Source organism: Bidens hawaiensis, unplaced genomic scaffold (genome assembly GCF_021521415.1).
Source record: "Bidens hawaiensis isolate Kalapana, Puna unplaced genomic scaffold, B.hawaiensis_p1.1 tig00026067_1, whole genome shotgun sequence".
Taxonomy (NCBI): domain Eukaryota; kingdom Viridiplantae; phylum Streptophyta; class Magnoliopsida; order Asterales; family Asteraceae; genus Bidens; species Bidens hawaiensis.
This window is the reverse complement of record NW_027494199.1, coordinates 258,093-330,181: the sequence shown is the minus strand read 5'-3', so window position 1 is coordinate 330,181 and position 72,089 is coordinate 258,093.

Here is a 72,089-nt window from a genome sequence, read left to right as displayed (position 1 = left end):
TATTTAAATCAGAAATTTTACTAAATTTAACATTTAATGTCTCTTCAGTAGCCTTCATTCTTTAATTAATGTTTCTTCATCATAGGCATATTCTTTGACAAGTGGACCTCTAATTAGTTGTTTCTCTGTTAGATTGTTGATTATTAGCAAATTAGCATGGTCTAGTCTCATGTGCCATAGATTTGTCTCTTTGATTGATGTTTTACTAAGAAAACATGTTGCAATAGGGATTTTGTTATCCTTATACATGTCTACTACATAAACATTAGCACTACTGTTTGTAGTTAACATAGTGTTTTCTGCAACCAGTTTTTCAATCTGTTAAAAACAGTCAGAGTTAACAACTTTGCATGTTTTCTTAGTAAATAAAGTACCATAAGGTATATCACACATGTGTGACACACTTAACAAATTGAATTTCAATTTGGTAATCAAATTAGCATTATCAAATATTAACTTACCTGCTTCCACTTTACATAAACCTAAAACACTTCCCTTTTCATCATTCCCAAAGAAAACAGCTCCCCCTCCATGGTTATTGAATTCAGAGAGAAGATATATGTTCCCTATCGTGTGCATAGAGCCTCCACTATCAACATACCATAGGCTTTCAAGGCATAGGAAAGCTCTCTACACATATGAAGGGCATTAGTTAGAAGGATTAACCAAGCCCCTTCGGTCTTCGGTTGCTCATTTGAGGAAGATAAATCAATTTTCTGTTGAAGACTCTTTACAAGATTCATCAAATGTTTTTGATTTTCCATCAGCACTTTCATCTCAGCACTTTGTGAAACAATTGTTTGATTGTATGAAACAACTGTTTGCTATGGTAAGATTTTAATGGGTGGAGCATCTGCTACTTGAACATTTCTTGAACTTGCGATGTTCTTTAAAGCCAAAGGAACAGGTGTGTCAACACATTTAAACTGAACTTTCTTTTTGGGTGTGGATTTTTTATTTTTAACAAACACATCAGGTGTTGTAGCTATCTTCTTGTGTTCAACAGCTTTCAAAAGTCTACAATTCTCAGTTAAATGATTGCTTTTATGTCAAACATCACATGGATTTGTTAATAAATGTTTCTTTTGTCCATTTTTTTATGGTTTATTCTTTATCATCCCCAATCTATCCACAACAACTATTCCTAGTGAACTGTATCCAGGTACAGATGTTGGATGAATTTCAGTTTGATCATGTTCAGTTTGTGTAAAAACTAATATTAGAATGAATGCAGGAGTAGTTGCTACAAGCTTTGAAGTTTCTTCATTCTTTGAAACTACTGATGCCTTGGATGCATAAGTTTTTAGTGAATTTCTTCAGTTGTTTTTGTCAAAACAACTGATGGTTTGATCACATCAATTGTTTTAGAAGAATGTTCAACACTTTTTGAAAATACTGATAATTTATGGTCAACAATTAATCGTTGACCAGTCAACTCATTAACACAAATTGGTTTGAATCCATATGAAGAATTAGTTTCTTGGTACCAATCCCCAATTTCATCTTGATTAGCAAGTTTTAATGGAGCAGTATTTGGTGAAACAATTGATTGAACTTGTTTATGAAAATTGCTTTTTCCTCAAGTTCATCCACATTTTAAGGAGTAATTAAAGCGTAGTTTTGAGGTGGCTCAACATGATTATATCCAATTCCAAACTTCACATTATTGTTGGATTGCTTACTTAACAGCATTTGAAACCCCTTACTAGATTCAATCCATTTCTTGCAGTTAACCTGAGTATTCTCTAATGTTTGCTTGCATTCATTGTACTTTCTCAACAGATTTTCAGCATAAGTGTTTTTATCTGACAAATCATGTTTTAATTTCAAAATCTCTTTCTCTTTTTCACTCAATTTTAAGGTTAGAGAAATTTTGGATTTTGAAACTACTAATTCAAGTTCAGTGACTTGTTTTTAGCAATTTTATGTTTGCATGTTTTATATTAGCAATGCAATGATACAATCATTAGATTACGGTTTTTGACAAACTTCAGCTATTACCTCATCAACAGCAGTTTCAAGTGCTTTATTATTAGCAGTTTGTGTATCGGCTTTTACATCACTTGTCATCAGTAATTGCATGATTTCATTTTTGAAATCAGTCTTCATATCCTTTTCATCAACAGATACAACATCTATCACTACAAGAGCCAAATCCTTTATACTCATCTCTTCAGGTAGACTACTTCAATTCATAAATTCTTGTGTGAAGAAGCTTGTTTTGGTGTTTTCTTGAGTGGAAGAACATGAACCAGGAGCAGTGGTGTTTATAGGCCGAGCATTTGTGTTGATAGGTGGAATGATAGGAGTTTGCACATACTGCATCTATTGTATAGGTTAAGGTATTTGCACATACTAATAGTGATACTTAGAAATAGTATATTGCATTGTTAAAGTTTAAGCAAAATGAGTTGTGGAACGATTATTGAAACTTGCGAATTTGGGTGAGAAAGTGAACTGGGATAGGTTATTAAAGGCTGAACATGATTGGGACTTGGCTGTAACTAAATTTTAGATTCTCTTGTAAAGTGTCCTAGTTTGCCACACTTATGGCATGAATTTTTTGACTTATCAAACCCAATTTTTGTCCTATTACTGATCCCTGAAAATTTCCTTCTACTTCTTATAAAGAACTTGTTTGTCCGAACAGTCAAAAGAGCCAAAAGTTTAATATCTCCATTTCCTCTAGATCCACTGGATCTATATGTTGCATTCCATAATAAAGGATATATTGTCTGACATATTCTGAGGATTTTCATTAACAACGAATTCTTGATTTTCCAAACCTGAACCAATCCTTGTGGTTATGTCTATGTGATAGTCATAGTATTGTCAGTTGTTTGAACAGGCTGGGTCTTTTGGCACAAAAGTATTGATCCAATGGTGTGATCATCGACTGATTTACCAATTGAGACCAACTTTTTCTTTTATGAAATCTCTTTCTCAAAGGTAAGAAACATACCTGGAGAATGGTTAAACTCGGATCCTTGAAATTTGGCAATGTTCTCAATATGATAGCATGAGTATCCCAATGTTTAGGAAGAGATCTCAGAAATCTGTTATTCAGAACAGAGTTTGTGTAATTAACTTCAACCATTTTTAATTTACTAATTAATGTAGTGAACCTTGCAAATTGTTGAGTTAAACACTCTCCTTTTAGATGACAAAATGCTTCTTATTTTTTGTGAGAATTTCTCGTGTATTCTTAATTACATGAGGAGGTCCACCAAATTGTTCTTTTAGTACATCCCAAAACTCTTTAGAAGATTTTGAAATGAATTAATCCACCATAAATTTCATTTGGAATTGTCATGGCAAGCGTTGCATGAGCTTTGGCATCCAATTCAAATTTCTATAGATCCTGAGCAGAATAATCCTTAGTATCCTTCTTCACTCTCTTGTTGTCATCCAAAGGATAAACAGTTTCAGGAGAATGAGGCCCATGAACAACTGATCTCCAACAACCAGGGTTTTGATTGCACGGATGGTGAAGCATTCTTTGAGACCATATGTTGTATTGATCTTAAATCAATGATACGGGTTAAATCATATACAAATATTATATATATTCCATACACTTTTAGATACTTTCGAGCCACGTTTTTATGGAATATTATTATTATTTGGTTCATATTTGAGTTTAGTGGTTTCGAGAGACAATGAGCTAAAATAGAGCACTTTTACTAAACTTGAGACCAACGAATGGAGAGTCAAGCATATATTATATATTACTAATTTCTATTGTTAAAAGTACCTATTATATATAGCATTTAAACGAAAAATACAGTTACGTATTGTTAAAATAATAATAATAATAAAATAATAAATCACATGATGATTTGAAAGTGGGTGGGCCGTGGAAACCTAGATAGCATCTGCCACTTATTGATATTAATATTTTTCTTTCTTTGTTTCATGAAGTGAGGGATTGACGAGAGACAGAGGCTGTCGCCACTTAGACTTTTGGGTTGATATATATTCTTTGATTAGGAGTATTGGAGGATTCACGTGGGATTTCAAACCAAGAACAAAACTACTGCCACATCTTCACTAATATTATTATCCTTGGGTGAAGACAAGAGAAGACAGCCACAAGGAAGCAAGTTTGTGTCCGGGTTCACACCTACCCATCTAAACACGGTTCTTTTGGTTTAATTTTATTATTTTTATTATGAACTTGGGTGTTGAACTTATTTTAGTTTCTTGAGCATAATTATTGGCTAAACTCTTTTAGTTGCCTAGGCTTTGAATGAATATTTGTTGAGTTTGGTTTGCATGTCAGTTTTATTGGTTATTGGTGTTGGACTAGTATTATTGTAACCAACTAATTGGTATTTGAAAAGATGAATATGCGTACTTAATATTAATTTACTTTTATTCAATAGTTCCATATGTGTCTTTGTGAAAGCCTATCATGTGTAGACGCATATTAGGTTACCTACTGTATGTTCGTAACTAATTTATGGTTTATAGTCGACATATCCATAGGAACTACTGTTTGAGGGTTTAGAGATTATAAGTGTTCTACCTATCTTGAGACTGACGGGTAATAGATAGTTGGGGTTGTCTTAGCCATTAGGTGGTTGGGTATAGATTACACGAGAGTGGATTTTTCCCTTATTATCTTTTGGTTTTTGCTATCCTAAGTCTTTTTGAGCATCTTTAGGTTACTCCTTATGTTCCTTACACTCCCGGATGTATTGTGATTAGTGAGACTGAGAGGTGATCTAGTCATCATAGTACTTTAATATTGTTGGAGAGACTGAGAGGTAATCCAACCAACCGGTTTGCGTCATACGTCCCTTAGGTAATCCTTTTAGGTGACACCTAGAGAATGACAGGGATCCACTAGGATGTCTAGGACGTCGTATCTTTAGATCCCGGTTCCATCACAGTTTTCATAGCCGATAAGCATCCAAGATTCACAAATACGATTTCAAGCCTAGGTAACACCTTTCTCATTATTGTTCTCGTCTAAGTCTTAGAGTTTTTAAGTTTAATATAGTTTAATTAATTATTAGTTTTAAAATAAAATAAATAAAAATCCAAAAATAATTAGTGTCAGTGTCAGTTTTAGTTTAAGTATTCTTTAGTTTATAGCTAATATATAAAAAACACAAAAATCAACTAAATCTATTTAATTAAGTTTTAAGTCAGAGTCTAGTTTTAGGTGTCGCTAGTGTCCTTTGGGTTCGATATCCGGACTTCATTAGGCTTTACTATAGTTGATAGGTATACTAGCCTGTCTAGTGGTCTAGTATTAGGATAGTCTAGATTTATAAATTTAAAACTAGAGTGTCTAGATTATGTTAAGTTTTTATAGACCGCTTTCAGCACATCAATCAACATGGGTGGTTTGGAGGTAGAACCGGTGTTATGAGGATCTTGTACAAACGACATGATTCTAAATTCAACTGTTTTTTTTGCTAACAACGAAGTATTCAATGGAATTTTGCTAAAAACTAGATTCCACAACTTGAATTATCAATTTAAGCTTAGGTATTTGTTTTTGAACTGATTATTAGATCAATTTCAGAGATCCATGGCTCTAGTATCAATTGTTAGGATTCTAGATCTCAATTTAAGCTAATGAACACAATTAGACTAATGAAACAGTAAAGAACTGATCTAATCCTTTGAATGGATTAGTATCACATTAATTGAATTCATATTTGAACTATGAACTAATTAGTACTATTAAAACAAATATGCAACGGAAATCATAAAGCTAATTGACGTTTCATATGGAAGAACAACTTTGCATTAACTATAATCAAAAGATTACAATATGTTGCTCCCCCTCAACCTTACTCATCATTCATTCATTTATTTCTGTTACAAGAGTACACTGGTTAGGTTAATGTTATGATGTGTAAAAGTTTTAATAAATAAGAGACTCTCTTCATCATTATATACATGTGTGAAACAACTGATGAGCTAAAGGCGAAAGTGAATTTTAAATAATCAGTTACAAACTACTGATGAGCAAAATATAAACAACTGTCTATTAAAAGAATCATATGCTAACTGCTGATCTTTGCTGAAACAAGTGATGTTTGTGTTCAGTTGTTTGGGCCTTCAATAGTTTGCATGAATAGTTGTTGGGTCTTCAGTCCTTTCATATCAGCAGTTTGCAGTATCAGATGTTTAGAGCTGCAATTTATCAAAACATGATAATGGAGAACAACTGATATTTGTATCCAGTGGCGGATCCAGGAATTTTAATCACAGGAGTCGGATTTTTATTTTTATTTTTTTTGCGTTAGTACTAAATTGACTCTTGGTATATAAAATACTTTTGGTACGGTTTGATTGTTCGGGTCATGTCAAATTAGGATATATTTTTTTATTCGATCCAGTTCGGTCATTCCGATCGGACCAAATCGTGTCAGGTTATATGAATAACAAGATGATCAAGCAACATATTATATAACCAAAAATGTATGTGAAACATTATTAAAAATGCACAATTAAAATACAATATATCTAAAGTTGTTCTTTACATGCTAACAAAACTCAAATCAAAGCATCATCGTTCATCATCAAAGTTTTTCTTTCTAGAAGGACAACACTGAAAAAAATAAAAAGAAAAAGAAAAAGAAAAGGTGAAAAAAGGGGGGGACAACTCATAATTAGACTATTCAAAGGGTAATACATGACCATTTTATCTATTACCTTATTCGGACCCTTTACCCTTTTAGGAAGAAACGTGGACCTAAGACCCTACCCTCTAAACAATAAAATGGTCGAGTATAAATGAGGGTTTCAAGGGTCCAACCCTTTACCCTTTAAGACCGTAATTACATCTCTTTTTCTGCAATTACTAGTTGCACATCTCATATATGACTTTAATATATAAATCTTATAACAATTATACTTTCATTTAATAACATAGTAAAGTCTAGCATAGAAAGTTTATCAACCATTTGAACTGATACAAATAATATTTACATTCACAAAATTGCATGTAGAGAACAATTCAGTTATTCCCATATATGCTTCCAATCAGTAGTATTGCCCTTTGTTTTTATTTTTTTTAGTAGTTGGGAAATTTCTGATGAATTATATATGAAATATAAACCTCATCTAAATTTCAGATTAATCGCAAATCTGATGTAAATCTATCTATAAACTAGTAAACAGGTCAAGGGTTTGAAAAAGGTTGGACTCTTGAAACCCTTTTACCATTTAAGGTGAAATTTAAATACCCTTAACCCGACCCTTATTATATATTCGGATGTAATTAAGAGTTTTACGAGTTAGGTAACCAGATTTCAAGGATCTAACCATTATCTTACTCACTCCTACTCACAATAGTCAAGAGACTCAAGCAAATAAGTAAAATAAAATACAAACTATAAGTTAAACCACAGGGAACAAACTAAAATTAAAACACTAATAAAATCAAATTATCAAACTAAAAAGTAAAATTGAACGTTATGATAACAACATCAAACAATAAAAAAATAAAATTGAACATTGTTTGGGGCGAGAGCTTCACTCAATGAGTAAATAAAAACAATTAAGCGAATGGCAAGTAAAATAAAATAAAGATACTTTAAATCAACAAATAAATAAAAATATATAATAACATAAATTTAAGATCAGTTAGATTAACTGAAAACTAAAAAATATATAAAGTAAAACAAAACTTAGGAGTTGTTTTTGTTATTATTATCGTATATATATCAAAACTTAAAAATTAAAGAAAAGTCAAACTTAGAGCATTCTCATCCAACCTCTCATATTATGGCAAGTAAAATAAAAAAAAGATACTTTAAATCAACAAATAAATAAAAATATATAATAACATAAATTTAAGATCAGTTAGATTAACTGAAAACTAAAAAATATATAAAGTAAAACAAAACTTAGGAGTTGTTTTTGTTATTATTATCGTATATATATCAAAACTTAAAAATTAAAGAAAAGTCAAACTTAGAGCATTCTCATCCAACCTCTCATATTATGGCAAGTAAAATAAAATAAAGATACTTTAAATCAACAAATAAATAAAAATATATAATAACATAAATTTATGATCGGTTAGATTAACTGAACTAAAAAATATATAAAGTAAAACAAAACTTAGGAGTTGTTTTTGTTATTATTATCGTATATATATATCAAAACATAAAAATTAAAGAAAAGTCAAATTTAGAGCATTCTCATCCAACCTCTCATATTATGGCAAGTAAAATAAAATAAAGATACTTTAAATCAACAAATAAATAAAAATATATAATAACATAAATTTAAGATCAGTTAGATTAACTGAACTAAAAAATATATAAAGTAAAACAAAACTTAGGAGTTGTTTTTGTTATTATTATCGTATATATATATCAAAACTTAAAAATTAAAGAAAAGTCAAACTTAGAGCATTCTCATCCAACCTCTCATATTATGGCAAGTAAAATAAAATAAAGATACTTTAAATCAACAAATAAATAAAAATATATAATAACATAAATTTATGATCGGTTAGATTAACTGAACTAAAAAATATATAAAGTAAAACAAAACTTAGGAGTTGTTTTTGTTATTATTATCGTATATATATATCAAAACATAAAAATTAAAGAAAAGTCAAACTTAGAGCATTCTCATCCAACCTCTCATATTATGGCAAGTAAAATAAAATAAAGATACTTTAAATCAACAAATAAATAAAAATATATAATAACATAAATTTAAGATCAGTTAGATTAACTGAACTAAAAAATATATAAAGTAAAACAAAACGTAGGAGTTGTTTTTGTTATTATTATCGTATATATATATATCAAAACTTAAAAATTAAAGAAAAGTCAAACTTAGAGCATTCTCATCCAACCTCTCATATTTTATGAGAGATGTTTTTATAATTTAGAGAGTGATTCAGGATGTTGTGAGTGAAGAGTTTTGATATTTTAAAAAAAGTAGTGATTTTTATGTATATTTGAAAAGTTACTGTTCATCTCATATAATTTTTTAATATATTTTGAAAGTGGTTGTAAGCGAAGAAAAGAGAAAAAGGTAATAATAAAAGGTATAAAAAGTATTATTTAATTAAAATAGAGAGAAAAAATGAAGTAAGATTTAGTTTAATTTTTATTTTAAAGTTAAGGGATATGATGAGAATGCTCATAGATGAAAAGCATAAAGGGCACAGTGTAAACATTCAGAGTTATCGAAAATTATACTCTAATTCATCTAGTGTCTTCTTTATTTTAACTCTCCAACCCAAGTCTGCAACTAACGCCTGAATAACTTTCTGGTTGTATATTTTTTAAAATTTTTTCAGCCACTTTGTTGAGAAGTCGTTTTTTAAATTCTATGGGGTCGGTGTAAAAATTTCATAGGAGTCGATCATGATTTTAGCATATATATACCACTAAAAAATTTTTTTCCACTGGGGTTGGCCGACCCCCGTACGCGTGTGCTAGGTCCGCCTCTGTTTGTATCATCTGTTTTTTGTTTTTTTTGCCATCAGTTCTATACCAGGTTCAATAATTTAGTTAAAACCACTACATTTGATTTAAAAGAGGCTCGTGAAAATTCATTTTTGACAACATGACGCCTAAGTAGTATTTCAACTAGATATAATTAGTTAAAACCATTAAATATAACCTAATAATTTTATTTTTTTTAATAAACATTTTTAAATTTAACAATATTTTTTAAGGGGCACCTCATCTAAATTATAAAGCCAAAGATAAAAAGTATATATATATATATATCATTTTCTATTAAGTTCCCATATTTGATGATCCAAGAGTCCAAGAATATCATTTGCTTGGTGCCATGAAAATTACACAAACCAAACACGATAGACTTTTGGAAAACATGCCTTTATTTATTGTTTTACTTCTTGACTATATCCTTTACAATTTCTAAAATGCTTATCAGAAAGTACAGATAACGTGTGTATTATATCCTAATACTTACGAAGAACTGAAGCAGGGCTAAGATCATTTTCAACATACTCTTTCATCTTCATCCTTATTTTTTTATACATTTATTATTAAATTTTTTTTTCTCCTACAACCATTTTAAAAAATGTTAAAAAATTATAGAGTATCAACAGTGTTTTTTCAAATTTAATCATGAAAATTAAATTTTTCTCTCTTTTTTACTCACAATCACTTAATACCATACTATAAAAATTGAAGAATACACTCACATAAATTTGAAGAACCGATTGGGAATGCTCTAACATCACAACTGCATACACGTATTTTGTTAATAATAAGTGGAATTCTCTGGCAGCACGCCGCAGGAATTCGGTTCCGGTCGGTATCATTGGGTCCGTTACCGTACCAGGAATTGGTATAGCGACCGAAAGAGAAAAAATAAAATATAATCGTTATATGCCTAAAATGATATTGTCACGTGTTTTACATTGACAAAAAACCATAAAAACAAATGAAGTGATATTCTTAAAAAGATTCCGACACATTTTTATCGATCGAAATAAATAAAAAACGGAGTAGGCACTAGATCCTTTAAAATCCAATACATGTATAGATATCGGTATCAATTCTGTTCGGTTCGCCACGGTATCAGCAATCGGTAATTTATGATACCAAAACATAGTCTAATTAAAAAAAACTCCGTTTTCAACAAAATTAAAACCATAACACTAAGAAAAAAATACCGGTTTCGATAACATTCAACAGATCTAACTAGCATGTCGGTATTGATTCGACTTGTCACGATATAAATAGGGTACCAACACCCATTATAGTTTGTAATAACAAAATAAATAGTCTCATTTGACAACTCTTTTTATGAAGTTTTTGCTTGAGCGTGGAAAAAAAAACAATTAAATATCCATGTACATTTGGTTTTTCTTAAATATCACAAACTTAGTTGAAGAATATTAGATTATATTAAATTAAAGGTGGACTTTTATAAATAGTGATTAATTGGTAGACGCTAAATCAAACTTTAAAAATGTATCATAACAGTCTAAAGTTACGGCCTATTGATTACCAACAAGCTTTTCAATAACAGAGTTAGATTCTATTAGTTTTTGATAATATGAATGATGATGTATATAATGATGTGACAAAATTAGTGATGTGGATTGGTTATGTGGTAAAGAAATATTTTTAAAATTAAAATTAATTTTTTCTAACAAAATAAATGTATTGAACCACTTTTTTTAACAACAATAAACGACCCGAACTACTTTTTAAACAAAAATAAACGATTTGAACCACTTTTTTTTCTAATAAAAACAAACGAACCGAACTACTTTTATATAAAAAAATAAGCAAACCGAACCAACTTTTAAAAAAAAAATAAACGAACTGAACTACTTTTTTAACAAAAATACACGAACTGAACTAATTTTTTAACAAAAATAAATGAACTGAACCACTTTTTTTAACAAAATTAGACTAACTGATAAGTTCGCTAAGTGGCTCGGTTCATTTAATTTTGTTAAAAAATAAGTGGTTCAGTTCTTTTATTTCTGTTATAAAAAAGTTATTCGGTTCGTTGATTTTTGTTAAACAAAAGTGGTTCAGTTCGTTTAGATTTGTTATAAAAAGTAGTTTGGTTAGCTTATATTTGTTAAAAAAATGATTCTGGTCGTCGATTTTTCTTTAAAAAAATGGTTTGGTTTGTTGTTAAATAAGTAGTTCGTTTCGGTTATTTTTGTCCAAAAAAATTGTTCGATCCGACAAGAAATTCACAGGAGCCACTTTTTTTGTTGAGATTCCCGCCTGTTTTAACATATCACAAAGGACATCCCTGCCAAATCATGTCCATATTTAAACTCTGGGAATTCTTTGCAATGAACCTCATGTTCACTAAAATTATCTAAACAAACTTTACGGCAGACCAGGCAGGGCTTATCAACCGTAAACAAAATAATATTTAAACGATACTTAACGTAAATTTCTATTTTCAGCAAAAGGTTATGTCCAAATGTCTCGAGGAAAAAAAATGCATTTGCAAATTTCGCAGCAAAAAGTTACACACACATCCACTTCGGTGCAATTCGATTAGCCCTTACCTTTCACGGAAGAAAAGGCTTACCGGCGTTCTCCAGTATAGCCCTTGTGGATACAAGATTTGTTGAATACCAACATGCTTGTATAGGTACTATACAAACCACCCTGAATGCAGGTACTGTGTTTGTCACCTTCTACCCAAACTTCAACATGCCCATAAATGACCCATCACTCCTTACAGCCTTAAAAGCCCAGATCCAAATTAGTGGAACCCCACAAGTAAATACTTTCCAGACAACCTTCCACTACCAAATGACGTACAGAGTACAAAACCACTCCATAGGCATCATGTTCCTAGGACAAGATAACGCTAGAGATGTGTTATTCATTGATGTTGATTCTAACACCATGCCAACCTGCACATATGTTCCAAAACAGTTATCCAGAGAAGAGTTGAGAAAGCTGCTACCAGAAAAATGGATAACAAATTATGAACAAATCCACCAAACCCTGTTCAGACAACCACAACCCCAGAGTTTGTCAAGCATCAAGATGGAATGGTTGAGATAAAGTTCTCAAGCCAAGAACGAAGAAACATATTCCCAACAATAAACATGATGCGAACCATACCACCACCTACACCAACTCAACACAGGACATGTTTGTTATAATGTATGCAACTGTCCATCTTGCGTAGAAGAAGCTTTCAGAGTTGAGTATGACGAAGACAAACCAAAGAAAAAGAAGAACTCACAACGCTCCCTAAAGAAAAGGTATGAAGATGGTGACCCCAACGTTGGTCTACTAGGTGAACCAACAGGCAAGTTTGACTACTATGTCCTTTATGGTAGCTCAACGCAGAAGCCAAATTCAAAACCAGAACCCTGCAAACCATCACCTCCACCAAGCATGCCTCCTAGCAATCTAGAAAGATGTTTTGTAATCACCCCATCCACCTCATCATCAGATTACCAAGCAGAATTCCCACCATTAGCCTTGTTTGAGAAACCTGACCAGAAAGCCAAACACTCATGGAAGATACAAAACTCTTCCATCATGACACCAAGTGGTCCCTCAAACCCCACCACTGCAGCAGAAGCAACTTTAAACTGGCAAAGTGAAAATGTTGTTGCCCAGAATAAAGTTCTCACAACCATCCTAGCACAATAGGACAACTTCAGCAGAACCCAAGAAGTCCTGGTCAACAGACTTCAAGGTATAGAAAACATCATCTATGAAGTTAAAACAAAGATTCTAAACCTCCACCAAGAGTTGATGGAAATGGTTAGAAACACTCCTGCGATGTAGACATCAATGACTCTCTCCCATAAGGAGTCAGAGATGAAGTTTCTCAAGGCTCAACTAGCAGACCTTGAAAGACAACACAAACAGCAAAAGGTCTCAACAATGGTTGATGATCCATGGAGGTTACCAACCTCCCCGTTTGCAAGACCTAGCTTTGACCCACAACCTTTAGCCAAGGATCCATTCTCACAATCCTAACCATCACTAAGCCTATGGTCTAACCAAAGAAGCAGGCCACAAAGAAAATCCCCACCCAGAACCATGGGTACCTCCTCCAGTGACTCTTCATCATCAAAAGCCAAAGAAACATTCAGAAAGCACACCCATGATGACAACATGATGATGGCCTCATCAGTTGCTCCATTGAATCTTCTGATCCCAAAAGAAGATCCCATCACCACCCTGCTACACAAGTTAGCCATAAAAGACTCTCCAAGAGTCCTGCCATGTATTGCCTCCAACATGACTGTCAAATCAGATGATGAATCTGACAAGTCAGAGGATGAGGAAATACCCAACCCAAGTGAAGCATTCGAGCACTTGTTCATGAATGAACAAGAAATCACAGTCAGAAACGATATCGATTCAGATGTTGAAGATGCATATTCACAGACAGAAACCCTAAACAAGCCAAACATCCCAAGATCCGACTCCAACATAAAGTTCACCTTTGATGACATTACCCCGTCATAGTGGCGTGAAAGAATTGTAGAGATGCATACGTGGTGTGCAGCCGAATTGCAATACTACGAAATTGATGTCGTCATTAAAAGATTCTTGGCCAGGTGTCAAGGAAGACTTCGAGACTGGTACCTAAGTCTTGGTGAATATAGACAGATACAGCTTCAACAGCTCCGATCACCAGAAGAACTCATCCACGTGATACACAACGAATTCATTGGGAATCCCCTTGATCATAAGGTTCACGCACGTGATAAATTCTTAAAAATGAAGTGCTATTTGTTCCATCCAAAAGATCTCGAAATACATTATAACCGTATGTCATAACGGTTTTACTGTCTTAATGGCGTAGACGACGCGAATATCAAGCAGATCTTCCTACAGTCTTTTCCAGAATCCCTTTGTAACGAAGCATTCAGAACTCTGGAAAGCAGGAACGTGACATGCGCATAAGCATCACTAGGAGAGCTATATCAGCTCATTACAAACGATCTAGCCAAGCTTTGTAATCAGAAAAGATTCCTAAGTGATTATGAAAAGACGAACAGTCGTCTTGGCTTAGCATGCAACGATAGTCATCTAAAGATCAAGTGCAAAGATGAGTCGTCCTGTAGCTGTTCAAAAAAATCCCACTTCCCGAAGAGACACAACAAGCATTATTCATCAAGAAGAAGATTCTCGAATAAGAAGTGGAAGTTTCTAAGGAAGAAATCCTTTAGAGGGAAAGGCACAGACAGGTGCTACATTTGTAACCAGAAAGGCCATTTTGCACAGGATTGCAAAAATGAGAAGAAAACACAGTCCTTACTCCAGACAATAAATCAGATAGAAAGAGTCGATATCTCAGATTTAGAGTCACTGTACTCACTTGATGATGAACCAGGAGACAAAGCAATATGTTCGATATGCTATTCAGATGATGAAACAGAAGCGGACGATTCAGATACAGATAGCTAAAACAGTGACGTTCGCCCAATGTTTATGGCAAAAGCTAGAGGGTTGCATTCAAGTCCTATGATTCCAGAACCTCTAGTCAAGTTTGATCTATTGCTCAACCAGTACACAAACCCTATCCCAATAATTGCATTATTGGATTCTGGTTCACACAGATCAGTCCTAAATCCAAGTATTCTACCCCCTAGTTATTGGCGCCCCCACAAACAATTTTTTATAACTGCCAATGGCCAAACATTCTCCATTGACAAAATCAGTAAGCCAATATACATTCGACTATTTCCCAAGTGCGTTATCAGACTTCAGTTTCTGGGATCTAGCCTCCATGGTAGAGACCTTCTACTTGGATGGGATATTAATTTCCAGCTACCAGAAATGAGCTTTTTTGGTTAAAGTGGTATTAAGTGGAAAAACCATATTACTTCATACACCACAACCACTAATCTCCATGAAAACCCATACTCTTCCCACCACAAGGACAACCAGGAAGAACACCATGTCCCCATTTCCCTGTCAGCATTTTCAAAACAAATAGTATCCTGGTCCCCCGTAGCAAATGAGAATCCAATCAAGTGGCCTGAAAAGCAAGCACAGGCTGAAAAAAGAAAAGAGAAACAAGAGTCAGTTGATAAGATGCCAACTTTAAAGATGCCAACGCAAACTGACAAAAGAATACTTCAGTCTGAAGCTAGTAATGAGTATGGGGCAGTAGCTGTACTTGCAGAAGACGACAAAGGTATCAGGAAAAAATATGGATACAAGACTGACACGTTTGAAATGTCAGAAAAAAGTTATCACTCCACGATAAAGAATATTTTGACGGTCAAAAAAGGATTAGAAGAGTTCCATATTCAACTCAATGGTCACAACTTTTTGATAGAATTAGATATGTCGTCTTTTTTAGAAGATCAGTTGTTCCAATCCAAGAAAGAAGCCCTTCCAAATGAACAGTTGCTACAATGGGCTAGCTGGTTCTCTCAGTATTCCTTTACAGTTGTCCACGTCAGCAAAGAAAATAATATTCTCAAGAAAGATATGCAACTATGGTCACGAGTCTATAAATACCAAAGACCCAAAAAGGATCAGCACAACCAACACCACAACCAATTCTTACCCACCATCTACATGATGGCCGAAGCCAGCTCCTCCACCACCAAAGACAAGAAAGAAATCCAAGAAGAGTTCAGGAAGAAAGACTTACCGGAGGAAATCGTTGAAGTATTTGTAGATCTAACGTTCAAAGAAAGATCTAAGATAAATTACAAGACGTTCACTACAATCCTACTGAAAAATCATGCAACAGTTTTAGAAGGGATAAAGTTCCACCCAGATTATCCTTTCATAAACGTCTTTTACTTTGAGAACTTGCTTAACCACCCCAAAGAATCCCTATGTTTCTTCTGGTACTTGTTTGAATCATTCTACATCGCCATATCCTTTGACAATGAAGATCTCCACTTATACTTTCTAACTGTCAATTTGGAGATGTACCAACATAAAAGAAACATACCCTTACCCTCCTTCAATGGTTCCTACCAATCCACCAATGGATTGGTTACGTAACCAACTCCCGCCTCAAATACAGTGTATGGTATTTCAGGAGGCGGGAAATTTCATACCAGCATCAACAATCAACAGGGATCAAGCAGTCATCTACCATTCGCCGTGTACCTTTCTTCACAGTTCTTATAACATAAATCCAGCATCCATAGGGTTCAGAAGGAATTTCCCAGACGAGTGGATGAAACTAAGAGAATGTCTAGGACGTGCAAATGGAGTGGATGTAAGGAAACTAAGCCCTAACATTAGAGAAAATATAAAAATATGGGGTATTGATCATCCTTACATAAAGTTGTGGAAAAGAACACATTTTGAATATGTCCACACCCACATTGTTGCCCTCAATGAGACAGAATACAAAGAGCTAGAAGATGAAAAGTTTTATCAAGAACCAAGCAACAGAGTCCGTTCCCCAACATCAAACCTAGAGCCAACGGAAGAATATGATCCCAGAGAAGACTACCACGACCCATATGAAGATGATCCATCTCATCCAAATTCAAGATGGAAGTAGTCTTATGGAAGAAGAAAATAATAATGTTGTGTCTTGAATAATATTTTCTTAATTATGTATTAAGTGTGCTGTTTAAGACTAATCACTCTTAAAGTGGTTAGTTAGGATTAGTCCGTGTATAAGGATAATGATGTCATGGCTTATGCCATAAAGTATGGCCCTTAATCAATAGGTATGGGCCTTGTGTATTTTTATGAGGTTAGGTAGCATTTCTTGCCTATAAAAGGAAGGCTTTCCCTCATTTGTAAATCATCCCTTGAAAGAAATAAAAACATCTTTCTTATATCTTCTCTCTAGTTCTCTCTTGAGTTCTTGAGTGTTCTTGTGTTCTCATACTTGAGTTCTTAAGTTATTTCTTAAGTTCTTGGTATCTCACCCCTGCCTCTCTGATATCTTGGTATCTCACCCCTACCACTCTGATATCTGAGTGAAAAGGGTATGTTGGTGGACAAATTGAATATTTCAATATGTAGCTACCAATTATTGTCTTTTTCTACTAAACCTATTTGAATATATTAAAAAAAAAACACTAAAGATTGTAAACATTATCAATTATCACATCCACCATGTATGAAAAAAACACTTTTTAGACACCTATCCTCCAACACTCACGTTTATTTTTGAAAGGCCAATGTCAGAAATTGAATAGATATGCAAGAAGGGTGACATCACGAATATATAGCATCTCCAAAGTTTAGGTTCAAATTTAACAAAATTATAAAGATGAAAGATCAAAAATATTCATGAGATAAGTAATAGAGAAATGGGATAAAAACATATCATGTTAAGGAAATATGTTAGGAAACTGCACGCTCCCCAAAGTAGCAACGAAGTAACCTCGTCAGGTGCTGACACGTGTCGACACATGGCAGGTCTAGTAGTTAACTCATCAAACCTAACTTTGTCCTTCGCGCGACGCGAACAGATATGAAATCAACTTAGCTCTAAGCGAAAGAATAAAATATTAAAGGCGGCTAAGTTTGTCCTTCGCACTACGTAAATAAATTCTTCGGGCGATGCGAATGACCTCAATTAAGCCTATAAGTAGGTGGCACTAGGGTGGGAACCACTTCATCCATCCACAATCACTCTACCTCGAATTTCTTGACATAATTCCATAATTTCTGACACACTCGTTGTCTAGAAGTACGTGCAAGTAGAATTGCAGCACACGTCAAGTTTAAGCATTTCGTATAGACAAGGCATACAAGGTAGGGGTTCTGCCCGATTATTTTGTTATATGGCTTAGACTCTAGTCGGGGGTATAATTTATACCTTGATCAAATAAATAAGTGAAATGGGGCTTTCATAAGATAAAGAGATATTTCTTATGAAAGAAGAAATTTGATATACGTGTTTCTTAATGAAGAAGAAATGTAGCATATAAATGTTAAACATATGTTTTATAAAAGAAATAGATATCAAGGTAAATATTATGCAAATAGACTAAATGTCTAAAGCTAGATCGTAGATTTATATATTTATAAAATGTTATTCTCGTACTATAGGTCCGAGATAAAGATCAAGCATGTATCAATGAGATAAATTGATTGTAACAAAAAGGTGAATGCACTCAACCTTTTTATAGTATGAATATGTTTTACGACGTAAATACGTCTATTGTTATGAAAATGTACTATCTTTTGAAAGATATTTACTCTTTTAAACTATGGAGGGTTATCCATATGTAAAGAGTTATGAAAGTATTTACATGAGGGTTATTTCAAATCCTCTAAAACGTTTTCATACAAAGTACTACTATACACTCAGACTAAAATACACATTTCTCTGGATCCTTACATATATGTACTTTAGTGGACACACGACAGACATACTGACCATGAGGCAAATGACTGTTTCTAGGGCGAGTGAAGTCCAATTATGTGGGATTGAGACCCACTGAGTCGTTGAATACTATTGGAGTTGTGTCATAACGAATTATGAAAACCTTTATCGAGTCAGCGTGTTCACCAGCATATAGCTGACGTATTTTTAAAAGCGTTTTTAGGTAATCAGGAGTCAAGTATAGAGGTGGATATGCCGGTGGAGATAGAATATCACTATTCATAGAATACAGCTGGTGGCTCAGCTAATTTTGTAATGATATGTGAAACTTGTTTTTAAACAATAAATTTTGTAAAACGAAAAAGGTTATTTAATTCCCTATGTTATGAAAGTAAAATATTTACATAACATTTTCTGCTGCAAACTTTGATAAATTGACATAATTGGTACCAACTATTGGTCACACGCCTAGGCCCGAAAGCTGGGTGTGGCAGGTTGGTATCAGAGCCTTCGGTTTTATTGAATTAAGTATTTGATAAAAGTACTTAGGCTTTAACCAATTTAAGTGCGTGAAAGTACGGATAAGATATATACATTCTTAGACATAGTAACTAATAGTTACCTCCTATTTCTAGTCTCTAGCATGTCGAAAGGAGGAAATTCAAATGTTGACGTTAATATTGGACCATCAGGAATACAAGAGGGAGATTGAAGAAAAATGTCTAAAATCAGGAAATGAATGCTACCCCTCCCGCTGGTGATCAATTCGTACGAAAAGAGGATATGCAGCAACCAATTGCAAACAGAATTGCAGAGGTTTTCCCAACTATTTTTGAGGCTATGAGAAAGAAAGAAACATTAAGCTATGAGAAATCTATCAAATCCAAGAGGGACGAAGAAGAACATGTTAGCTCTAATGCCGATAGTGATTATGAGGAGAAGAAAACTAAGAAACAGAAGACTAAGAAAGGTTGTAGTTATAGGACATACCAAACGTTTAAGCCTAGATATTTTTATGGAAGCGATGGTGTTATTGCTGCACTAGGATGGATTGAAGAAATAGAAGCCATTAATGTCATCAGTAAGTGTTCCGAGGAAGAAGCAATTCAGTATTCATCCCAATCGTTCGAATGTGAAGATCTGTAATGGTGGAACACCCTTATACAATCCAAGGTAGATCAAACTAAGTTTGGAAGAATTCAAAGATCTTGTAATCAGGAAGTTTTTCCCGATGAACGAAAAGGATGAAAATCAAATAAAGTTTCAAAGCCATAAATTGGTTGGGACAAATCTCAAGGACTGTAATACTAAATTCCTTGAGTATTGTAGAATAGTAACACACTTGGTAAAACCAGAAAATAACAAGGTCTCTCGTTATATCTGGGGTTAGCCAAAGGAAATTAGAGATATGGTTGATGTGTTGTAAAACACTCGTATTTTCCGCACGTTTTATCTACGTATTATATTATATTTTATGTGTTTTTACTCGTTTTAGATAGGTTTTACATACATTTATTAATCTTGTAGGTTTTGGGTAAAAGAAAGGAAGAAACCGGGACTTTTCGAGCTTTTTACGAGCCTTTTACGCATACAAGTTCAAGACAAAGCTCAAGGCCCGACCCGTATGCATCATGGAGGCCCAAGACCATATTATATTATATTATATAAAAAAATAAAACCCTAATCAGCAAAGAGGGCTGCTGATCGGATTTAGCAGCAACAACAGCAAGCAATAGCAGCACAACAGCAGCCAACAGCAGCACAACAGCAGCCAACAGCAGCACAGCAGCAACAACAGTAGCAGCAGGAGCAGCAACAGCAGCAGCAGGAAGAAAAGAAAAGAAAAAAAGTGTTGTTCGGCTAGGGTTTGATCGTGTGACGGCTAGGGAAGGAAGAATACACAAGAATCTAGCCTCGGGAAGGTTCGACATCAGTTTACACAGCAAGGAACGGCCGGGAATTCATCATATATCCTTCATTTTTTCACATTGTTCATTGCTTTGATTATCTTGTTCAATTGTTTACTAGTTTTTGCAATTGATTGATAGATTGAATTGTTTATGAGTATTGTTGATTGTTGAATGATATTTGAGATGATTAGTAGGAGTTTTATGATGTTTTATTTGATCATTAGCTGCTGTCCAAAAATTATGCTTGGCTAATCTTGTTAGTTCTACCTAGGGAAGATGAAAATTGTTGAGTTTAATGGATTGTTTGATTAATGGACTTGAATTGCTATTGTAAAGTTTGATTTAGACATGAAATAGGTTGTGTTTAAGGGCTAGAAATTTTGGCGATTTATTGCATAAACCCCGTGTGTCGGTTGATTAGTTTTGTATTGATTGATCGGTGCATTGTTTGATTCTAGACTTTGTGTTTAGGGTTTTTTTTTGCGGTAGGTACCACCGTAGGGTTTTGTTGCGTGATTATTTGGATTAAGTACAGCGATTAGACACCTTCTTTGAGACCGAGAGGTGATAAGAAGTTAGGATTGTCTCATTGCCTTTGCATGCTAGAATAAGGATTGCGCGAGAGCGAGTTCGTTTCTTGTCAGGTTTAGGTGTTTTGAGCGACTAGTTGATCTATTTTGGTTTAAGTTGAATTGTTCCTCTATCCTTGGTTGTGTAGTATTCATTACCATTAGGGTCGAGTGTTGGTGAGACCGAGAGGTGATCTAGCATTAGAACACGTTAGCAATTGTTTCCCGGTTTGGTCGTTTTAGCCGATTTTGAGAAGTTAGGGTTTGTTGTGTGAGACCGAGAGGTAATCCAGTGAGCCCGAGCGATCCTTAGTCGTGTCATCTTTAGGGACCGGTGTCTATATATCATTCAATCCATTAGCTTGTTAGGCCTACAATTTGATTCAGACCTAGGTAGACGTTTTTCTCCACCCGAAGTCAACTCAGTTAGTTTTCCGTTAAGTTTTCTATTTTTGGTAAGTTTTGTTAGTTAATCAAGTTAGTTCAGTTAAGTTAAAAGAAATCAAAAATCAATATAATATTATTTTAAGGTAGGTCTTGTCTAGGGTTAGTGATCTTTAGCGTTCTGACGTGTCCACGTGTTCGATACTCGGACTTCCTAAGTCTATACCACTTGCGATCGGTACACTTTCCGGTTGTGTGTGGTTTTAGGGTTATCGTTTTAATATTAAAGCTTAGTTGTGAGGGTCATTATTATAGGGTTATTAGACACACATCAAGTTTTTGGCGCCGTTGCCGGGGACACGGTTTTAGGCGTTTTGAGAGCAATCCGAGTTAGGACTTACCTTTTGTGCTACTTGTAATTATTTTTTGTTTTATTTTATTTCTTTGTTAGAATACTTTAGATAATATTGTTCCTAATTAAAGTTTTATGGGGCATACTCGATCTCTAGGACCGCCCGACACGGAAGCATTTCCCGAGCCAGAGAGAGTTTCACGAGGGACGTCGCATTATTTCACCGTCATCTTCCTCATCATCCGTTGGTAGTTTATCCTCTTCCCCCTCGTCTTCCGACATCATCGATAGGGATAGGATCATGGGCGACAATCTACCAACGAGGAGGACAGTTGCAGACCGGGCCAGTCCGGCCAATGCTGGCGCGAGATCTAGCATCGCACCACCCGCCGTTGGAGTTAACACGAACTGGCAGATTCCTTAGAATATTCTAAACACTATTTCCCATTCTGCTCAGTTCCATGGGTTGCTTCACGAGAACCCGCATTCTCATCTTACTCGCATCGTGCGTATTTGCGACACCTTCCATCTTGCCGGCGTATCCGAGGATGCTGTTAAGCTCCGCATATTTCCGTTCTCACTCGCTGATCAAGCGAGTCTGTGGCTCGAGTCCCTCCCACAGGGCTCTATAGCTACTTGGGCTGCCATGCAGACCCAATTTCTTGAAAAATACGATCCTCCGGCTAAGGCCGCTCGTTTGCGTAACCAGATACATTCTTTTCAGATGGAGGAAACCGAGAGTTTTTACGAGACCTCGGAGCAGTTCAAGAATTTATTAGCGTTATGCCCCAACCACGGCTTGCAAGATTGGGCGGTCGTCGAAAAGTTCTACAATGGAGTGACGTACGCGACGCAGAGTATACTCGACACGGCGGCGGGAGGAAATCTGTTAACGACTAAGGACCCTGATGAGTGTATCGCCTTATTCAATGGGCTAGCTATGAGTGGATACCAAAGACCACCCTCCAGAGGAGGTAAGACCGTCGATTCCATCTCACGAGGCATGCATTCGGTGGACATGACCACCGCACTGACGGCACAGGTCGAGGCGTTGGCGAAGATGGTAAAGGACATGCAGACGAAGAACAAGTTTTGTGAGATCTGCAGAGGGGGGCATGATACCATTCAGTGCCCAGTCAGTTCGCAGGAGGAGGCCGTAGACTTCATAGGAAATCCAAACCGAAATCCAAATTCTTCCAATTCTTATAATTCGGGATGGAGAGGCAATCAGAACTCCAACTGGAGGGGCGGCAGCCAGTCCGGTTTTCAGCAGCGTCAGAGCCTATTTCAGGATGCCGGTGAGGGAGCGAGCAGTGGGGAGAAGAAGCCCACTTTGGAGGAGATGATGGCACAACGAACACAGATGTTGTCGCAGCTTATGACACATGAGGATTCCCGACACAAGGAGACGCAGGAGAAGTTTCGAGAGCAAGAGCAGTTCATGAGGAATCAGGCAGCGTCAATTCAGAATCTCGAGCGGCAGATGGGGGAGATTGCCAGTAGATTAAATGAGAGGCCGCAGGGTACGCTACCGAGTAATACCGAGCAGAACCCGAGAGGATTCGTGAAGGCTGTAACGACGAGGAGCGGTGCAGGGGCATGAGATGAGCCCGCGATTCAGCAGAGATCTAGAAGAGAAGTTATCGAGGAGTCTGCAGTCGATGGAGTGGAGTAGGTGGATGAGGATATTCAGATGGAGTCTCCGCCGGCCCAGGTGCATCAGAGGAGCAGCCCAGCGAGTTCAGCACAGGCCGAGAGACAGCAATCACCGAACGAGCCACCGAGAGTTTACAAACCCCGATTGCCTTACCCCAGGAGAGTCCGTAGAGATAGAGATGAGGAGCAGAACTCCAAATTCTTTGATCTTCTGAAGCAGCTTTACCTTAATATCCCATTCCTTTGAGGCACTCAATCAGATGCCTAAACACGCGAAGTTCCTTAAGGATATTCTTTCGAATAAGGAGAAGTTAGCTGAGGTAGCTTCCCTCCCTCTGAGTGCTAATTGTTCTGCTATCTTACAGAGGAATCTACCAGAGAAGAGAGCCGATCCAGGGAGTTTCACAATTCCCTGCACCTTGAGTGATGATACAATGGTTCATGCTCTGGCTGCCAGTATCAATATCATGCCGTATTCTGTGTATCGCAAGCTGGGTTTAGGCGAACCGAGGCCTACCAAGATGAGTATCCAGCTTGATGATCGTTCTGTGAAGTATCCGTGTGGGATTGTTGAGAACATGCTCATTCGCAGTGGTAAGTTCATTTTCCCGGTGGACTTCGTTATTCTTGACATGAATGAGGATGATAATGTTCCACTCATTTTGGGCAGACCTTTTCTGGCCACCGCACATGCGTTGATTGATGTTCGCGATGGCAAACTGATCCTTCGAGTCGGGGATGAGAACGTCACGTTTGACGTTCGACAGTCACCTAAGCATCCCAAATCGATTGATACGATCATGACTCATGTGGGGGAGTTTTTCAGTGATCCCGGTGGAGGCCCCGCATCAGCCACACATTTCTTAGATAGGGAGACCTTGGAGGTTGAGATGGTCGCCTTGACTGAACACCCCCCTGATACTGACATTGAGTCGTCTTCCTTTGATTCTGAATTATCTACCGGAGATCATCATGTTCATCAGTTGTTTGAGTTGGAGGAGTTACGGGACCGTACTTATGCGCAGTCAGATGGTTATAAGCAGCAGGTGAAGGAACTGCAGGATCGTACGTTAGAGGGTATTGAGCAGTTTAAGTGTGGGGATATGGTCTTATGGTATAATTCCCAGTTGAGGTTATTCGCGGGAAAGTTGAGGTCCCGTTGGTCAAGTCCGTTTATGATTACTGAGGTTTTCCCGGATGGCACTATTGAGATAAAGGACAAAGGCGGGACATTTATGGTGAACAGTGATGGACTGATGCACTACACTAGCGAGCCGATGACTGATCAGACGGTCGAGGTATTCTACCTTGACCCACTCTCCGAGACGTAGACATGTGGATGCATCACTCGGGAGACTACCCGAGTTGTAGAGTTTGTATTTTTGTTATACGTTTGTGCTATATGTTTTATTTGTTTTGTCTATTTCAGGATGTTCTAAGATGAAACCGCTCGTACTCAATCTCCATTCGAGTCGGTCGATTTAAGGGGTGTTTCATTGAAATAAAAGAAAAAAAAAATAAATAAAAAAAAATTAAAATTAAAAAAATTAAAAATTAAAAAAACCAAAAACACAAAAATGTGTTTATTTGTTTATGTTTTTGTTTTCCGTGTTGTACGCCGCTACATGCGAGCGAGTTTGAGTTTTGCAGGTTATATTATGCGCATGGTAGCTACGATGGCGTTATGGAACAGGTTCTCCCGAGGTTGCGGCCGCGAATGAAATGCTATACGGTCGTTTGGACACTACTTAGCTGTTGAAGATTCTGCACACAAACCAAGGGAGTAACCCGTTCTTTGTTTTTACTCTTGTATACTTTATTTTTATTTTCTGGTTTATTTTTATTTTATTTTATTTCTTTTCCTTATACTCATCGAGGACGATTTCGTTCTAAGTGTGGGGATGGGGTTTATTTTACTTAGTTGTAGAAAAATTTTTGAAAAAAAAAAAAATTTAAAAAAAATAGTCCTCTGTAATTTGTTTTCTCTACGTTAGTGGGAAACATCTTGTGGGTTTTATTTGTTTAACTAATCTCGTGACAGGACTGGAATGAAAAGTCGGGTCATACTCAAGCCTCGAGTCGCATGATCGTCTGTATATTATAATCTTTTGTATATGTGTCTATTCCTGTGAAGCTCCGTACTTTGTTGCGCGGTGGCGCAGACCTGAGCCTTGATGCATTTCTGTAGTTTCGTCCAATATGGTGTATATATTAAAAAAAAAAAAAAAAAGAAAATGCAAAAAGCCAAAGGCAGAAAAAAATTAGTTTAAATCAAAACCACCATGAAGGAAACTACTTTCGGTCGATCTTGACCAAGCTAGAGTTTATAGGTTGTATATGAGTCAAAATGTTTTAATCATGTGGCAAAAAGGTTTAAGTCAAGTTGGGGTGGCTCGTCCCGGTAAAACCATAATGGAATTGGTGAAGTGGCAGTAGGGCTTTTAGGTGTGGGTTCCACTTAGTCATACAAATTAATAGAATCGTCACGCCTTATTTGCCTCGGTAAGTATTAGGGGCATGGGTTTAAAGTGGACAGAAATACCGGCAATCGACCTGATCTGGCTTATTATGTGAAAGTTTGAAGGGGTAACGGGTCACTTGTTCTAATACTTTAAAAAGAAGAAAAAAAATATATTAATAATAATAAATAAATAAAACCAAGAGTTGTCGGTTGAACTCGGGTATGATCCTGTGTAGTATTCTTTTTCAGGGACGAAAAAGTCTTAAGTGTGGGGATATTTGATGTGTTGTAAAACACTCGTATTTTCCGCACGTTTTATCTACGTATTATATTATATTTTATGTGTTTTTACTCGTTTTAGATAGGTTTTACATACATTTATTAATCTTGTATGTTTTGGGTAAAAGAAAGGAAGAAACTGGGACTTTTCGAGCTTTTTACGAGCCTTTTACGCATACAAGTTCAAGACAAAGCTCAAGGCCCGACCCGTATGCATCATGGAGGCCCAAGACCATATTATATTATATTATATAAAAAAATAAAACCCTAATCAGCAAAGAGGGCTGCTGATCGGATTTAGCAGCAACAACAGCAAGCAATACCAGCACAACAGCATCAACAGCTGCACAACAGCAGCCAACAGCAGCACAACAGCAGCCAACAGCAGCCAACAGCAGCACAGCAGCAACAACAGCAGCAAGAAGAAAAGAAAAGAAAAAAAGTGTTGTTCGGCTAGGGTTTGATCGTGTGACGGCTAGGGAAGGAAGATACACAAGAATCTAGCCTCGGGAAGGTTCGACATCAGTTTACACAGCAAGGAACGGCCGGGAATTCATCATATATCCTTCATTTTTTCACATTGTTCATTACTTTGATTATCTTGTTCAATTGTTTACTAGTTTTTGCAATTGATTGATAGATTGAATTGTTTATGAGTATTGTTGATTGTTGAATGATATTTGAGATGATTAGTAGGAGTTTTATGATGTTTTATTTGATCATTAGCTGCTGTCCAAAAATTATGCTTGGCTAATCTTGTTAGTTCTACCTAGGGAAGATGAAAATTGTTGATTTTAATGGATTGTTTGATTAATGGACTTAAATTGCTATTGTAAAGTTTGATTTAGACATGAAATAGGTTGTGTTTAAGGGCTGGAAATTTTGGGGATTTATTGAACAAACCCCGTGTGTCGGTTGATTAGTTTTGTATTGATTGATCGGTGCATTGTTTGATTCTAGACTTTGTGTTTAGGGTTTGTTTGCGGTAGGTACCACTGTAGGGTTTTGTTGCGTGATTGTTTGGATTAAATACAGCGGTTAGACACCTTCTTTGAGACCGAGAGGTGATAAGAAGTTAGGGTTGTCTCATTGCCTTTGCATGTTAGAATAAGGATTGCGCGAGAGCGAGTTCGTTTCTTGTCAGGTTTAGGTGTTTTGAGCGACTAGTTGATCTATTTTGGTTTAAGTTGAATTGTTCCCCTATCGTTGGTTGTGTAGTATTCATTGCCATTAGTGTCGAGTGTTGGTGAGACCGAGAGGTGATCTATCATTAGAACACGTTAGCAATTGTTTCCCGGTTTGGTCGTTTTAGCCGATTTTGAGTAGTTAGGGTTTGTTGTGTGAGACCGAGAGGTAATCCAGTGAGCCCGAGCGATCCTTAGTCGTGTTATCTTTAGGGACCGGTGTCTATATATCATTCAATCCATTAGCTTGTTAGGCCTACAATTTGATTCAGACCTAGGTAGACGTTTTTCTCCACCCGAAGTCAACTCAGTTAGTTTTCCGTTAAGTTTTCTATTTTTGGTAAGTTTTGTTAGTTAATCAAGTTAGTTCAGTTAAGTTAAAAGAAATCAAAAATCAATATAACATTATTTTAAGGTAGGTCTTGTCTAGGGTTAGTGATCTTTAGCGTTCTGACGTGTCCACGTGTTCGATACTCGGACTTCCTAAGTCTATACTACTTGCGATCGGTACACTTGCCGGTTGTGTGTGGTTTTAGGATTTTCGTTTTAATATTAAAGCTTAGTTGTGAGGGTCATTATTATAGGGTTATTAGACACACATCAATGGTCATATCATCTATACCTCAAACTATTGATTCAGCAATGGAATTGGCTGGGTATATGATGAATGGTTTAATCAGAACTCGTGAAGAAGAAAAGAAAGAGAGTGCATTCAAGAAGGAAGTTGTATTCAAGAAGAATGATAGGGAAAATAAGAAACAATATCATGGAGAGAAGAACTCCTAGTCACCAATTCTATTGTGTAAGATATATAATTGAAGACACTTTGGGAAGTGCAGGTTTAATCAGTCAATTACCTGTACTAATTGTAAACAAGTGGGTCATTTAACCACTAATTGTTGGAATTATAAGATTGCTTGTTATGGTTGTGGTGATATGGGACATTCCAAACTAAATGCCTAAAGAAGAGAACTACAGGAGATGGTGCAAGTGGTAGTGGGACCAAGAATGATGGAAAAAAGAGAAATGCACGTGTCTTTGTGCTCAACACCCAAAAGGCAGCTGAAGTGCCGGTGGTCATAACTGGTACGTTTCTCATTAATAACATATATTCTAGAGTTTTGTTTGACTCGGGTGCCAACCAAAGTTTTATAGATAAAGAGATTTTGTAGTCGATTAAATGAACCCTTAGTTAAATTAGACAAATTCCTCGTAGTTGAATCGCCCGATGACAATCTGGTAAGAATATCTGAAGTCTTGAATAAGGGCAAAATTCTATTAGCAGGACATGTCATTCCTGTCCAGTTGTTACCCATGGCATTGGCAGGCTTTGATATTATTCTAGGTATGGACTGGTTATACGATAACCAAGCCCATATCTTATGTGATAAGAAAGCAATTGAAATTCTTGTAACAAACGGGAAGACAATTCAAATCACTGGAGACAAAGATACAGGTCATGTTAGATTAATCTTGATAATTAAAGCAAATAAATGTCTGCGAAAAGGTTGTTTAGCATTCATGGTATACGTGACAGAAGAGCCTAAAGAGAAGAAATTAGAAACCGTACCAATTGTCTCAGAATTTTCTGATGTTTTCCTTGAAGAGTTACCAGGAATACCACCAGATAGACTTAATGCCTGGAACCACTCCAATAGCTAAATCCCCATATAGAGTAGCTCCAACGGAGATGAAAGAATTAAAGAAACAATTAGACTGTCAGGACCGTTAACCTGGTGTAGCCTTAAGAAGGTTGACAAGAACACACAAATCTAATTAAACCCTAAGACCTATTAGATATCCGGCGGAATCAGGATATTCAATGGATGGGAACGAAGGTGTGATATAATGAAATGAAACAATAAATAATATTCAGTAAGAACAGATTCAAAGACAAAGATTTACTGTATTAAATGTATCATTTAATGAAACAGTAAATGGAATCTCTAGGGTTTCGTGACGGCGGCGTCGGTACGAGGAAACGAAGAGAATATTCTTTGGAATATTTGTGCCCTCGTGTTGCGTGCGTTGCCACCCTCTCCTAAAATGGAAACCTAGGACGCTATTTATAGACCCTGACATTCCTTTTAGAATCCCTAATCATTACATAATGAAAGACAAATACAAGTGTAATAGTCTTCTAGCCTGATATCTATCTTGCTCGATCAGACACAGTATGCATGGTATGCTTGATGAGTGTCTTCGAGCATACTTTACTTGGAATATTTTCATCAAAATATTCTCCTCCAGCAAGCTTCATTCTTCTTGACCGATCCATGCTTTGCTCGAACTAGTCCATCGAGCAAGTCAATTCTTCTTGATGCCTTCAATCCTGTCTTGAGACTTATTGAACAATCTTTAGCATGCTTAGATGTAAATCTTGTTCGGTGGACTGAACCATGCTCGAAGTCCATTCTTAGAACATATGACATCTTCTTATTGCATCCATGCTTGTCACCATGTGCTTGGACATTTTGTGCTAGAATCACTTGGTTAAAACTTGAACGATTAAGTTGTTTGCTCGATTGGCTTTCCATACTCGATAGAAGAACACTTTTGCTCATTGAAGTGTAGCTTGTTTGAAGCCTTAACACTTAGAAGAATTCACCAGAATTGGTTCTGAAGACCATGCTCGAGGTAGTAAACCATGCTCGATAGTCCAAGCTTGCTCGAAGTCCTTACTTAGCCTATTTTTTGAGGAGGTTGAGAAGATTCCAATCTTCTTTATCAAATATCCGACTCAACAATCTCCCCCTAGATTAGAACAAGCTCTGATGCACAAATGCACACCTGCAAATAGTTACACAAGTATCAAACTTCTAAAGATAATCAATTTAACCATAAAGTGTCACTTCATTACATAAAGGAATTTTGCCTCTTGGGCATTACATATTAAATTTTTTACATGTCAAATTACAAATCATAATACAAAATACAAAGATAAAACAGAAATAAGATAATCATCATTAAGCTCCATCCTGTCATCTTCTTCTTTGGCTCCATTCAATAGCTTTTTCCTTTTTCAGTTTCACAAAGGCAGCCTTTTGTTTGAACATGTCAACCTCCACTACATCAAGAGAGTCAAAAGGAAAATATGCATTGATTATATCTTGTAAGTCTTGGATGTGAATGAAGTTGAGATCTTCATCTTACTCAACAACAACAATGGTTCCTCCTGATGCGTTCCTTAATGAGATGGTGTCTGTGTTTCGTTTTTATGTGATATTGGCTAACTTTCCATTTTGTTGCACAACCGAATTCGGCTCCATCATTTCTCTTCTCATGGCTAAGCACTCTCTTAAAGTTTTCCTTTTTCTAGTAGAGCTTCTTGCCTGATGAGTCTTCCTCTTCTTTGAGTCCCATTAAGAGAGTTCTAAAGTGTGAACTTCATTAATTCTTTTTCGTCTCCTCTCTTTCTCAGCTCCATTGTGTATTTCTCTCATTTCTGTCTGAGAAATGGAAATACTTTCTCAGATTGTTCTTTTATGAATTTTGATAGGTCATTTTTTTGTTTTCCTGCAAGTTGATTTCTTTCTTGATTGTCGTACAGGTCCAACTGAGCCATTTTCTCAAACTATTCCTTTGAAAAGTTTCTTAAATCATCTCTAAAGATTATTAGACTTTCTTCGTTATCTTCAGTCTCAACTCTTAAGGTCTTTGATCTTTTGTCAAAGTAGAGATGTGTGGGTAGGTTCAAGTATCTTGACGGTTCAGGCCTCACAATCTCAGACCTTATTAAAGTTCTTCGTGTGCTGGTTGGAGGATTTTTCTTTGCCTCTTCAATCTCTGACTCTCCAAACCATTGTTTGATGGTTTCATAATTTTGCAACATCAGCCTTCCTACATTTGCACCTCTCTTGCAGAGTATGCTTATCATATATGCCCTTTCTTCTTCCTGTTTCTTCAGTTTGGCTTCCTGTAGTCTTCTTTATGTTTCTAGGAATAGCTTTTGTTCTCTGTGATAAATATCAAGAAGTTGAGCAAGAGGCATATTATCAAATTCATTCTTTATCATGCCTTTGTCCATTACTATATCTTTCAAAGTTTGGACTCTTTGTGGATCTTTAAACCGCTCCCTTGCTTCTGCTTCTTTCTTTTCAGCCTCTTCCTTTTCCTTTTGCAACTGCAATTTCAGTTTTCTTTCCCTTTCATGATCATCAGTACACTTTTGATCCTTGTGAGAATCTTTAACCATCTGTACTTTCCTTTTCAGTTCATCAAGGGTTAGATTGATCAATGAGTTGTAGTCGTAGCCATGTACCTGCAGAAATTTAATGTCTTTATGCTTGGCTTTTACTGACTCATACTCTGTATCAACACTTATCCCCTTCTTCTTGCTTACCTTTTCGACAAAGTTTGCAATATCATCTACTAGAGCATTCTTGTAAATTTTATCGATTGAGTCAAATGATTGCAAGTTTAAAAATGCAGGCTTGTGTCCAGCCTTTAACAAGAATTCTCTTTTTGATTCTCTTTTTCTCCATGCTTCAGCCTCTTGCATCACTTTTTACTTTGACAATCTTTGAAGAAGGTAGGCTCTGTCTTCCTTTTCTATATCATCATTTTTGTTTATCCTTTCCTCATCCTCTTCATCTTCCAAGTGTTCATCCAAGTTGTGTAAAGCTTCAATCATTGGTTCTTCATTTTGAGTATTAAGAGTCTTAAACACAAACTTGGAGCTTTGTCTTCTTTTATCGACTGATTTTTGTATTTTGGCTTTGGGGACTTCTAACTCTGATGTTTCCTTTCTTTTCAGTTCCCCCTCAACCTCAGTCTCTTGCTAACTAGTAATTGGTTTAGTTGCCGTATGCTAATGAGTCTTTTCTGCTTGTTCATCATCAACAACCTCCTTGATTATTGGTTTAGTGGTTTGTGTTACTGGCTCTTCATTAAAGATTTCTTCAATTATTGGTTCCTTGACATGAGCATCTTCATCAAGAACTTTATCAACTTCATGTATAATGGGTTCAGTAGTCTCAATCACCTCTTCAACTCTTGGTTCTGGCATGTTCTCAGTTTGTAAACCAATGCTGAGCTTGATAAAATCCTTTTGAGTATTTCTTACAGCTGATACAATATCAGGATCATGTCTTTCTGGTTGATTCAGGATATCTGTAAGAGTTTTCATTATAACCAACTTTACCACTGAACTATAAGATAGTTCTATTGTCTTTTCTTCCTGATTAATTGGTACTATTTTGAGTTCTTGCCCTTTTAGTGGTTCAGGTTCAGACTGTTCAGGCACTGGCTCAGGTTGTGTAGGCTCAGATACATCATCTATTTGTGCAATTGGAGTTTGTTCTTCAGTTTGTGTTCCTTTTAAAGCCTCCAATGCAGCCCTTATTGGCACATCAGCCTCCTTCCTCATTCTCTTTTCTTTTATAGTTTCTTCTTCATCTCAATGGGTGCTTCAAGCACTTCTTGACCAATCTCCTCCTCTTCCTGTTCAGCCAATACCCTCTCTCTTTCTTGATTTATCAAATTTATAACAGTTTTGACCGATTCAACTTTTGCAATATCTGGAACTATTACATCATCCTTCTGAAGTATTTTATCTCCAGAAGTTACTCATGGAGTGGCTTTAGGGTGCAGATCTTCTTCTGTCAAAGCGATCCCTTTTCCTTTCTTCTTTCTTTTCTCCATCTGTTCTGGGGTTGCTTTTTCTTTCTCAGACTCCCCTTCTTCCTGTGCCCCCTCAACATATTCTTTATTTATCATATCAAGGGCATTTGATGTTCCAGCATCTGCAGCTTCATCATCTGAACTGGCATATAGATCTTCAATCAATCTCAAGCCATCTGCATATTTACTATTCTCCCCCCTGTTTTGGTGCATCTGTGGTCTTCTCAACCTCAGAGTACTCCGAGGTTTGAATATTCAACAAGGCCTGTTGCAGGGAAGTCTCAAGAGCCTTGTTCCTTATCTCCAAAACTACGTTTTTCTCTTTCAGCATAATGTTTTCAAACTCTAATGCTGCATTTTCTAAAATAATGTCGTAGATGTTTAGACTGGATGGTGGTGTTTCCTGAGTGGTTCGGGGGAGGAGGTTTCTGGTGAGAGTAATTTGTAGGATTCAGGTTCTTTATGTATGAGTTGGGAAGGTTGTGCGGTGTCAGTAGGTAGTGTTTCTTGCATAGGTGAGGTTGGTGGTGTGGAGATATGTGTGTCTTGAGCAGTTTTGGCTGGTAGGGACACAGGTGGGGATGAGTTGATTTGGTCTTGAATAGGAAATGTAGGTGGTGAAGGAAAGTGTGTCTCTTGAATGGGTTCTGGTTCTGAGGTAAGTGGTTCTGTTGTGGTAGGTGAAGAGGGAATATCATCATTAACAGGCTCAGACTCAACAGAGTCAGTGTCATCATTGTTGTCAGCAGGGTTTGGTGAATCTGGTGTGGTGATTTTTTGAATGGTTTTAGTGACATTGGATACCACATTGGCTATAAAATCATCTTCATCTATATGCTCAGGCGCCATGTTACTAGGACCCACAACTGGTTCGTCAACCGAATTAGTAACTTCAATTTCTGGTCCTGTATCACCATCTTAATACTCCATGTGAACATCAGATTCTGCATCTGTAAATATTACCATCTCATCTCCAACTGGAGCATCAGCAGATTCATTCATTGCAGCATTATGACTCACATCCTCTACATGTTCAGCTTCATGGGCAATTGGTTCATTCATAGGCTCATTAGCAGCACCGGCACCTCCATTACCCTAATAATTATCATCATCATTTACATCATCATTTCCTCCAACATGCTCATCATCTTCACCCTCCTCATCATCTTCATCACTATGTCCTGGGGTGTGAGGTACATTAATAGCACCCAAAGCAGGAACTAGTAGCTGAGGGAGAACATCCCAATCAGTATTTTAATTAAACTTGCTCCTTGCATCCTTCATCCTCTGACATATATTTAGGTCTTGAAACCTCAATACTTCTCCTGTCAGCTGTAGGTTTTGTAAAGACCTATTGATGAGTATCTGTAAAAATCTCGGATACATCAAACACCTTTGATTCACAGCTTTCTCAGCATTGGAGACCAAACCAATAAAATTGAGTCTTGAAACGTTTAATGGTTGCTGATATAGAATAGCTACTGTCAGAGTAGCAAGTTCCCTGCTTAATATGGTCCAAGTCCCTCTTCTTGGAGATAGGGACTGGATGACATGATGTATGAGGAATCCGTAAAGCAACGAAAAGCTTCCCTTCTGGAACTGTCCCTCATGAACAGTCCATTGATATCCCATAGTTTCTTGAAAGATTCTCATTACTCTTGGGATTGAATACGATGGCTGCACCTCATGATTGTCGTTTAAATGTAGTGCCGTTCTGGTTGATGCCTCAGTGACTTCAATATCTTGATTCAAGACAGAGGCCTCTATTCTTTTCCCATTAACAACATCAACATAAGTTGTAGAGTTCCAGATGCTTGTGATATGATTTCTTTAAGTTGTTGGGGTTTTTTGTCAATGCTACCCTCAAGTTGGAATTATGTAGGAAATTGATCATGAGCTCCAACTCCCTGTTTTCATTGTCTACCTCCAACTGGGCCCACATATTATGCCTCTTTTCGAATTTCATGGCCATCAGTTCTGCAAAATAGAAGAATACTAAGTACACATAGATGCATAAAAAATAGTCGAGGGTAGTTAGAGAAGAATAGTGTCTTTAGTAACATGTTCCGTAGTTGTATGTGTACCTACACAATTCAAGAAAACAATCAGTAATCAGTCAATAGAAAACCCTAATTTCCAAACTTGGGGTTACGATAACGATAATCGATATCTTACCAAGGTCAAAACAGAGCTAATGGCTGTAATCGAAGTAGAATAAAGCACAAATAGATAGTCTGAGTAAGCAGGGGATGCATGAGCAAGAGGGTTTTTTAATTAGATTAAAAGCGGGAGAAGAAATATGTGAGAAAGTGATGTGCGTCGGATATGTCTATAACAATGAATGACCCTCACAACTAAGCTTTCATCTTAAAACTAAAATCCTAACCACACACAACCGGCAAGTGTACCGATCGCAAGTAGTATAGACCTAGAAAGTCCGAGTATCGAACACGAGGACACGTAAGAACGCTAATGATCACTAACCCTAGACAAGACCTACCTAAGAATAATATTTAATTGATTTTTGATTTTTAATAATTTAACCGGACTAACTGGACTGATTGACAAAAGTTACCAAAAATAGAAAACTTAACGAAAACTTGACTGTGTTGACTTTGGATGGAGAAAAATGTCTACCTAGGTCTGAATCAAACTGTAGGCCTAACAAGCAAATGAATTGGATGATATCATGACACCGTTTCCTAAAATGACACGACTAAGGATCGCTCAGGCTCACTGGATTACCTCTCGATCTCACTCAACAAACCTTAACTACTCTTAATCAGCTAAAACGACCAAACCGGAAAACAATTGTTAACGTGTTCTAATGTTGACTCACCTCTCGGTCTCACCAACAAACCTTAACTACTCTTAATCGGCTAAAACGACCAAACCGGAAAACAATTGTTAACGTGTTCTAATGTTGACTCACCTCTCGGTCTCACCAACACTCGACCCTAATGGCAATGAATACTACGCAACCAAGGATAGAGGAACAATTCAACTTAAACCAAATAGATCAACTAGTCGCTCAAAACACCTAAACCGGACAAGAAACGAACTCGCTCTCGCGCAATTCTAATTCTAGCATGCAAAGGCCATGAGACAACCCTAAATTCTTATCACCTCTAGGTCTCTAAGATAGCTTCTAACCGCTGTACTTTAACCCATAAATCACGCAACAAAACCCTACGGTTGTACCTACCGCAAACAAACCCTAAACACAAAGTCTAGAATCAAACAAGCACCGATCAATCAATACAAAACTAATCAACCAACGCAAGGGGTTTAAGCAATGAATTAACCAATTTTCCAGCCATCAAACACAACCTACCAATCAAACAATAAAATAAACTCATCAAACACTAACAATAATCATCATTCCCAGGTGGAACAGACAAGATTAGCTTGGCATAATTTTTGGACAGCCATGAATACTCAAAATGAAACATCATGTAACTCATACCAATCATCATAACAATCATTCAACAAACAATTCTAATCATAAACAACTATTGAACAAGAATAATAAAGATGATGAACAATGATAATAAAGAAAGGATATGTAATGTTTCGGGGCTGCTCTTGGCTGTAACAACTAATGGAAAACGTCCCCCGAGCCTTGTTCTTGCCTTCTTCTTCCTTCCTTAGCCTTCACACGATCAAAACCCAAGCCACCAAAACCTTTTTTTCTTTCTTTTTCCCTGCTGCCAATCCCGGTCGCAACCTCCTCCAAGCTTATGGTTTTTATTTTTTTTATATTATAACATGTAGTAGGCTAGGCTTGTCCATGATGTAAACGGGCTAGGCTTTGAACCTTGTCTTGAAATCGTATGCGTAAAAGGCCCGTAAGCTCCTCGAAAAGTCCGGTTTCTTCATTCTTTAACCTATAACCTACAAGATAATTAAAACTATGTAAAACCTATATAAAACAAGTTAAAATACATAAAATATAATATAATAACGTAGACAAAAGGTGCAGAAAATAGGTGTGTTTTACAACACATCAAACATCCCCACACTTAAGACTTTTTCGTCCCTGAAAAAGAGTTCTACACAGGATCATAACCGAGTTTAATGTAACGCCCGTTAATTCTGGTTTCAAGAATTAAAGCTTGTAGAGTATGTATAATTCTCGGGATTTATTCGGCGTTTCTCGGGATCCTTCTCGTCACCCCGGTACGTTATAATCACTTAACTTTCTCCCCAAGTTGCTACACACTTCATTCTAGAGGGACTAGGGTGTAATATATTTTATATCATAATATATAAAAAAAAAACCTAACCCTAATGTTATTCAGCGCCGATCACAGCCAAGACCCCCCCCCTGCTCGAATTTCTTCTGTTCAGCCAAGTTTGATCTGTAAAAACTTCAATTCAAGGTCGGTTTTATGATTCCCCATGTCTTTTACACCTTAATTGATCATATTAACGCGCTTATTGGTCGTTAAGTTCGAGTTTTGATGATAACAATTTGCTGACAGATTCGTATACGTTTATCGTAGGGTCTGTAACGAGATGATAATCCATTTTTTTTTATCGATTCTTGATTCCATGATGTTCTAATTTGAATCTAGTTTCCAGAAAGGTATAATACGTAATTTTTGGATGAGATTTGAATGGGTTTTATGAATTTATAAAATCGAGTGTCAAAGCTGATGCGGGATGACGGATTCTGGTCTGTCTTCCCGACGTCATAACGTTTTTTCGAGAGGTCCAAATTTGTTGGTTCCACTTCTGGAATTTTTTATTTTGAGTTTGGAACCAAACCCAATTGGAATCGTTTAATTTGGTTTGGTAATGAAGTTTATAAAAATAAAACTATTTTGTTGCGCACTGAAATAGCTGCATGTACGGGCTATTCAAAATTCATTTTTATAAGTTATGGGGCTAAATTGGTTGTCGGTTACTCCAACGGGTCGGTACAATGCGCAATTGTGTTTATTGAATAGTTGGTGCGTTGTACTTGCGGGTTACCGACCCATTTGACTCGTGTGGCGTCGTGTGGACTTGTTGGCTGTGATTTTATCATAATGGGTCCACACGGGGCTGAGTTGGATGTTAACGGCCTAAACGACTCCTAAATGCGCGTGTTAGTGTCACCTAGTGCTCCCGGGGGCAAATTGGGAATTCTTTGTTCCCGGGAGTACCTACGGGTCGTTTTGGTGAATGTGACAACTTGGGGGCTGTTGTGATTAAGTTTGATGAGGTCGAGGGTTTAGGTAACTCGAACCATGTTAGAACGTCTCGTAGGATAAACGAGTCATCTTGATGTCATTAGTATTGATTGAATGTAAAACGACAGGTGTTTGTGTTTTGGGATTTCTTAGGGATTCTCTAGCTTGTGGTGAATCCGCGTCTTGTGTCAGGTGAGTTCTTGATGCCCCGTTTAACTCTTTTTATGTTTTGGGCTAGCATGCACACCTAAACGATTTTGCTTGATAAAATATTTTAAACTATTTTGCATAGGCTTGCTAGTATTGGTAGGCCTTGGAATGTTATAGAATGTGTGTATGTATATATATATATTTTAGAATGGCCAATATTTGGAGAATGTTGTAGTCGTCTCGACTACGGAATGTTGCGTATGCATACTTTGTGTTTGCACGCGCTGAATGTTATGTGTTTGGGTTGTACGTTTTCTCGACCCTGAATGTTATTATTGAATGTTATATATATATATAGGAATGTACGTATAGAGATGTTTATACGTAAGGATGATTATTTATTGAATGTGATGACCTAACTGATGTAATTCCGTTTACAGTTTTAAAACCGTTGGAATGATTATTAAGACTTTTGTTACTTATTTAAAACTTGAACTCATTCAGCTTAAGCAGACTTTGTGTGCATGTTAGTGTGAGTTTTAGGTTAAGAAGAGGATGCCTTATCGCTTGGACGTGCACGAAGCTACTTGGACGATGAAGGGCGTACGGGATTTGAAGATTTTATTATTAAACATTTATTTTAATTTTTTTTATTAAAGATAATTATATTGGTTTTGGGCAAAATTCCCGGGTTTTGGGAACTTATTTTGTTATTTACGTTTTCCGCCGAATTATACTCTGTGATGCTTATTTTAATGAAAAGAATTGTTTTTAAGTTTAATTATTTTTACGAGTGTTTTGAATGATTACTAACTGTGGGGTTCCTGGGGTTCGGGGCCTTACATTTAACCAACAACTTTTTGTTTTATTTATTTATTTATTTATTATTATTATTATATGGCGTGACAATATTATAAGTTTGAATGACTAAGTGGGACCCATAACTAGAACCATACCGGACCCGAGCCACCCCAATTTGACTTAAACCTTATATCTAGTTGATCAAAACATGATGTACCATTTTTTAAGAATAGCTAAAGACAATCAAGGTTATTGTTTATCCATCTAAGCTTAAGCATTAAGGTCTACCTAGCAGCCATTAGATTTGATTAATGTATGTTTAAGTAGCTAACTAGTAAGTGTTCCCCACTACATGACATACGCCCGTTATCAAGCAATACCCCAAAGTCCATCTCCAAGGGTGAGAGTATGCACAAATTCATCTGTAGGGCTTACATATGACGTGTCCCTTGTGGCCCGTTTCTTAATAGTAATAGGGCGTGAGCAAGGGGACCCCATATGACTAACAGCGTGGATGATCAAGTCAATAGTGTATTTGTACTTTGATGTACGAGGTGATCATGTTTATTGACTTATGTTTGGCAGATAAACTGCGGGTTGGCTCTTTGAGCTCTTTTTATATTCATAAATCCACTTAGGAGATATGAATACCCATATTAGATATCGTATAAAGACCCATGGTGTCCGTCCCCCGGAGCATCCCATCAATACAGGATTTAAGCATATAAAACCATACGCCTATGAAGTGTTAATGACTAAACCTAAAAGCATGAAATTTATGTTTATATTACAGGCTACTTTGGCATTCCTTAATGTTAGACCTTTAGTCAACAACCAAACCGCCCTTTCATTCTTGGGGGCTGAGCCTACCAACACATTGCTTACTGAGTCCAAACTGTTCGGTTACAAAACATTACGTGCGGGTCTAATGGGCACTGTTCTTATTTATTATATATATATTTTGAAAACACCAAGAAGTTATGAAACAAACACTACTCGTTAATAATATCATTTCCTGTTAATGTGAGAAAACAAGTTTCAAGGGACAATTTTTCAAATTTTTAAGTTTTTTTGTTTTTTTTTAATTTTTTTATTCAAATTTTTTTTCTACAAGTAAGAAAATAAATCCCATCCCCACACTTAGAATGAAATCGTCCTCGATGAGAACAAGGAAAACAAATAAAAAAAATAAAAAAAAAACAAAAATAAAAATATAATATACAAGAATAAAACAAAGAACGGGTTACTCCTCTGGTTTGTGTGCAGAATCTTCAATAGCTGAGTAGTAACCAAACGACCATAGAGCATTTCATTCACGGACGCAACCTAGGAAGAACCTGTTCCACAACGCCATCATAGCTAACATGCGCATAATATAACCTGCAAAACTCAAACTCGCTTGAATGTAGCAGTGTACAAAACAAAAAAACAAAAACATAAAGAAATAAACGTATTTTTGTGTTTTTGGTTTTTATGATTTTTTTGTTTTTATTATTTTTTTTAATAATAGAACACCCCTTAAATCGACCGACTCTAATGGAGATTGAGTACGAGCGGTTTCATTTTGGAATATCCTGAAATAGACAAAAACAAATAAAACAGATAGCATAAACAAATAACAGAAATATAAACTCTACAACTCGGGCAGTCTCCTGAGTGATGCATCCAGCACGTCTACGTCTCGGAGTGCGAGTCAAGGTAGAATACCTCGATATCTGATCAGCCATCGGCTCGCCAATGTAGTGCTTCAGTCTATGACCATTCACCTTAAATTTCCCGCTTTTATCCTCTATCTCAATAGTACCATACGGGAAAACCTCAGTGACCGTGAACGGTTCCGACCATCGGGATTACAACTTTCCCAGGAATAACCTCAACCGGGAATTATACAGTAAGACCAAATCCCCACACTTGAACTTCTTGTGCCCCTTCAACTTTCTATCATGCAGTTCCTTCGTCCTCTCCTTATACCTAAACGACTGTGTGTAAGTGTGATCTCTCAGCTCCTATAACTCGTGCAACTGGTGAAAACGAGTGCTCTCCGTGGAGGACATATAAAAATTGACCCTTTGTAGGGCCTACGATGCACGGTGCTCCATCTCAACAGCCAGATGGCAGGCCTTCCCATAAATCATCCGAAACGGTGTGGAACCGGTCGGAGTTTTGTAGGCTGTATGGAAGGCCCACAACGCATCATCCAACTTGTCGGACCAATCCTGACGATTAAAACCAACCATTTTCTCAAGAATACGTTTGATCCTCCGACTACTCACATCGACCTGCCCACTAGTCTGTGGGTGGTAGGCGGTTGCATGCCGATGGGTGACCCCAGAGCGTCGCAACGCCCTTCTCCATCTGCAAGTTGCAGAAGTGAGTACAACTATCACTGATCAACGCCTATGGGACACCAAAACGAGCAAAAAGGCTCTTGAGAAAACGGACTACAACTCCGGCATCATTCGTGGGTAAGGCCTTAGCCTCAACCCATTTCGAAACATAATCCACAGCCACGAGTATGTACTTGTTTCCACGCGAAGATGGAAAAGGTCCCATGAAATCAATGCCCCATACATCGAAAACCTCACAAACCTGAATAGCATTTTGAGACATTTCATTTCGCGACGAGATGTTGATGACATGCTGGCAACGATCACAACTCCTAACAAACGCGTGCGCATCCTTAAAAATCTAAGGCCAATAAAGACCCTCTTTGCTGTCAAACTCGCACCATGGTGACCTCCTATCGGTTCAACATGGCAATGGCTCAGAATCTGCCATCCCTCCTTAAAGTCAACTCACCTCCTGATCAATTGGTCAGCACCTATACAAAAGAGATACGGGTCGTCACAATGGTAAAACATAACATCAGCAAAGAATTTGTTCTTTTGCTGGTAAGGCATATTCGGGTACTACCCGTCCGCAAGATAGTTCGCGAAGTCGGCGAACCATGGAAAACCCTCATCCTGAGCTGACACAAACATGAGACTCTCTGTCGAAAAGTGGTCATTAATCCTGACCCCTGGTCTCCTAACTTAACTCCCTCAAGACGCGAAAGATGATCGGCCGCCACATTCTCGGCCCCTTTTTTATCACGGATTTCAATATCAAACTCTTGAAGCAACAGGATCCATCGGATAAAACGAGGCTTAGCATCTTGTTTGCTGAAGAGATAACGAATAGTAGAATGATCCGTTTACACAATCGTCTTAGACGGTACTAGATAAGACCTGAATTTATCGAACGCAAACACCACGGCTAAAAGCTCTTTCTCGGTGGTGGTGTAACTCTCTTGTGCACCATTCAAGGTCCGACTAGCATAGTAAATGGGATGGAAGTGTTTATCCTTCCGCTGTCCAAGAACCGCTACGACTGCGAACTCGCTCGCATAACACATCAACTCAAAAGGAAGGGACCAGTCGGGAGAAATCATGATCGGGACGTTAACGATTTTGTCTTTTAAAAGATCAAACGCCTCGATACACTGCTCAGAAAACACAAACGGGGCATCCTTCTCCAGAAGTTTGGTCATGGGTCTCATGATTTTAGAAAAATCTTTAATGAACCGATGATAGAATCCAGCGTGACCAAAGAATCTCCGAATAGATCTCACAGAAGTGGTGGGGGAAGATTAGAAATGGTCTCGACCTTCGCTCAGTCAACCTCTATCCCCGCACTCGAAATACGATGCCCCAAAACGATGCCCTCACGTACCATGAAGTGACACTTCTCCCAGTTAAGGACTAGGTCTGTGGCAACGAATCGGGCCATCATCCTCTCAAGGTTGGAGAGACAAAGATCAAAAGAGCTCCCAAACACAGAAAAATCGTCCATGAACACCTCCATAGAGTCCTCAATCATGTCATGAAAAATAGCCACCATGCACCTATGAAATGTGGCTAGAGCGTCACACAGTCTGAACGACATACGTCTATAAGCAAACGTTCCGTATGGGCAGGTAAACGTGGCTTTCTCCTGGTCATCGGGGAATCTGAAAGTACCCGAAGAAACCATCCAAGAAGCAGTAATACTACTGACCTGCCAAACGCTCCAACATCTGATTAATGAAAGGTAAAGGAAAGTGTTCTTTCCTCGTGGCATCATTAAGTCAGCGGTAATCAATGCAGACTCTCCAACCTGTCACAGCCCTAGTGGGAATGAGCTCGTTCCTCTCATTGGTGACGACAGTCATGCCACCCTTTTTAGGAACAGTCAGGACTGTGAATCGGGTGAAACCTTCTAAAAGGTTGACAAGAACACACCGACTCTGTTACCCAGAAGGCCTGTTGAATATCCCGGCGGAATCAGGATATCCAACGAGTAGGAACGAAGGAGTGTAAATAGTAAAGGTATCCTAGGACCCCTATTTATAGACCCTGACATTCCTTCTAGAAGTTCCTAATCATTACATAATGAAATACAAAATAATGCAAGTGTTGAGTCCTCGAGCAAGATAGCAATCTTGCTCGAGCAAGCTCAGTGTGCTCGATGTATGTCCTCGAGCATACTTTACTTAGAATATCCTCAGTGAAGATATTCCCTTCCAGCAGACTTCATCCTTCTTGACTCGTCCAAGCTTTGCTCGAACTAGTCCATCGAGCAAGCTCATTCTTCTTAATATCTTTAGTTATACTTATTCAGCAATCTTTATCATGCTCGGATGTAAATCTTGCTCGGGAACTGAACTATACTCGGAGACCTTTCTTGATCACTTAACATCTTCTTATTTCATCCATGCTTTGTGCCCGATCATCCTGTGCTCGTAACACTTGGTTAAAACTTTTATGATCAAGCTGTTTGCTCGATTGGCAATCCATGCTCGATGGAAGAATACTCTTGCTCGTTTAAGTTTAGCTTGCTCAAAACCTTAACACTTAGAAGAGTCAACCATTTAAGGTTCTGAAGACCTTGCTCGAAGTAGTAAAACCATGCTCGATCGTCTAGGCTTGCTCGAAGTCCATACTTAGCCATTTTCTGAGGAGGTTGAGAAGATTCCAATCTTCCTTATCATAAATCCGACTCAACAATCTCCCCCTAGATTGGAACAAGCTCAGATGCACCAAAACATACCGGCATAGAGTTACACATGTATCAGTCATTAAAAAATATATCATTTGAGAACATGTCATTTCATTACATAAGTAGGAATTCTGCCTCATTGGCATTACATAGTAAATTTTCACATCAATAACAATAACAGAAATTACAAAGATAAACAGAAATAAAAATAATCATCAGTTAGCTCCATTCTGTTATCTTCTTCCTTTACTCCTTGCAGCAGATCTTTTCTTTAAGCGCTTCACAAGGGCTGCCCTTTGTTTAATCATGTATAGTTCAAAGGTATCTGAGGAGTCATTTGGAAACCTTGCATCAATTAAGTCTTGTAAATCTCGAGGATACATGAATTGAAGATCCTCATTATGTTTAACAACCGCAATTGGTATGCCAGACACATTCCTTAAAGTGATGGAATCATTGTGTTGATTGTATGTTATGTATGTGATTCTTCCAAATTGTTGTACAAAGGAATTTGGTTCCAGCATAACTTCTCTCGCAGCTAAGAACTCTTTCAAAGTTTTCTTCTTGCCATGGGAGTTGCTTGCTTGTGTTTTTTGTTTCTTCAAGTCAAAGAGGGAGAGCTCAGATGTGTGTACTTTGTTTATCCTCATGTTCCTCTTTTCCCTCTCTGTTTGACTTCTAATCTCTCTCTTCTTTTGTTGCAAGAATGGGGGAATCCCTTTATGAATTTCGAAAGATCATTTCTTTGTTGACCAGATGGCTGACTTCTGATTTGATTGTCATACAGAGTCAATTCAGCCATCCTGGTCAATTGTTCTTAGTGAAATGTCTCAAATCATCCATAAAGATGATGAGATGTTCTTCCTTGTCTTCAGTAATGACTCTCAAGGTCTTTGATTGTTTATTAAAGAAGAGATGTGTGGGCAAATTTATATCACGTGGTAGTCCAGGCCTCACAACCTCTGACCTTGGAGTCTGGCTTGTGCTTCCTTGCTGAGTTTTCTTTTGTGCACCAAGCCTTTCTTCTTTATACCATCTTTTGATAGTTTCATCAGTTTATATAAGCAACCTTGACATACTGACTCATTTCTTGTGAAGAGCACTCATCATTTCTGCTCTCACTTCTTCTTTAGCTCTTATCCTTACTTCTTGTAGTCGTTTCTGAGTTTCCAAGTACAATCTCTGTTCTCAATTGTAAATTTCCAAAAGTTGTTCATGATCCATATTGTTGAATTTTTCTTCTGTCATGCCATTTCCCATTACTATTTCTTTCAATATTTTCACTCTATGAGGATATTCAAGCCACTTCTTTGCCTCTTCTTCCTTCTTCTTAGCCTCATCTCTTTCTCTAGCCAGTCTCATCTTTAGCTCTTGTTTTCTTTCATATTCTTCTTGATTTTTCTTGTCTTTGTGAGAGGCTTTTACAAGTTAAATTTTTCTCTTCAGTTCTTCAGCAGAGAGGTTTATCAAGAAGTTGTAGCTGTATCCATACATTGAAGAAATTTTATATCATTATGTTTGGCTTTCAAAGATTCGTACTTTGCTTCATCACTTGCTTTCTTCTTTGTCCTCTTTTTACTGCTATCCGACTCCTTTAACACTTTCTCCCCTTAATTCTTCTTCCTTGATATCTTCTTCACATAGTCTGAAACATCACCTACAAGAGTGTTTCTATAAAGTCTGTCGATTGAATCAAAGGATTGCAAGTTTTGGAATTCAACCTTGTGACCGGCTTTCATCAAGGTTTTTCTTCTAGACTTCCTCATCCTCCACCCTTCAGCTTCTCTGGCTATGTCTGCTTTTGTTAGTCTTTGAAGGTGCCTTAAGTCATATCCCAACCTGATCAAATAATCTTTACCTTCATATTCCATTTCAGTCTCCTTTGACTTCTCATTATCTTCATTCTTATTTTCTATGTCAATTACTTCTTCAAGATTATGAAGAGCCTCAATCATTGGTTCATCACTTCTTTCAGATTGAGATCTCCTTATTTCTTCCAGTTTTTCTACTCATAATTTGTATACCATTTTCTTCACGGATTTTTATCTCTTGGACTTTGGTGTTTCTATTTAAGATATAGCTTTTCTTTTTAATTCGGTTTCAACATTGGTGGGAGAGCTAGACTGATGCATTTCAATCTCTGGTCCTTCCAGTATGATCTTCTCATCAACTGACTCTAAGGTCATATACTCTTCTGATCCATAGTTATCCTTATCACCAACTTCTTCTATGAAAGGTTCAGATGTGCCTGTCAGCAAGAATTGGCTTTTCTCCCTCTGTTCTTGTCTTACCTCCTCTTGAGCCCTCCTTGCCGCAACTACAGTTTCCGGTCTGAACTCATCCGAATGTAGCAAGATGTCATAATGTGTCCTGAGCATTACCAATTATGCAATAAATTTGACATATACGTTCCATGGCATCTTTGGTGTCTCAGGTTCTTCTCTTATGCCCAGACCCTTTCCTTGCTCATTGTCTTTTTCTATTTCAATCTCAACAGATTCAGTTTCAGGCATTTCAGATTCAATTATTTCAGGCTCTTCCTGTTCAGCTGTCACAGGTTCTTCAGTTTTGTCCTGTTCTTGTTCATTAATGTTCATATTTTCTCTCAAGGCATCAAGTGTACCCTTTATAGCTTCATCAGCCTCTTTCTTCCTCCTCTCATCTGCCTCTTCCTCTCTTTCATGTTTATTAACGCTTCAATGACTTCCTGAGGGATTTCCTCCTCCTCTTCTCTCTCCAAGGCATCTATCTCTTCATTCATTAAATTTATTGCAGTTTTCACAGACTCAACTTCTGCAGCATCTGAATCAATTACATTTTCTTTGTACAAGACATCATCAGACTGAACTGTATGTTGGGGAAGGGGATGTAGATCATCATCGGTAAGTGCAACCCCCTTTCCCTTTGCCCTTCTCTTCAGAATTTCTTCTTCGGTTTCTTCTTCTTCTTTATCCTCCCCCTCATCCTCCGATTCTCCATCATCATATGCTTGATTTAACATGTTTAGGGCATTTGATGGTTCTACCTCCACCACTTCTTCTTCTTCAGAACATTCATATAATTCACCAATTACTCTTAAAATTTCTGCACCTTTAGTATTCTCCCCCTGTTTTGGTGCATCTGAAGTCTTCTCAACCTCAGAGTGCCCCTCGATGGTTCGAATCTTCAATAAAGCTTCATTTAAGGCAGCTTCTAATGCCGAGTTCGTTGTAGCCAAAATGGCATTCTGCTCTTTCAACTTTATATTTTCAAACTCAAGCCTGGCATTTTCACAAACAATATCATATAGGTTAGAGCTTGATGATGGGGTTTCATGAGTCGGATTTGGGGCGGGTGCAGACAATGGTTCGGATTCAGAAGTTTCAAGGAATGGGGTTGGTTGAGTTGGTTGGGTTGTTTCAGTAGCAGGTTGAGCTTGGATATATGAGTCTTGTAGTGGAGATGTAGGTGGTGTGAGGACAGGAATGTTAACGGTTGGTTCTGCATCAGATAAGGCAGGTTTAGTTGTGGCTGGTGAAGAAAGAATATCATCATTAACATCATTTAGTTCCACAGAATCTGTGTCATCATGGTAAGTCTCAGGTGGTGGAGAGTCTGGTGGAGTTATCTTTTGGATGGTGGCAGCAACATCAGATACAATACCAGCTATAAATGTATCATCATCCATTTGGTCAGTAACTTGAGTGGTCAGACTCACCACCGGTTCATTTATCTCCTCCTGGACCCCCTCTTCTGCAGTTTCTGCCTCATATGCAACCTGTAAATCAAAGGCACATTTACCTTAATTGCCTCATGTGCAGCATCATCATTATCAATCATCATGCCATTTCTACCTTCCAGACCATCGTCACCATCATCACTATTACCATCATCATTTGCACCATCACCATCTTCATCATCACTATTCCCTAGAGTCCTTGGTACATCAATAGCGCCGAGAGCTGGTACGAGCAACCATGGGAGTACATCCCAGTCATCATTGTCAATGAATTTACTCTGAGCATCTTTCATTCGTTTGCATATATTGGGGTCCTACAGTTTCAAAACCTCCCCCATTCGTTGAAGATCAGGTAATTTTCTGTCTATCAAGCTCTGTAGTAAGCGTGGATACATAAGAAATCTTTGATTGACTTGCTTCTCTGCATTTGATGCCAACCCTTGAAAAATAAGTCTGGAAATGTTGAAAGGTTGCTGATACAGTATTGCTGCAGTGAGAGTCCCAAACTCTCTACTCAACAAAGCCGAAGTCCCTCTCTGAGGAGATAGGGACTGAATCACATGATGAATCAGGAACCTGTAGATTAATGGAAAGCTCCCTTTTTGAAATTGTCCCTCTTTTACACCTCCTTGATAGCCCATGGTCTCTTGAAAGACTCGCAGTAATCTTGGAACCGAATACAATTGTTAGCTTCAAAGTTGTCATTGAGGTCCAATGCAGCCCGAATGGAAGCCTTCTTAATTTCAATATCATTGTTTAGCACAGATGCCTCGATCCTCTTCCCGTTCACATCACTGACATAGGTTGCTGACTGCCAAAAGTCTGTAAGATGGTTCCTGTAAAGTGTGGGGTTTTGTATTAGTGCCATTCGTAAATTGGAGTTTCTTAGAAAATTTATCATGATTTCTTGCTCCATGTTTTCATCGTCTAGATCCAACTGAGCGCACATCTTGTGCCGCTTTTCGAATTTAAAAGCCAGCAGTTCTATAAAAACAAGAAGATTTGTCAGTACATAAAGTTGTAAAACAAATGAGAATAGATGGATGATTAATGGCGTCTACAATAACCTGTTCCGTAGTAATATGCGTACCTGCAAGAACAAGTAAACAGTTAGTCCGTAAATCAATTTGAAACCCTAATTTCGAAGTCGGTGCAGCGATTATCGAACAACGATGTTTTAATGAAGTTGAAATAGAGCTAATGGCTATAATCGAAATAAATACTAGCAAGTAGTAAAGCAATTAAGCAAGAGGAAGATAGCACGAGCAGGAGGGTTTTTGCGATTAGGTTTAACAGAGGAAGAAATATGTAAAAAAGTTTCTAAGTCCCCTTTTTATACCTAATGTTTAGGTGGTACAGTACCTTGGTTTGTCGTCTAGTGCACGACAGTTGTCATTTAATTCAAATTTAATGTGGCTCCCTTGCTCGAGCATACAGCCAAAATAAAAACTGGCTCCCCCTGTACACGAGTACATGGTATAACCCTTGGTCGATGTACTTGGAGATATTTTCCTTGATCACAAGTGTACTCGAGAAAGATTTCTCGACTAGGCTTGTGCTCAATGCCTTAGCCAGATCGCTAATGATTATCATAGTACTTGCTCGAGTATTAAGTCATACTCGAGGTGTAGTGTGCTCGACTATACTTAACAAAATTTAGTTAATAAAATTTTTAACACATCAGTCATTAAATCTTACTCGACTATACATCATGCTCGAACTACTTCGAAAGATATATCCTAGTGGTCTACACTCGAGATGTGTTCTTAAGTCCTGGAACCTTTGCTCGACTAACGTAGTGTGCAAAAGCTCAATGTGCTCGAAGTACCATTATGCTCGAAAGCCTTAGCATATTAAATCATTCCTATGCCAGTCCTCGAACGCACAACCTAAGTGTCTAGTCCACAAATTTGCTCGAAACACTAGTGATTCATTTCCTTAAGCTCGAACTGTTATTCCTACACACCTAGCACACTTCCATGCTCAAATCCCTTTTGACAAACAGGAAAGCAATCATGCTCGAAGCACATGACTAATCACTTCATTTCAGGTAGGTAAGGTGCATGTTCGAAACACTTAATGACAATTTTCAAAGTAAGATGCATGCTCGAAACACTTTACGACAAATTTTCAAAGTAAGATGCATGCTCGAAACACTTAACAACAAATTTTCAAAGTAAGATGCATGCTCGAAACACTTAACAACAAATTTTCAATATTATGCTTGAAGGTAAGGTAAGATGCATGCTCGAAAAACTTGATGATCTATTCAAAGCATTGTTCTTCTGCTCGAATTAAAAATAATCATTTCAATTTGATGAGCCGACTTAAACAATTTAGTTTAAGGTGAAATAAGAGATCAAAGTCCAGTTCAAAATAAATTCATTTTAATTCATTTGGAAAGATCTTAATCATGGGATCAGACTATTTAAAACATGATCACACCACTTCATGGTCAGTGTTATTATGACTCAAGTTAGGTTGACAGCAGGTATACTTAGCATAATGGTCGTTGCTTTCTGTGATAAATTTAGGATTCAATTAGAGCATAAGTTAGGAATGGTTATCACTATAGCTTCAAATTGCCTCTAATCTCTTCTCAAAGCGTATTTAGCTTTCTCCAAATCACCCCGAATTGACTCCGACCCCCTGATGCCCTGGTCAAAATTAATTTTTGTATAATAGAGCAGTTATTTATTTATATTTTGGCCTTGATAACAGACTGTAAGGTTGAATATTGAACTTGCATGCCATCCGGACTTACATGCCTTACATTCAGGGTGTTTAGGACTTACTTGTATGCCCCACCCCTGTAGTTCCCTTAGTGCCCTTTAAGTCATGAAATCAGATAACTTATGTATATATATATATATATATATATATATATATATATATATATTATACTTTTGATCTTTTTATACTTTTCAATCTCTTTCTTTCTTTTTCTTTTGAGAGGTTTTCCATATATCAATAAGTTACTTCTGCTCAAATACTTAATAGATATTCTTATAGACCAGAAACACCAACGGGCTCGTGTACAATTGGATAGTGACCTTTCTGCCTATTATTCGGAGAGATATGCTAGAGAACATACCTTAATTTCCAATGTTTCACCACATCATACTTAGCAAATTTAAGTGTATATCACATATTACAACTACAGACGATGGAAAGCTACCATACTTTGCCAATGACTGTACTCAAAGCCCTTTGAACTTATAATCCATGGGTTAGTTATTTTAAACAGTTTTCTATCATTTCCCAATTGGGTTGGATTCAATTCCCACAAAAATAGTTTCTAGCTTCTTTGGAGCTGGGAACTTGGATAATATTATCATGTCTCTTATGAAATATCACCGAAACAGTGTTGCTTAGTCAAAAACTTTTACCATTTTAAAAACCATTTCCTTTTGAATGTTCAATTAAGAAAAATTTATTTTCAAAAACAGTGTTGTCATTTAAGCATGTTTAACAAGCACACATTATCACAGTATTAAAACATATTCACTTAGACAGTAGAAATCATTCAGATAATCACATGAGTCTGTCGAGCATGCTCAGAAGTTCATCGAGCATACTCGAAAGTCGAGCAAACTTAAGATTTATCATTTCAGATATTGTGCTCGAGAAACTTAGCTGAGTGCTCGAGCAGTATACTTGTGCTTAAAATACTAAGAAAGTTTTCCAAAACACATGTCCATGCTCGACCATAAATAACACATCATTTGTGCTCGAGTTGCTTGAGAAACCTCAAGTATGGGTTGTTTGTGCTCGAAGAGAATTAAACACACCATTCAACACAGAGTTATGCTCGAAATACTTGGAAAGTTTTCAAGACCAAATTCTGTGCTCGAGCAGCTGAGCTATGACATCTGTGCTCGAATGACTTAGAATAGTCTTACAAGAGCCTTAGCCTTTGCTCGAGGAGCAAGAAGCACACTATCAAGCACAAATTCATGCTCGAAGTACTTAGAATTCATGCACAGATCAAAGTACCAAAAGTTGTAAACAACAATAGCAAGATATTTCAACAAGGTTTTCACACAATTCAGTCTCATACATGATTCATGCACTTAGAATAATCATATAAGCATAGCAAATCATCATGCAAACATTCAAAGTGAGTAACACATATAATCAGTTAGCACCTCACTTAAGAACACATCCTAAATTAGACTTCATCAGCATTTATCATTGCTAGGCACTTTAACAGAAAATGAAACCTAGTTTTATCTAAAGGTTTGGTAAACAAATAAGCCAAATTGTCAATCGTATCTAACCTTTTCATTTCTATTAAAACTTTTCCCTGACAGTCCCTAATGAAATGATGTCTAATTTAAATGTGCTTAGTCTTAGAATGTTGTACTGGATTCTTAACAATAAACATAGCAGCAGTATTATCAATTAAAATAGGTGTAAGTAAGAAATTCAGAGCATAATCTAGCAGTTGATTTTGAATCCACAAAACCTGTGCACAGCAAGCAGAGGCAGCAATATACTCAGCTTCAGCAGTAGAGATTGACACTGTAGTTTGCTTCTTGCATTGCCAAGACACTAACCTATTCCCTAGAAACTGGCATCCTCCAAAGGTTGACTTTCTACTCATATTGCAACCATCATAGTCACTATCTGTGTAGGCCATCAAATCAAATGAAGGGTTCTTTGGATACCAAATCCCCAAATCTAGTTTTCCTTTCAAGTATCTGAATATCCTTTTCACTGCTAGCATATGTGAAACCTTGGGGGTTAGCTTGAAATCTTGCACAGACACACACAGCAAACATAATATTTGGCCTAGATGCTGTGTGATGCATCAATGATCCTATCTTGGCCCTATATTCCTGCTGGTCCACTGGCTCCCCCTTTTCATCAGGTACCATTTTCTCATGTGTGTCCATTGGTGTGGACACTGTATTGAAGTCTTGGCACTTGAATTTGTAAAGAATCTCTTGTACATACTTTGACTCATTTATGAAGATTCCATCAACTTTCTGTTGCACCTGAAGTCCGAGGAAGAAATTCATTTCCCCCATTGAACTCATTTTGTACTTGGACTTCATCACTTGCTCAAACTCTTTGCACATTTTTTCATTTGTATATCCAAAGATAATGTCATCCACGTACATTTGCAGCAGCAGTAGATTTTTGTTTCTTTTTTTATAGAATAGAGTCTTGTCAATGGCTCCTTTGCAGAAACCATTTTCCAACAAATGGTTTGACAGCTCATCATACCATTCTCTTGGTGCTTGATGTAGACCATAAAGTGCTTTGCTGAGCTTGTAAACCTTGTTTGGATGAACTGGGTCTTCAAATCTAGGAGGTTGAGTGACATAAACTTCTTCATCAATCTTTCCATTCAGAAATGCAGATTTTACATCAAGTTGATAGACTTTAATGTTCATTGATGCTGCAAATTCCAGAAAGATCCTGATAGCCTCTAGTCTTGTAACTGGAGCAAAAACTTCTTCCAAGTCCACTCCTTCTTCCTGTAGGCATCCTAAAGCTACCAATCTTGCTTTGTTCTCGATCACTAACCCCCTTTCATCTTTCTTGTTCTTGAATACCCATTTTGTCCCAATGGAATACTTGCCTCTGGGCTTGTCCACCAAGTCCCATACGTGCAAGTCTCTGAACTGGGCTAATTCTTCCTGCATAGCTTCTACCCAGCTGTTGTCCTTTAAAGCTTGATTGATGTTCTTTGGTTCAACTTGGGATAAGAAGCAAGCATACAGGCAGATATTGGCCTTTTCAGATGAGCTTCTGGTAACTCTTTCATTTATGTCTCCTATGATGTTCTCTACAGGGTGATTTCTTTCAACATATGTGGTCTACACAACTTGTTGTTCAGACACTTGTGTCTCTAGATTTGACATGTTTAATACAGCAGAGTCATCTTCAATTCTTTCTTGACTTTCATCAGATTCTTGAGTTTGATTGATTTCAGATGTTGATGCTTCATTTACTCCTAATTGCATTGAGTCAAATAGTGATTGAAACCTATCTTCAGCTTGATGTATCCCTTCAGTCTGAGCAGGTTGTTGACTCTGTATAGGTTCACTTTCAACATCACTTGGACCTTCATTTGAGACTTCAACAGGAGCCTCATGTCCATTCCTTTCAACTTCAGCTACTCCTTGGGTGCTTCTCCCAAAGTTAAATACATTTGCATCAGGAACAACTGTTGTCCACAGCTTGTCCAGATCAATTTGTTTATCTTTTCCTTTTTCTTCAAAGCGGGTTCTGTACATACTATCATCCATATCTTCATTGTAGAGTTTAAATGACTTGATCATTTTCTCTAAATTAAACAACCATTTGGGACCATCCACATTGTTAAAATGATTTTCATTTTAAATTATGTCTGATGACTTAATGACCACCATGTGCTCCTTTACATAGACCCTATAAGCCTTTGAGTGAGATGAGTTGCCCACAATGAAGCATTCCAATGATTTGGACTGGAATTTGTTCAAATAATCCTTTGTATTCAGGAGAGAGCATCTGCATCCAAAAGGCTTTAAGAACTTCACATAAGGTTTTCTTTTGAAGATAGCCTCATATGGAGTCTTGTTTTGAGCCTTGTTTAGTAGAACCCTGTTCTGCACATAGCATACAGTGTTGATTGCTTCTGTCCAAAAAGTGACTGGCAGCTTCAATCAATGTTCTGTTTCTTCTTTCTGCAACACCATTCTGTTCAGGAGTTCTTGGTGCACTGTATTGTTGAAAAATTCCCTTAGAAGTGCAGAATTCATCCATTATTCCATTTTTGAATTTTGTCCCATTGTCACTTCTAATGACTTTGACCTTCCTTTCAAGCTGATTTTCAATCTTTAGCACATAGGATCTGATCAGGTCTGAGGTTTCATCCTTGCTGCCCATGAAGTATACCTAAGTAAATCTTGAGTAATCATCAGTGATCACCAGGCAGTATCTCTTCTTTCCAATACTTGGAACACTTACAGGACAAAATAGATCCATATGTAATAGTTCCAATACCTCATCAATTGTGTTAATCATTTTGCTTTTATATGAGGATTTATGTTGTTTTCCTTTTAGGCAAGATGTGTATTTTTCTTCCAGTTTGAACTCTCTTGTGGGAAGACAAACAACATGTTCTCCCCTTACAAGTTTATTCATGTTCTTTAATGCCATAGCTTTGTTTCATTTTCAGTTGCTTTGGACACAAAGCATGAACCACCTCTTGAAGTTGTAGTATTCATTCTAAGTTCATAGAGGTTGCCATTTCTTGGAGCCATCATCATTTTCATTTCAGTTGTAGTCACAAACTCAGGCTTCAAAATCAGGCAACGTTCATCATTGAAGGCTACATTGTATCCTTTGTCACAAACTTGAGAAATGCTCAACAGATTGTATTGAATTCCTTCAACATGTAGAACATTTTCAAAGGATACCTTGCCATTGGTGAGTGTTCTTCTTCCAAAAATTTTCCCTCCATTCTCATCACTCCCAAAGGCAACTGGCCCTTCATATTTTCTTTCATAGTTGATCAGTGCACTCTTGTCACAGGTCATGTGCCTGGAACATCCACTGTCCATGTACCATAAGTCATTGCTGTTCAAGGACTGTTCCTGCACAAACATATAAAACAGAATTAGTTGGATTCTGATTTACAAACTTCATCAGTTTGTAATTCAGTGTCAGTGGAGGATTCATTAGGAGTTGGAACTGGAATTGGAAGTGGATCTTTATACACAACTTCACATTCTTCATATGTGTCTGAATCTGACCCATTCCTCACAACTTGTGATCTAATTAATTCTTCAGTCTGCTCAATCACATAGTTCTTTTCCTTAGTCACCTCCTTTTTAGTCTTCCATTGGAACCCTCTTGGTTCAAATCCCCGCTTCATCAGAAATTTCTCATCTCCATTGAGAACCCTAGGTCTAATAATCTCTTTTCCTTTGTCACTAGACCTTTTGTTCTTCTCAATTTTATGCGACTTTTTCTCATTATCCTTGATTTTCAAAATGGTCTTGAGTTTCTTTTCAAGGATCTGGTTTTGTTCTTTGCTACCAGATGGTTTTCTATTTCCATTCAAATATTTCTCATACATTTCTTTGTAGCTCTTCATATCAAATCCACTCACCACATTAGGAATTTCAAAGGTGTCTTCAAGAATCCAGCAAGAATCAGTTTGATGTCCATAGACATCACATTTCTTGCACCAGACCTTGGAAAAACTTCCCATATCATCAAGCAATTGTTGGTCTTTGATTTTGTAACTGGGCTTGGGAAATTCAAAGCCTAAAGAGGTCTTTGGACAGAAAGTGTTGGAAAAATCCATCTTGATTGGTTCACTAATGTCAATTGTTTGTGGATATTTTTCTTTGACAAAAATAATTTTCTTCAGCTTGGAGGGAGTTCTTGATGAGCTTCCATCTTCTTCCCTTAAATTTCTTCTCATTGGCACATAATAAACATCCCCAACATCAAATAATTCATGATTAGAGAAAACTGGATAGATTGGTGGATGTGATTGATCATAAGAAGATTTCACTATTTCTCCTGTTCTTTTCTTAATAATAGTCTGTGGTCTTGCACATATGTCAAACACTACATGTTCTCTTTTCATCTTCTCATAGTGTTTTTTTAACTTTGGAGTCATCTTTGGTAGAAGAGGAATCTTATCATTTTTCTTTTTACATTATCTTTTCTTCTTCTTGCTTTTAGATGACTTAGAGCTCCCACAGCTGCAGTTACTGTCTTCACTAGAGTACTCACTCCACTTCTTCTTTTCACCTTCAATTTTCTCCTTTCTCTCAATTTCTGGCTCCTCACTCTGCTTTATAGCAAATTCTCCATCATTGTCCACAAATACACCAGTATACTGCTCAACAAACTCAGCCTTATCATCAAAGACATTCTTGAATTGTTTAAGATACTCACTTCTGTTCCCCTTGTCTACCTTCAATGGGTAGCTATCACAAAAAGGTGGTGGCACCTTTTTATACTTCTCTTCTATAGTCATTTTATCAACATAACCCACAATATTCCCTGTAGAACAAGGTTCTTCAAGAATTCCATTTGTATCAGCAATTCAGCATTTTACAATTTCTCTTCTGAATACATCTTCTTCAACCCTTCAATTTCAATTGTCATTCTTGATTGGGTTTGGTATGCCATCATACAATCCTCTTCAAGTCCTTTGATTTGACTTTCATAGGTTGCTTCACTTGCTTCATAGACATTCAAGAAGACTTCCTTTCTTCCACACTCAGTTTTCCACTTTCCAATCTCCTAATTTAATATGCCAATTGTAATAAAAAGATCAGAAATTGAGATATCAGATTTTACCTGAGAGTTTGAGGATTCAGGCTTGTCATGCACTAAGGCCATGAATGCAACATTTGCCTTTTCCATCTCAGCAGCATGGTCACTCCAATCAAATTCTCCATCCTGTGGCACCCTTGTAAATGCTACATTTCCTTGGTCTCTCTGCTGGTTCACATTGTTTTGACTTGGTCTGTTCTAATTTGAGTGAACCTGCATTTGATTATTTCTAATTGGTTGAAATGTTTGTTTTTGAGCTCTGTTCTGATTTTGATAGGATTTTTTGTTGGAAATCTGATTTCTCTGCTGGAAGTTCTGATTCTGGTTCTGATAGAATTGATTCTGGTTAACTTGATTTCCAACATGTTTGGGCATGTTACACTCTCTAGCAAAATGACCCGGTTGTTGACAGTTATAACAGATGGCCTTTGATTTGTCAAATCCAATTCTTTCATTTGGTCCATTGAAACTTGTTCTTCCAGTTCTGTTGTACAACCTTTTGCTTCTCAATGCCAGCATAGCTGCTTGCCATTTTATGTCCATATCCTCTAAATCATCAGCATCTATTTGTTCTAGATCTTCTTGCACAATGCTTGTGTTTATCAGATTCTTAGCTACAAAAGCATGGTATGACTCAGTAAACATTGAAAATAATGCTTGATAATCAGTTCCTTGAGGATTATTGTTCTGCAAGAATGTTGACTGACCATTTGCTGTAGAGGGAGTGTCATCTTCAATCAGCTGAACATTGAATCTTGATTGGCTACTGCAAGTTGAACTTGTGTCTGATGGTTCCTCAATAATAGGCTGCTGGGTCTTGATTGAGAGGTTGCCCATTGGTTCTACAAGAGCATTATTCACTTGAAAGCTTGGCTTGTCCTCCCTAATCATGTGGTTCTCTATCATCTCATGTTCTGCAGCCTTTAGAAAGGCAATCACATCATCTAACTTGAAGTTCGGAAAACTGGCCTTTTCCTTGATAAACTTTCTAGCAGTGTACCATTCTCCGGACAATGAAGATAACAGCTTTTTGTTCAGCTCAAAGTCAGAGATTTGTAAATCAGTTGTTCTTATGTCGTTTACAATTTTCATAAACCTCTACAACACTGATTTCAGTCTTTCCCAATCCTTAAACTTAAACCTGTCTAGTTGCTGCTTCAGTCGATCTTTCTTGATGTCTCTAAGTTCAGTATTCCCTTCAAACATTTCTATAACTACATCATACATACCCTTTGCGGTCTTATGATAATTGACAGTTGTCAAAATTTCCCAAGAAAACCCTAACTTCAGCATAGACAAAGCCTTATCGTCTATTTTCTTCATTTTTAGCTCAACGGTAGCATTGTTGTTCGGAGCTGTTGAGGGAACATAGTTTCCTTCGGTAATGGAGGTCCAAAACTTTGGGTCATTGTAGTTCACCGCTACTTCGAAGAGCACCTTCCATTTGATGATGTTTTCTTGTCCAAGCAACCTTGGAATCTTGTTGGCGGAAACTTCCTGGTCTTCCATTCTTATCAGATCTGAGATTTTTAGCAGTAAAAACATAATAAAGCTTCAAGATTTATCACACACCTTCACTCCCGTGGCCTTTGGCGAGCTTACTCAAGCTCTGATACCAATTGTCAGGACCGTGAATCGGGTTAAACCTTCTAAAAGGTTGACAAGAACACACCGACTCTGTTACCCAAAAGGACTGTTGAATATCCCGGCGGAATCAGGATATCCAACAAGTAGGAATGAAGGAGTGTAAATAGTAAACACAAAACAAAAATAGATAATCAATAAATGCTCATTCAAAGACAAAGATTCACTGTATTAAATTCATCATTAATGGAACAGTGAAAGGAATGTCTAGGGTTTTGTGTGACGGCTGCGGCGGTTATACGAGAAAACAAAGAGAATATTGTTTTAAATGTTTTTCGTATTAAGTGTGTGCTAGCCAGTATTCCGTCTGGAAATCCGTGTGAGAAAAGGTATCCCAGGACCCCTATTTATAGACCCTGACATTCCTTCTAGAAGTTCCTACTCATTACACAATGTAATATACAAAATAATGCAAGTTTTGAGTCCTCGAGCAAGATAACAATCTTGCTCAACCAAGCTCACTATGCTAGGTATGCTCGATGTATGTCCTCGAGGATACTTTACTTAGAATATCCTCAGTGAAAATATTCCCTTCCAGCAGACTTCATCCTTCTTGACTAGTCCATGCTTTGCTCGAACTAGTCCATCGAGCAAGCTCATTCTTCTTGATGTTTTCAGTTATACTTATTCAGCAACCTTTATCATGCTTGGATGTAAATCTTGCTCAGGAATTGAACTATGGTGGAAGTCCTTGCTTGATCACTTGACATCTTCTTATTTCATCCATGCTCTGTGCTCGATCATCCTGTGCTCGTAACACTTGGTTAAAACTTGAATGATCAAGTTGTTTGCTTGATTGGCAATCCATGCTCGATAGAAGAATACTCTTGCTCGTTGAAGTATAGCTTGCTCGAAGCCTTAACACTTAGAAGAATCAACCATTTAAGGTTCTGAAGACCTTGCTCGAAGTAGTAAAACCATGCTCGATCGTCTAGGCTTACTCGAAGTCCATACTTAGCCATTTTCTAAGGAGGTTGAGAAGATTCCAATCTTCCTTATCATAAATCTGACACAACAGGCACAACTTGGACTGGACTAACCCATGAACTATAAGAAATGGACAAAATGATCCCCGCATCAAAGAGTTTGATAATCACCTTCTGCATCTTCAGATTAAGCCGCCGCTGCGGTGAATGACAGCCCTGAAATTATCCTCCATGAGGATTTTATGAGTGAAGAACGAAGGGTTGATACCCTTAATGTCGATAATCTTCCATGCAATGGCCTCCTTGTGCTCTCTCAGCACCCTCAACAACTTCTCTCTCTCTACCTCCGTCATCGCAGATGCAATAATAACCAACAACTTCCTCTCCTCATCCAAAAATATGTACTCCAAATGGGCGGACAACTCCTTAAGCTCTAAGGAAGGAAGGGGGCTCTCGATGGAAGGTCGGTCCATCGGATCGTCTCGTACGATTCCAGCAGACACTTCAGACTCAGGGGCATATGACTCGGCGTCATCATCCGTTGACCCACTGGTCATGGAAACCATCTCAACCTCCGGAATGTCCCTATCAAGAATCTAAGTGTCGGAGGTAGATCCTTGTGACATTTGAGCCAAAACAAGGTACCTCAGTACGTATTTACCGATTAAACAAATAAACGCCTTTTGCGTAAGAAACGAACCATTAACCGAACGGGTCGGGTTATGACCCAGATATCTCGGGAGGCCATCTATAACTGATATATGATCTATAAAAACTAAAACATTAGAAATATGGCCTTATTTTGATAGCAAACAAGTTAAACGACAACACGCTCGTTTAACTACCCGCTACAGATTTAAACGCGAAAGATAGTTACAAACCAAGCATTGTGTCATCCGTTAAGCCGAAAAAGACTTACCAAACACTTATTTGAAATGTTTTAAGTGATCCATGAAAATATTTTTGATTTTTACAAACATATAGTTTGTTTTTATAATTTTACACAAAACTAGCCGAAAAACACTCGTTTTCGCGCTGCTTAACGCACCCAATAAGTTTTTCGCGCCAAAAACCGAACCCGAACTAAATTCGGACTGGTCTTTTCGTATTTGGGCTTGAGAAATTAGAAACTTGGGCCAAAATGGGCCCAAAATGGGGCCATGGACTTCCGGCCGCAGCCGCCACCCCACCCCCCTTTTTTTTCCTTTCACCTATAAACTAGATTTGAGATATTTTTACACATATTTCAAACACAACTTCTTGAACTCTTCTATAGACAAAACCAGCAAGAAAATTAGGTAAAAACCTTATGATTAATCGATTTTTGATTCGTTTAACAACATAAAAACATGTCTTAATTGCTAAAAATCATTCTTAACCATGTAAAACTCCTAAAAATGGTCCATAAACATATTTTGATCATACACATGGTAAGGAACCTGTTTTGATAGTTTTTTGGCCATAAACACGGATTAAAGGGTTGAAACGGCGTTTTTACGGTTCAAAAGTTCGTTTTTGTGCACTAGCCGAAACTCTAAGTTAAAGGGCTGTTTTATTGATGAAACCTGCTTGGTTTGTGATATAGGACTTGTATCTAGCTTGCATAGAAGCACAAGAACCTGAAAAATTGATTAGAAAGTCGGAAACGAGCCAAACCCGCTAAGGTAATGCCGAAATACTCGCTTACGGGCTATTTAGGTTAAGGTTGTTATGTGCATATTATTAGGCCTTGAAATTTTTTAGGGACATCAGGGACCATGTCAATGAGTCACTGTTCAAATTTGGTAATTTTTCGACCAACCGAGAATATTTGGCAAATTTATTACCGAATTGGGACGTTTATTTGGGAAAAATAGCTAAAATACTTCAAAAATTATGAAATTTTCTGGGAACTCAGATTTGATGTATTTTAATCACATATGAATTTTGGGATCATTTAGTGAAGATTAAAGGTATTTTGTTTATATGCGTTCGTGTGACTTTTTATAGCCGAATTTGGGCCGAAAAGAATATCGCACGAGCTTTTTACATTTTGTAATTGATACAGGTTGATTTGGGACATGATTTGAGCATTCAGTAATTTTTTTGGAATTTTTTTCGAACTCTTGGAAATTGTTTGGGGTAAACGGACGATTTTCAGGCGAAATATAGCTGATAAAATGAATTTTTATAAATTAATAAATCAGTAAATAATTCCAGAAATATTTTTATAAAATTTTACATATTTTAATTGATAATTAGATAAATTTTCATAATTTAATGATTAACGGTTAATTAATTATGCTAATTTAAAGATAAAACAAATTCAGTTTTTATAAAAACCGGCAAGTTCGCGACTAACGAACCTGCGGAAATATCAAAAAACCAAGAGTGATCAAAAATCATATTTTTGGACTAATTAAGTAAAAACAAACTTTTCTATGAAAAACCTGGACAATCCGGATGGATTGTGCGTGTTTCTTCTTAAATCAAACTGAATAAACGGAAACGGGCTACGTGGCTAATTCGGGACCCCAGTATGTGATCCTTTTTTATAACTTAATCATGTTATTCACCAATACATTTTCCCAAGCTTATTTTCCCATAACTGTTTTCTGAACGCGTAAACGAACAACTTGGCACAGCTGGGAAAACGGGAATCTGAGCCAAGTTCAGTTTTAAGTATTAGACATTGAACAACATCACAACCTAAGCCTATTGCCACTTTCTGGGCATTCCAGCTACACCCAGATTAGTTATACAGCTCAGTTTAGTATTGAGATTATAATAATATTAAAATATTAATATTATTATAATATTGATTATAGGAACTACTGATAGCGGACCGAACAAACCATGAGCTGATACAGTACTGATTATCTACTAAACTGTGAGTTTCATGACCCCACTTCTAAACTGTTTTACGAACTTTTTGGGGTGAGAAGCATGTTTGATTACATATACATACCTGAAACATGTATTGATGTGAATTATCTAAGTGCTAACACATGAAAGTCCCCACTAACATAGTGATTAACTTCGAGCCGGTGGCTTGTGAATAGTATTATTGGTTTGACAAACCCAAACGGAGCCGGCATGTATTGCTGAGACTTTACCCCATTTGCACATGACCATAATTATACAACACGCTATGTAGTGTTAGACATAGCTACTTGGGGCATGTTGTGGGCGGAAAGGGGCCACAGTGGTTGATTGAGCGTGGGAGATGGATGGACGCAGCACATACAGTCAAGGCTTCACTGTAGCTTAGGATAATTACATCATTTACATACATACATACTTATTTCATGATTACAAGTGTTGACTTGTGAATACTCATTACTGTTTTCTTGAAACTCGTGAAACTCATCAACTCTAGTAGTTGACCCGTTTTAAACTGCTTTTCAGGTGTACCTAAATCGGAATGATTTGGTGATCTGTTACTTGCCCAAGGTGTGTGGTTGATGCTATGTGAATAGAAGCAAGGATACTAGTAGTAAGATCGTATAGTTAACGAACTAGTTTTGTTTGAATCACCTAGACTGTAAACAATGATAGAACAATGAAATGTAATAAATTGTAAATTAGTTTGTAATGTTTCTTTATAAACAATGTGTTGATACCAGAGGTGTCTGTTACATTCCCGTTTTATGCTTCCGCATTGTGCTGGTCGGGGTGTGACAATCCTCCACAGATCTCACTGAAAAACTATCCAACATGTTCCATGATGGTATCAATGAAGTACAAGGAGTCATCAGTAGATTTGGGGTGTTTAAGTGACTGTCGAACGTCAAAGATGGCGTTCTCATCCCCAACTCTCAAGATCAACTTACCCTCGTACACGTCGATCAACGCCTGTGAAGTGGCAAAGAATGGTCAGCGTAAGATAAGCGGTACACTATCATCATCGTTCATGTCCAGAATGATAAAGTCCACCGGGAAGATGAAATTGTCGACACGAACAAGCATGTTCTCGACCACCCCTCGAGGGTATTTCACAGAACGATCCGCAAGCTGGATACTCATCCTGGTAGGCCTCGGTTCGCCTAAACCTAGCTTGCTGTACACGAAATACGGCATAAGATTAATACTAGCACCAAGATCAGCCAGCACATGAATCACCGTATCATCACTCAAGATGCAGGGAATCGTGAAACTCCCTGGATCGGACATCTTCTCTAATAACTTCCTCTGTAAGACAGCAAAACAACTAGCACTCAATGGGATGGAAGCGACCTCAGCTAACTTCTCCTTATTCGAGAGAATATCCTTAAGGAAGTTCGCATGTTTCCGCATCTGAGTCAGTGCCTCAAGGAATGGAATATTTAGGTGAAGCTACTTCAAAATATCAAGGGATTTGGAGTTCTGCTCCTCATCTCTATCTCTACGGAGTCTCCCGGGGTATGGCACTCTAGGTTTGTAGACTCTCGGTGGCTCGCTCGGTAACTGCTGTCTCTCGGCCTATGCTGTACTCTCTAGGCTGCTCCTCTGATGCACCTAGGCCGGCGGAGACTCCATCTGAATCTCCTCATCCACCTGCTCCTCTCTATCAACAACTGCAGGCTCCTCGACAACTCCTCTTCTAGACCTCTGCTGAATCACGGACAACTCCTCCTCTAGACCTCTGCTGAATCACGGACAACTCCTCCTTTAGACCTCTGCTGAATCACGGGCTCATCTCGTGCCCTGCAACGCTCCTCGTCGTCACAGCTTTCGCGAATCCCTTCAGGTTTTGCTCATTATTACTCGGTAGCGTACCCTGGGGCCTCTTGTTCAACCGACTAGCTATCTCTCCCATCTGCCGCTCAAGACTCTGAATCGACGCTCCCTGATTCCTCATGAATGACTCGTGCTCCCGAAACTTCCCTGGGTCTCCTTATGACAAGAATCCTCTCGTGTCATAAGCTGTGACAACATCTGTGTCTGCTACGCCATCATGTCCTTTAAAGTGGGCTTCTTCTCCCTACAGCTCGGTCCTTCACCCGCATCCTGGAATAGACTCTGATGCTACTGAAAACCGGACTGTTTCACGCTCCTCCAGTTCAAATTCTGATTGCCTCTCCATCCTGAATTATAAGAATTGAAAGAATTTTTTTCGGTTTGGATTGCCTATGCAGTCTACAACCTCCTCCTGCGAACTGACTGGGCACTGAATGGTATCACGCCCTCCTCTGCATATCTCGCACAACTTGCTCTTCGTCTGCAAGTCCTTCACAATCTTCGCCAACGCCTCGACCTATGCCGTAAGTGCGGTGTTCGTGTCCACCGAATGCATGCCGCGTGATACGGAATCGACGGTCTTACTACCTCTGGCGGGTGGTCTCTGGTATCCACTCATAGCTAACCCATTAAACAAATAGATACACTCATCCGGTTCCTTCGTCGTCAACAGATTTCCTCCCACCGCCATGTCAAGCATATTCTGCATCACGTACGTCACTCCATTATAAAACTTCTCGAAAACCGCCCAATCTTGCAAGCTATGGTTCGGGCAAACGCTAACAGATTTTTAAAACGCTCCCATGCCTCGTAGAAACTCTCGGTGTCCTCCATTTGAAAAGAATGAATCTGGTTACGCAAACGAGCGGCCTTAACCGAAGGATCGTACTTCTCAAGAAATTGGGTGTCTGCATAGCAGCCCAAGTAGCTATAGAGCCCTATGGGAGGGACTCGAGCCACAGCGTCTTCGGATACGCCGGCAAGATGGAAAGTGTCGTAGATACACAAGATGCGAGTAAGATGAGAATGCGGGTTATCGTGAAGCAACCCGTGAAACTGAGCAGAATGAGAAATGGTATTCAGAATGTTCGATGGAATCTGCCAGTTTGTAGTAACTCCAATGGCGGGTGGTGCAATGCTGGATCTCGCGCCAGCATTGGCCGGACGGGCCCGGTCTACAACTGTCCTCCTCGGTTCAGCAATAATCCTATCCTTATCGTCGAAGTCAACGGATGAATAAGTGGACGATGGTGAAACGGTGTGACCTCTCTCACAAAACTCTCTCTGGCTCAGGAAATCCTTCAGTGTCGGGTGGTCCACGAGATCGAGTATGTCGCATACAACTACAAAAAAAAATAAAATTAGCTAAACTATTCTAACAAATAAACAAAGCAAAACAAAAATATTTACAAGTAGCAAACAAGATAAATTCTAGCTCGAGTCGCTCTCAAAACTCCTAAAACCGTGTTCCCGGCAACTGCGCCAAAAACTTGATGTGCGTCGGATATTTCTATAACAATGAATGACCCTCACAACTAAGCTTTAATTTTAAAACGAAAATCCTAACCACACACAACCGGCAAGTGTACCGATTGCAAGTAGTATAGAGCTAGGAAGTCTGAGTATCGAACACGAGGACACATAAGAACGCTAATGATCACTAACCCTAGACAATACCTACCTAAGAATAATATTTAATTGATTTTTTATTTTTAATAATTTAACTGAACGAACTGGACTGACTGACAAAAGTTACCAAAAATAAAAAACTTAACGAAAACTTGACTGTGTTGACTTTGGATGGAGAAAAACGTCTACCTAGGTCTGAATCAAACTATAGGCCTAACAAGAAAATGGATTGAATGATATCAAGACACCGGTTCCTAAAGATGACACGACTAAGGATCGCTCAGGCTTACTGGATTACCTCTTGGTCTCACTCAACAAACCTTAACTACTCTTACTCGGCTAAAACGACCAAACCGAAAAACAATTGTTAACGTGTTCTAATGTTGACTCACCTCTAAGTCTCACCAACACTCAAACCGAAAAACAATTGTTAACGTGTTCTAATGTTGACTCACCTCTCAGTCTCACCAACACTTGACCCTAATGACAATGAATACTACACAACCAAGGATAGAGGAACAATTCAACTTAAACCAAATACATCAACTAGTCGCTCTCGCGCAATTCTAATTCTAGCTTGCAAAGGCCATATGACAACCCTAACTTCTTATCACCTCTCGGTCTCTAAGAAGGCGTCAAACCGCTATACTTAACCAATAAATCACGCAACAAAACCTACGGTTGTACCTACCGCAAACAAACCCTAAACACAAAGTCTAGAATCAAACAAGCACCGATCAATCAATACAAAACTAATCAACTAACGCAAGGGGTTTAAGCAATGAATTAACCAATTTTCCAGCCATCAAACACAACCTATTTCATGTCTAAACCAAACTTTACAATAACAATCAAGTATATCAATCAAACAATCCAATAAACTCATCAAATACTAACAATAATCATCATTCCTAGGTAGAACCGACAAGATTAGCTTAGCATAATTTTTGGACAGCCATGAATACTCAAATAAAACATCATGTAACTCATACCAATCATCATAACAATCATTCAACAATCAATTCTAATCATAAACAACTAAATCTTCAAAGTTATTGAAAAACTACTAATCAATTGAACAAGAATAATAAAGTTGATGAACAATGATAATAAAGAAAGGATATGTAATGTTTCGGGGCTGCTGTTGGCTGTAACAACTGATGGAAAACGTCCCCGAGCCTTTTTCTTGCCTCCTTCTTCCTTCCTTAGCCTTCACATGATCAAAACCCTAGCCACCAAAACCTTTTTTTCTTTCTTTTTCCCTGCTGCCAATCCCGGTCGCAACCTCCTCCAAGCTTATGGTTTTTATTTTTTTTTATATTATAACATGTAGTAGGCTGGGCTTGTCCATGTTGTAAACGGGCCTGGCTTTGAACTTTGTCTTGAAATCGTATGCATAAAAGGCCCGTAAGCTCCTTGAAAAGTCTGGTTTCTTCATTCTTTAACCCATAACCTACAAGATAATTAAAACTATGTAAAACCTACATAAAACAAGTTAAAATACATAAAATATAATATAATAACGTAGATAAAAGGTGCGGCAAATAAGTGTGATTTACAACACGTCAGAAAGTTTCTAAGTCCCCTTTTTATACCTAACGTTTGGTTGGTAAAGTGCTATTTTGTCGTCTAGTGCACCACAGTTGTCATTTAATTCTTGCTTGAGCATACAGCCAAAAGAACAGCTGTCTCCCGCTATACTCAAGACATACCACAATTCATGCTCGACATACTTATATGATGCTAAAGAACTAGTATACTCGAGATAGTTTGCTCGAATATACTTGTGCTCGATACCTTAAGCCAAATGTTAATTTAAAAATTACTCATTACACCTGCTCGAGTATTGGGTCATACTTGACAGTGTCCGTACTCAATGATCATACTCGTGTGCTTGTGACATGTAGTGTGCTCGAAGGTACTCCACTATTCAGTTGGTCATGTATACTAAAAACACACTCATTGCTTAATGCTCGACAGACTTAACAAATTCTATCCTTCCTGTTTGTGCTCGAACAATTTAGCCTAGTCTAGCACACAAGTTTTCTTAAACTACTTAACTCAAATTTACCCTTCAATTTCTTAAGCTCGAACTCATAACCTTAAGTATCTAGCACACAACCTTGCTCGAAATACTTAGCAACATCTATCTTCTAAGACCTTGTGTTCAAATGTACATTCTTAAGTGTCTAGCACACGATCTTGCTCGAAATACTTAACAGACTCTTTTCTCCTCTCAAGATCTAATCCTGATGCATAAACATGCAATCATGCTCGAAACACTTAACATCAATTATCATGTCATGGCAAGTGCTCGAAAGTAAGATACATGCTCGAATCACTTAACACGAATTGTCAGGTCATAACATATGCTCGAAAGTAAAATGCAAGCTCCAAATACATAGATGAATTTAACAGTTCATTTATCATACCCGAAGCAGTGTATTCACACATACAAGCAGAATTCTGTACTCGAAACACGTAATGCTTTTTCAGATTTGATTTTGAAAACCAACAAATCATTTTCCTAGAAGTCTAGACATTTTCACACAAAATTTGTTCAATTTGCAATAACTTATAAAATGTTGTCATTTGGACACCGAGCTGACTCAAGTATTTAGTTTAAGGTGAAATAAGAGATCAAATTTTAGTTGATATTTCTTTTAAAAGAATTTTCATAGAAAGATCTCAACATGGGATCATATTGTTTGAGCAAATTCACACCATTTCATGGTCAGAATTATTTTGACTTAAGCCAGGTTGACAGCAGGTATACATAGCATAATTTTCAATGCTTTCTGTTATACATGATAATTTCAATTAAGGCATAAGATAAGAATGGTTATCATTATATTTTCAGGTTGCCTCTAATCTCTTCTCAAGGCTTATTTAGCTTTCTCCAAATCACCTCGATTTGACTTCAACCCCTTGATACCTTGGTCAAAATTGTTTTTAAGTACTATGAGCAGCTTATTGAATATGTATTTATATATTATATATATATATATATATATATATATATATATATATATATATATCAGACTACAAGGTTGAACGTTGGACTTACATGCCATCCGGACTTACATGCCTTACATTCAGAGTGTTTAGGACTTATTTGTATGCCCCACCCTTGTAGTTCCCTTGGTGCCCCTTAAGTCATGATATCTTATAACTTATTCTTTATATACTATATTTGAAACATTTCTATTTTTCTATTATTTTCTGTTCCATCTTTTCTTTTGATAAGCTTTTATATAGCAATATTTTCATAGCTGCTCAGATAGTTTGTAAATTTGTTTTTTATATGACCAAAACACCAACAGGCTCGTGTATGATTGGATAATTACCTTTCTGCCTATCATTCGGAGAGATATGCTAGAGAGCATACCTTGTCTTCTAATGGTTATATCACATAGGCAAATACACATGATAGAAAGCTACCATACTCTGTCAATGACTGTACTTCAAGCCTTTTAAACCTATAATCCATGTGTTAGTTGTCTCAAACAGTCTTCTATCATTTCCCAAAGGTTGGATACAATTTCTGTCCAAAAACCTTTAAGCTTCTACAAAGATTGTAACTGAATAATCTTATCATATCTCATATATGTTCACCCAAAACTGTTTACTTAGTCAAAAATCATTTATGTGTCGAAAATTAGTTTCGTTGAGAAATTCATTTTGTACCTAATTTTGAAACACATTTTATCCTTTAAGCCTATATGACTTACAAACAGCACACAAGTTACACATAAGTTGTAATCTCACACAGTTTTGACTGCGAGCACACAAGTATCCTATCGAGCAAACTTGAAATTTATCATGATAATGCATGTGCTCAATCGAGTTAACTCAAAATTCATCATCTCTATATATATGCTCGATGGGTTTCATGGAAGTCTCATCTTGCTCGAGCAACACTCACATGCGCTCGAAACACTTAAAACTGTTTGAACAATACTATGCTTCGAGCAACAGATCTATGCTCGAATTACTTAAAAAGGTTTTTCAAGGCATATATCTATGATCGATCATTAGAATCATGGCATCTGTGCTCGATATACTTAGAAGATGTTCAAGTCATATTGCTTGTGCTCGAGGAGCAACAACAGCAAGTTCAAGCATAGGTTCATACTCTGAGCACTTAAAATACTAAGATAGATCAAGTAAGCACACAATCAAGCACTCATAACTTGAGCAGTCACTAAATATCATATGTCACACACATACACATTAACAAGCATGATTGTACACACAAAATAATCAGTTAAGCATATTTCAACACATCATGCAATTAAACTCAGTGAGTAATACAGATAATCATTACGCACCTCACTTTAAGCACACATCATCAATCAGATTTCATCAGCATTTATTATACCTAGGCATTTTAACAGAAAATGAAACATGGTTTTGTCTAAAGGTTTGGTGAGCAGATCAGCCAAGTTATTAGATGTATCTACCCTTTTCATTTCTATTAAGCCTTTTTCACTACAGTTTCTAATAAAGTGATGTCTAATTTCGATGTGCTTAGTCTTAGAGTGATAAATGGGATTCTTAACAATAAACATGGCAGCAGTGTTATCAATTAAGATAGGAGTAAGTAAAAAATTCAGACCATATTTCAGCAGTTGATTTTGAATCCATAGAACCTGTGCACAGCATGCAGATGCAGCAATGTATTCAGCTTCAGCAGTTGAGATTAACACTGTAGTCTATTTCTTGCATTGCCAAGACACCAACCCGTTTCCAAAAAACTGGCAGCCTCCTGAGGTTGACTTCCTGTCTGTATAGACCATCAAGTCAAAGGAATATCCTCTTCACTGCCAACATGTGGGAGACCTTTGGATTAGCTTGAAATCTTGCACAGACACACACAGCAAGCGTAATATCTGACCTAGATGCTGTTAGATACATCAATGATCCTATCGTGGCCCTATACTCATGCTGGTCCACTTGCTCCCCCTTTTCATCAGGTGCCATCTTCTCATGTGTATCCATTGGAGTGGACACTGTCTTGTAATCCTGGCACTCGAATTTCTTAAGAATATCTTGAACATATTTTTCTTGATTTATGAAGATGCCTTCTGCCTTCTGCTGCACTTGAAGTCCAAGGAAGAAATACATTTCTCCCATAGAACTCATCTTGTATTTTGACTTCATCACCTGTTCAAAGTCCTTACACATCTGCTCATTTGTAGAACCAAAAATGATATCATCAACATACACTTGTACAAGCAGTAGATCATTCCTCCATTTTTTTGTAAAACAGAGTCTTGTCTATGGCTCCATGGCAGAATCCATTATCCAACAGATGATTTGACAGTTCATCATACCAAGCTCTCAGAGCTTGATGTAATCCATACAATGCTTTACTCAGCTTGTACACCTTGTTGGGATGGATTGGATCTTTAAATCTAGGTGGTTGTGTCACATATACTTCTTCATCAATCTTCCCATTCAGAAATGCAGACTTGACATCCAATTGATAGACTTTGATATTCATGGATGCTGCATATGCTAGGAAGATTCTGATGGCCTCTAGTCTTGCAACAGGAGCAAAAACTTATTCAAAGTCTACTCCTTCCTGTAAGCACCCTAGAGTTACTAGCCTTGCCTTGTTCTTAATGACAATTCCTCTTTCATCCTTCTAGTTTCTGCAAAACCACTTGGTTCCAATTGCATATTTTCCTCTGGGTTTGTCAACCAAATGCCATACATGTAAGTCTCTGAACTTGGCTAACTCCTCCAGCATAGCTTCCACCCAGCTATTGTCTTTCAAGGCTTGATTTATGTTCTTTGGCTCAACTTGGGATAAGAAGCAAGCATAAAGAAAGATGTTTGTAGGCCCCCCCGGGGCGTCGCCGATTGATACGAG